The 61,877-nt window shown below is 38.8% G+C and overlaps 2 protein-coding genes and 1 long non-coding RNA gene across 3 annotated transcripts; 2 read left to right on the top strand and 1 right to left on the bottom strand.

Annotated features, from left to right (window-relative positions):
- Positions 1 to 10,286: 10,286 nt before the first annotated feature.
- LOC137134147 (uncharacterized) lies at positions 10,287 to 11,329 on the bottom strand. Its single transcript, XR_010915384.1, has 2 exons — positions 11,190 to 11,329; positions 10,287 to 11,058 (listed from the first exon to the last, which is right to left on the bottom strand). It is a non-coding gene; the product is annotated as an uncharacterized lncRNA (long non-coding RNA).
- A 4,696-nt stretch (positions 11,330 to 16,025) lies between these two features.
- Positions 16,026 to 18,298, top strand: LOC137134415 (chondroitin proteoglycan-2-like). The gene is made up of 5 exons (XM_067519216.1): positions 16,026 to 16,081; positions 16,186 to 16,203; positions 16,441 to 16,472; positions 16,875 to 16,901; positions 17,041 to 18,298. The coding sequence occupies exons 3-5, from the start codon at positions 16,448 to 16,450 to the stop codon at positions 17,451 to 17,453; spliced, it is 465 nt and encodes a 154-aa protein (XP_067375317.1). The 5' UTR covers positions 16,026 to 16,081; positions 16,186 to 16,203; positions 16,441 to 16,447; the 3' UTR covers positions 17,454 to 18,298.
- Positions 18,299 to 39,743: 21,445 nt separating this feature from the next.
- LOC137134600 (chondroitin proteoglycan-2-like) lies at positions 39,744 to 42,122 on the top strand. The gene is made up of 5 exons (XM_067519542.1): positions 39,744 to 39,801; positions 39,907 to 39,924; positions 40,168 to 40,199; positions 40,695 to 40,721; positions 40,865 to 42,122. Exons 3-5 carry the CDS (start codon positions 40,175 to 40,177, stop codon positions 41,275 to 41,277), a joined length of 465 nt encoding a protein of 154 aa, XP_067375643.1. The 5' UTR covers positions 39,744 to 39,801; positions 39,907 to 39,924; positions 40,168 to 40,174; the 3' UTR covers positions 41,278 to 42,122.
- The last annotated feature ends 19,755 nt before the right edge of the window (positions 42,123 to 61,877 follow it).

The raw sequence follows: 61,877 nt of genomic DNA, 5'->3' as shown, positions 1-61,877 counted from the left end.
TTTCTCGAACAGCAAGACAGAAACAATTGATGGCTATAAATCTTATACAATAATTATTTGTATGTGTATTTTATGATTTACAAAAGTAATCCTCTACTAATTTACTATGTACAGATAAATCCATATTTAAAAAACATACGCAGCCAAGCAGCTTAATTATCTGCTTAGTTCGCAAATTAGAGGATGCTGGTATTAGAGGATGGCTGGAGGATGATGGTAGTTTTACTGAGTTAAATAAATGAGCTTAGTATTGGTTCTAAATGAGTGATAGGTGGTTTAGTTAATCGTAGTATCATGGCTTCAGGTTAGCTTAGCTGCTGGGCAGGTGTAGGTGAGATTAGATGGAACAGGGATGGAAAATTTAGGGTTATTGATTCTAGAAAAGCTGATCATGGTACTACTCAAGGTAATTATACTGGTCCTCTTTTACAATCACATGAAAGACAGTGAAAAACAGTGTAGAGGACATTAGTTTCTTTGTCTTGAAGCAAACAAATAGAGGGAATTAGTGAATCCAAAACATTTTTGGTGCTAATAAGACTAGACTGAAACGTTATGTGTAACCCCATTTCAAAAGAAGATAGGAGAATGTGTAAAACATAAATAAAAACAGAATGCAATGATTTGCAAATCTCATTAACCCATATTCTATTAAGTTAAGGCTTTTCATGAGGTTTAGGAGTGTATTTATGGGAATTTTTGACCATTCTTCCAGAAATGCATTTGTAAGGTCAGACACTGGTGTTGGACGAGATGGCCTGGCTCGCAGTCTTCGCTCTAATTCATCCCAAAGTTGTTCTGTCAGGTTGAGGTCATCACTGTGTGCAGGCCAGTCAAGTTTTTCCACACCAAACTCACTCATACATGTCTTTATGGACCTTGCTTTGTGCACCTGAATTCATTTATTTGGATGGATGAGCGAGTAATTTTGGCAATATAATGTATATTAACAATAGTTATAATAGGAGTAATTCATTTATTATGCTGTAATAGTTTAGTTAGGTTAGTTAGTTGTGGCCAACATGTAGAACATGGACCCAATGAAAAAGCATAAATATTACAGTAAATTACAGTACAAACAGAGCACTGGTTAAAGTCAGTAACTATCTTTTCTTAGCTTCAGATGATTCAATTTAATTCAATTCAATTCAACTTTATTTATATAGCGCCAAATCACAACAAAGTCATCTCAGGGCACTTTACAGAATAAAGTCAAGATTATAAAGATATATAAAGAGAACCCAACAATTCCCCCTGGAGCAAGCCATTGGCAACAGTGGAGAGGAAAAACTCCCTTTAACGGAAGAAACCTCCAGCAGAACCAGGCTCAGGGTGGACGGCCATCTGCCTCGACCGGTTGGGGTCGAGGCAGATGGAAATATGATCTCTATTGCTAGTTCCAGTCAGCACTCTTGCTGCAGCATTTTGGATTAATTGCAGGCTCTTTAGGGAGTAACTGGGGCATCCTGAAAGTAGGGAATTACAGTAGTCCAACCTAGAAGTAACAAATGCATGGACCAGTTTTCGGCATGACTTTGAGACAGGATGCTCCTAATTTTGGCAATGTTCCGTAGGTGAAAGAAGGCTGCTCTAGAGATTTGTTTTATATGTGAGGTAAAGGACAGATCCTGATCAAAAATAACTCCAAGGTTCCTTGCAGTAGTACTGGAGGCCAGACTTATGCAATCTAGTGTAACAATATGGTTGGACATCATATCTCTGAGATTTTTGGGCCCAAATACTATGACTTCAGTTTTGTTTGAGTTTAAAAGTAAAAAATTGTGGGACATCCAGGCCTTTATGTCTTGTAGGCATGAAGCTTTATTAACTGATTATCTTCATCTGGTTCCATAGATAAATATAGCTGGGTATCATCAGCATAACAGTGGAAATTTATGGAGTGTTTTCTAATAATGTTGCCTAAAGGAGACATATAAAGTAAAAAGTATTGGTCCTAACACAGAGCCTTGTGGAACTCCATAGCTAACCTTTGTGTGCATGGAGGATTCATCATTAAGATGAACAAATTGAAATCTATCAGATAGATAAGAGTTAAACCAACCTAGTGCAGTTCCTTTAATCCCAATTTCATGTTCCAGTCTCTGTAATAAAATGTTATGATCAATGGTATCAAATGCAGCACTAAGATCTAACAGAACAAGTATAGAGATGAGTCCATTATCTGAGGCCATGAGAAGATCGTTGGTGACTTTTGCCAGTGCTGTTTCTGTACTATGATGAACTCTAAATCCTGACTGAAAGTCTTCATACAAATTATTCCTATGAAGGTGATCACATAATTGTTTTGCGACTACTTTTTCAATTATTTTAGAAATAAAAGTGAGATTAGATATTGGTCTGTAATTGGCTAAAACACCTGGGTCAAGACAGGGTTTTTTAAGTAATGGTTTAATTACAGCTACCTTATAGGCCTGTGGTACATAGCCTGTTTCTAAAGATAGATTGATGATATCTAATATGAACGTATCTATTAAGGGTAAAGCTTCCTTGAGCAGCTTAGTTGGAATAGGGTCTAGCAGACAGGTTGTTGGTTTAGATGAGGTAATAATTGAAGTTAGCTCAGAGACATCTATGGGTAAAAAGCAGTCTAACAGGGATTGGGGCCTTATCGATGACTCTAGCACTGCTGTACATGAAGATCTATCTGTAATTTTTGAGGGGAGGATCTAGTGATTTCTCTAATAGCTACAATTTTATTCATAAAGAAAGTCATGAAGTCATTGCTGCTCAAAGTTAAGGGAAAACTAGGCTCAACAGAACTATGGCTCTTAGTCAGCCTGGCCACAGTGCTAAACAGAAACCGGGGGTTGTTCTTGTTTTCTTCTATTAATGATGAATAATATGCTGTTCTGGCATCACTGAGAGCTTTTTTGTACATTTTTAAACTATTTTTCCAGGCTAAATGAGAAATGGACTCATCTTTATCTTTATACTTATCCTGTTAAATCTTAGTGCTGCTGCCTATAAATCACAGAAATATGCTGTATACACATATAGTTACTCTATGGCATAGCTTTGGCTTCCGGTACTTTTGTGAGGAACTTTGATATTTTTTTTCTTTTTTACGTTTTGTGACCAGTATTTGTCTTTTAATTCACACATAAAACAAATCAATAGAATAGGCTTCTTCCACCTGTGGGAAACAAATTTAAGAGCATCCTGTCGCAAAGGGATGCTGAAAAGTTTAAGCATTTAATCTGCATGCAAACACTGTTTACTCTTACTATGCACATGGTAGTTGAGATAAGAATGATTGAAAACAATTTAAAAAACTTGATTTGGTTATTTCCAAAAGATTCTGTCTACTTGTGATCTTCTGCTGTGTGATGAAGGGACCACCAGACACTGTCTGTTGGCAGAACGCAGTGGAAGGAAGTGAGACCTAGATATGGATTTTTAGTTAGGAAGGTGCTGTTGAGTTGACCACTCTAGGCAGGAGTCAGAGCTTTGAACCTGGTGTGTCGGCTACTGTTGTCCAGAACAGTGTGTGATATTTCTGGCAAATCAAAAAAGAACAGTGAGTAGTGATGTTTATGACCCCTACTAAACTTAATGCTGCCACTACATGTTTTGAGTATGGAGGTATTTTATTTTAGCTTGAAGTTGGCACTGTGGACTACTCTCAGATGCATTTTCTACAGTCTTGCAGTTGCTAGATTGGCCCGACAGAAGGTCTGTGTCTCTCTGTCTCTCACACACTGCAGGGACACAGACAAAGCAGATTACAGAGAGGGATAAAAAACAGTTTTTTTTATTAATTATAGAGCAATTTCTGTCGGCCACCTTTATGTTGCTATCTCAGCAGACCACAGGATAGTAGATGAGGCCACCAAAGACTTTTAGAACATTTGTAACATGGTACTACAGACATTGAAACCTGATGCTCCACAGTAAATACAGCTGCTTCTAGGCTTTTCTGTAAAGTGCAGCCAAGCTTATTGTCCAGTCCAGTTTATTGTAGACTCCAAGGTGTTTGTAGTATTTCACAACTTCAGCCACTGAACCAGCCCATATATGTCCTGTCATGTAGCTTGCAGAGTGCCAATCAATCTATAGCTTTAAATTATTCCTAGTAGTTGCAAGCTTCCACTCAAGCTCACCAATAAACACTTGACCTAAACATAGTTCTAAATCATTTGAGAGCCTTACTCTTAGCCTTTCACACCCAAACTGGAAAACTCAAAAACCACTTCTATTTGTTATTGTGTACCGTTCTCCAGTCCCTAATTCAGTTTTTGAATGAATTTTCAGCTTTCCTATCCGATTAAGTGTTTAGTACAGATAAAGTCATGATAGTAGGTGACTTTAACATTCATGTAGATGCTGACAGTAATTACCTCAAGACTGCATTTCATTGGTTTTTCCCAAAATGTAATTTTAGTCACCCTCTAGACCTTGTTTTTACATATTGTATTGAAACTGATAATTTAACAGTATTTCCACACAATTATTTTTTGTCTGACCATTTATAACTAATAAATAAATAACATTTGAATTTACAATAATGGAATATACAGCAGTTAGAAAATTCCACTAAAGCAGCTGCTGAAGTTAAATTGCTATAGACAAATTTAAAGAAACAATTCTTTCTTCATTTGCTCCATATGTCAGTACAATGGAGGTAAAATACTCTAGTGCTATACTAGTGTTCCCCCTCTGACAAAGTAGGTAGTCTTTGTCAAGGGACTAGTCCATGCATGTGTTACCTCTAGGTTGGACTACTGTAATTCCCTACTTTCAGGATGCCCCAGTAACTCCCTAAAGAGCTTGCAATTAATCCAAAATACTGCAGCAAGAGTGCTGACTGGAACTAGCAAGAGAGATCATATTTCACCTTCACTAGCTTCTCTCCATTGGCTTCCCATTAAATCTAGAATAGAATTTAAAACCCTGCTTTTTACATATAAAGCTCTGAACGATCAGGCTCCATCATATATAGAAGACCTCAAAGCACCATATCATCCCAGTAGACCACTTCGCTCTCAGAATGCAGGCCTACTTGTGGTTCTCAGAATTTCCAAAGGTAGAATGGGAGGTAGAGCCTTTAGCTATCAAGCTCCTCTCTTGTGGAACCAGCTCCCAGTTCAGATTCGGGAAGCAGACACCCTCTCTACTTTTAAGTCTAGGCTTAAAACCTTCCTCTTTAATAAAGCATATAGTTAGTTATAGTTATGCTGCTATAGGCTTAGACTGCTGGGGGACCCACCCCCCCAACGGACTGAGCTCCTTTCCTCGTCTTGACCATCTCTCCTTTCCTCTCACCCCACAATTGTCACCACTGTATGTCATTAACTCTGTGTGTTATCTCCCGTAGTTGTCTTTGTCCTTCTCTGTCCCCCTCTCTCTGTGCCTTTCTCCAGGTGTCCCCGCCTTGAAGCTGTCTGCAGCTACTGGTCCTGCAAATCTGCCCGATGTTTTGTTGTTGCTTTTTGTTGCTCTGTTCTTTTCTCTCTCCCCTTTCCACTCACCCCAACCGGTTGAGGCAGATGGTTGTCCACCCTGAGCCTGGTTCTGCTGGAGGTTTCTTCCGTTAAAGGGAGTTTTTCCTCTCCGCTGTTGCCTATAGCTTGTTCCAGGGGGATTTGTTGGGTTCTGTCTATACATCTTTATAATCTTGACTTTATTCTGTAAAGTGCCCTGAGATGACTTTGTTGTGAATTGGCGCTATAAAGTTGAATTGACTTGAATTAGTAAAACAGAAGTGGCGTATAGTTCACAAACTTAAAAAAGGCAACATGAAAGTTAGAAACGAAGTGGCGTTCCAGAAATTTAGAAGGATATAATTTAGCCTGGTTCTCCTTGATGCCAGAACAGCATATTATTCATCAGTAATAGAGGAAAACAAGAACAACCCCCGGTTTGTTTTCAGCACTATAGCTAGGCTGACTAAGAACCATAGTTCTGTTGACCCTAGTTTTCCCTTAACTTCATGACTTTCTTTATGAATAAAATTATAGTTATTAGAGAAGAATTCACCAGATCCTCCTCCCAAATATTACAGATAGATCTTCATGTACAAAAGTGCTAGTCACCACCAACCTCCTCACCTGCATGCAAGGAGCATGCATCCTCATTTTATTCTCATGATCCCACTCCTGTGCGCACCAACCAATCAGTAGTGAAATGACAAGGATGCCATTCCTTGTCATCTCTGTTTGATGTTCCACCTGCAAAAGCTGTGAAAACATCTTTCCAATTACTTACAGATGAATGATAGAATATGAACAAATTATTTGTTGTACATATACTAGTGATTTGTTAATGATCAGTGCATGATTCAGTAAAGTATTTACAAAAGTCTTCAAAATCATATGTAAAAAATTTACAAAACATTTTTTAATGATTTACAAACATTTATAAATGTCTTTTAATGATTGGTTTATTATTATCTAATGGCCTATAAATAAATGACAACTGATCGTTATTACAAAGTGTTGACATTATTTATACCTTGATTACATTTGGCCGACTCTGCAGTTATGCCAATCCCTTTTTCTGCAACAATTATTGTAAACGAGATAAAATGATTTTAAATACAACCTTGAGACTGATAAAAGACAAGTATGGCTAATGACGGCTAACAAAAGCCTTCAAAACAACACATTGACTTCACCAACAGCCTCTGCACAGCAGGGGGTAAAGGGGTAAAGGTATATAACATTCCATTTGTTGAAGAAAACACAGAAATCCTACCACAAGATGCAAAACCCGTATCAGCAGTAAGAATAAAAACCCAAGTTGGAGTTTACAAAAAAATACAGCCATAATCCACAAAAGTTCTGGAACAAAGAGATGGGAAAATAAGTGAGATATATTGGTCAACTTACTCACCTGGAATGAAAAACAACCTGAAAACATAATAACTCCAGCGACAGTTGCTGCCAGCATAAAAAAGCTATTTACAGTACTGTGCAAAAGTCTTTGGCAACCATTAGAGTTGTGATTTTAGAAATGCTATGATGAGCATTTATACAAATGTAAAGTGCTGTGGTTTTTCAATGGTATTTGTGATACTCTAATGGTGGTGCTGCATCAGAAATGCATGTGTGACTCTGAAGTCATAAAATCCATCCTGCAGTTCTTTCAGCCAATAGGAAGTAAATACATTTAGAGGATAAAAGCTGGTGTCAGATGAAAAAGCTGCAGTTGACTATGCTGCTTTCAATTAACATGTCATTGATCATAAGTGTATATTTAACAGTTCATTGAATGCTCCATGCACCTATGTAAGTGCTGAATGATTTCAACATGGAAAGTAGGCAAATGTCCATAGAATTGTCAAATCAGCTATTAAGAAACCAGTCAGCTTGTTGCAAGAGTGTAAAGAGGGGCAGAATGTAACACACACAATCACAATGAAGTGATGCCTGTGGTGACCTTGAACAGAGCAGAGGAGTGCTGGGAGTGATGCATTCACTGGACAGAGGAAAACCAGGTAAGGGAATGTCTGGTTAACACTGGTTAGGAAATATGGCTGTGCCCAAAATACCACACCTGGTTAAGCTGGGCAAACAGACAGACTCAAAGGCAGCAATCCCACAATTTGATTTCCACATTTACTTATTGGTAAAAACTTGTTTTTCATGTGTGTTTTAGGCCATGAATGAATGTGTATAAAACATGAAGATTCTCAGTCATCTAGGTTTGGTTATCCGAAGATTGAATCATGTCAACTGTACTTAGTTAGAAATGTTTCGCTACTTATCCTTCAGCAGCTTCGTCAGTCTGAGGGAAAGTTTGCTAGGGGACCCAGTTATATCCTCCAGAGTAGACTTTGTTCCACACTTGGCCTAAATAGGCTCATTAGGTGGATAATAGGGGAGGTGAGAACAGGGTGGAGTCATCAAAATGTAATGATTACAATGGTAAAACCCCTAATCTCCTAGAATGGGGTTCAGGTGTTTTCCATCAACTGAAATCTTAAGCCATTAAATACGTAAGCAGGATCAGCCCTGCTTCAGTAAATGCATGATTTTTTGATCTGTCTGAAAAAGTAACAAATAAATACAGTGCACCCATTTAAAGAAAAAGTAGTTTATATAGTCATGTGATCACAGCTAAGGTTAAATCCCTCTCACCCAAACACACTGAGGCTATAAATATCACTAAATCTATAACCAAGAAACAAGTGCACTCAATTTTGGGAATGTGATCTTATTGCCACATTGAGCTCCATTGTGCATGACAAAGTACTGCAGTCACTTGACATGGTTGTGTGGACCCCAGAAGCTAAACAGGCTTTTAAGGGTTCAAAAAAAGCATTGCAAACTACAGCCAACTACTTGGGAACTTGCTCGTCCATCCAGATCATTTACACAAAGCGTTGACGAAAGAAATGGTTTCATGACATTTATTTTTGTTACAGGACCGTTGTGGAAGTCAGACCTGTTGCTTACTTTTCAGAAAAGTCAGATCCTGTAGCTGCTCAAATTCTCAGATGTTCATTTGCTGCAGCAGCTGCTGAGAAAACTGTGATGCCATCAAGAAACACAGTTGGTTATGCTGATTTAACCCATGCAGTTTAATCCATTCTCTTAGAAAAACAACAACCAAAAAGTCATCTTTTAGTTCTTGAAAGTATTGACCGTAAACTCAACTGTATCTTTTTCTACACAGCAAATTTGACACATTAATGAAAAGGATCAATTGTAGAATTGCATTAGTCCTAGCAGGATATATTTATTACAATAAGGGATATAAAATAATCACAAAATGAACTATGTTGTGTATGGACAGGTATTTCTCGTTATAACTTAGGTGGCAGTTTGACCCAGAAAACTGCAGAATGACTCACCTCTTCCTCCCTCAGTGATCAAATCTCTTCCTCATACTTCAGATACATATACAATAAACAAACAAAAGAAAAGAATTTCAATCATGATCCTATTACCAAGAACAGTACTATCTTTTGATTGTGTATCTGCAAACACGTGCTGGGTAATTCTCATGTTCAGAGTTTGACTGAAAAAACCCTCATTAATTGTTTGACATCAGGTCCACTAAAGCCAGACGTTGTAGGTTGCCAAGTAGATTTACTAATGTAGTACACTAAAGTACAATTTTCAATATGTTACGGAATAAAATATTGTACTTTTAGGTTTGACAAAACTTTAGCCACTATTTCGCTTTTGCAGATGCTGATTCTTAACAAAAATATAACCAATTAACTAATGAAATAAGCAGCCGTCAGTACATGGTTCAAATCAGCTCCACCTTTACCAGCTCGTTTTAGTCTCTATGTAACAGAGAACCACAGCTCTGCAAGAATCTAATCATCTCTGTCTAGTCTTAGCTGTTCAGTCACTGTGTCATACTAAAGAGTTTTATAGATCTACATATACAGTATCTATCAGATATGTCACATCACACCCAGTGTCATTTATTTCACTTATTTTTTTCCCTAGTATCTTTAAAAGAGGCCATTTAAACCTACAATATTCAACTTAAACTAACTCCATTATGAGTTTCAGAATCAGGCCTGTCTGCTCTTTCTAGCTCTTCCTCCCCCTGCTTTCATACAGCTTTGCTTAAATCATTATGCTCTACCACGCTCTGCACACTTCTTCAGGAGGTCATACTTTGTGGACATTACAATCCCAATCAATTATCATTCCATATGGAAACATTGCTGTTTGTCAGCTGCAGAAACCCTGGGATTTACACAGGATTACTGGACTGAACTGTGCTGCAGGGAGGCCCCAAATTATTCCCTATTATTATTTGTATTTAGTAGTATTTAGTTTTAATAGTGTGTTAAAGGTTATATATTCTTCATATATTCCTATGTATTCCTCGGCACTCTGATTAATGTCCACAGAGACAGATATATGCAGGTATGGAGACCATTGGACATACCGGGGCAGACTTGTAAGATGTGCAGCTCTGACTGTGGAGATGTCAAAGAAAGGTCATAGTAAGGGAAAGGGACTTAATTCTGCTAAATACTTGGTACTGGTAGTTCTTTGTTCATTTGCTTAGCACTCTCATGCAACTGGTGTGCTATAACTCATATTTCCTTCTTAGTACTTTCCTATTTTATACTTTCTAAAAAGCCCCTCCAAATACTAGCTTGACAGAAATTCTGTTTATTTCCACAACACTGAAAAGTTGTCCTGTAAAAGCTCATAATTTATAGCTCCATCAATGTTTTGCTATCTGGCCTGCCTCTAGCTCTCATTTAGTCAGTTTGTTTCCTGTTGTCCATCAGGAAACTAGAAACCATAAAATAAGCAAACTACAAAGAAAAATGAACTATACAGGAATGATTGTGGTATTTTGTCAATCATTTTATTATTGATTCATTTTTTAAAATTGAGTACCGTGCGTGAGTGTTGATTACAGAAAGCTGTGCAATATATGTATGTATGAGCAGTTTACAATGGCAACAGAAGTCAAATTGTTACAGAGGAACAATCCAATGACATGCAGTGTTTATGCAACGATTAACAATTAACAAACAGTTAACGATTGAGTAAGGCATGTCAAGTAAAGAGTGGCTAACAGGAGATTAGACAAGTTGATGTTCTGTTTTACGTTGTGAGTTGTCTTTGTGATAGGAAGGGTCATAGCTGTAGTAGTAGGAGACTAGGTCAACTACATTTAGTTGTGGTAGCTAAGGTCACACTCTTGGCCCATCACTTCAGACGCTGCCAGATGCAGTTGTGAGTCATTGGCAGCAGTCACAACTTTGGCTGAAGACCAAACCTGTTTGGCACTTCATGAGGTAGGTAAACCCATTGGAACAGCTGTAAAAAGTGCTGGGGTTCTTTGGGTTGGCATAGTCCCCGTCAAGCCTTCCTTTACAGAACTGATCAATGGGTCCAGCAGATGTGGTTTTAGTAGGTGCTTTGGTTGTGGTAGTGGGAGATGGAGCTGTGGGCCAGTCACAGCAGTCACAGTTTTGTCTGAAGATCAGACCTGATGGGCAGGATCTGACGTAGGTCAGCCCACCTGAGCAGGTGTAATAAGAGTTTGGGTTGTTTACGTTGGCGTAATCCCCATTACTCTTTCCGATACAGAACTGGATGGCACCAGAAGCTGGAACATAGAAACCCAGGTTTCAACAGCTTTAATTAGCTTTTGTATTTTGTCAGATTCCCTATACTATTTACTGCTGACACTGATGTAAAGATACTATATACCTGCTGGTTAGATGGTTATAAACTTACCCAAGGTGGCGATGATCAAACACAGACCTTTAAAGTCAGACAGACTTGGTTAGTATTAAATTGAACACAAATTACAAGAATAACTAAATGAAATTTTAGTGTAACATGTTATACACTCAGCGACAGTAGTGTTTCTATGCAGAAATAATGGCCACAGATTATCTTTTCCTTCTTACTCTCACAATCCATGAAATTATTGATAAGAACAACTTTAAAGATGTACGCCTAACGCCATAAAAAGCAGGGGTCATACTGGAAAGCTCTCTTGTATATATACTGTACTTATGGCTGCGTTCCTCCTGTTTAGCCCAATTAGGTCAAATCTGTGCACAGCTGTTGCTGCTTTCTGGTCATCACTCATTGTTTAGAAATGAAATGTCATTGTGAGACTCTTTATTCCAGCAAAATAACTGACTCTCCTGAACTCTGAGCATTAGTCCTTTTGGTTGGTTGCTCCTGCACAGTATAAAGGTTACTACTGTTTTGTTGGAAGTGGTTGGATCTTGATGTACCAAGACCACCAGACACTGTCTGTTGGCAGAACGCAGTGGGAGGAAGTGAGACCTAGATATGGATTTTTAGTTAGGAAGGTGCTGTTGAGTTGACCACTCTAGGCAGGAGTCAGAGCTTTGAACCTGGTGTGTCGGCTACTGTTGTCCAGAACAGTGTGTGATCTTTATGGCAAATATTTATTCTCCCACTTTCTTCCTGTGTGCTGTTTGTCTTCATTCTTTACTTCCACCCCCATCTTTCCTTCCTTCTCTGGATCCCCTTACTGTACTTGCTACTGTGTTTATTCCATTGGGAAACAAAGTTAGATCCACTGAGCCCAGCAATTGCAGTGTAACCAGCACGTCTTGAGAAAAAGCTGGCTCATTGGAGTTGAAGCAAACTTGTGGTACAATGAGACAAAAGTAGGAGTGCGGCAAAAAAAAAATCCAGATAAAAACTCTTTCAAGCTGCATGATTTAAGGACTTAAAGCAAATTTCCTTAGAGTAGTTAGTTAACTGCCCTAAAAATTAGCAAAAAATAAATCAAGAAAAAGAAACAAGAGGAGATGACAATTGCAACAAACTGCTGCTTGGCTCATGACCAGAGTAACATAATACGTCTACTGGGAAACATTAAAGGTAATTATTATGTTTCTTTAAAGCTGTAATTTGTGCCCTCTTGAGATTTACACTTTTGTTAAAGGGTGTATCTGACTGTGTAATGACAAGGTGGAGACGTTCCGAAAATAGCTTATTAATTAAAAGATACTTCAGCCAAGGTGTGCTCTATATCACACCCAGTGACAACAATGATTGATTTTTAAAAAAGCCGAACAGCTGTAACATGTTAAAAATATCCTGTAAACCAAAAATTAAATATATGCAATATATACAATATATGCAAGTGCAATTTGGTTTAAAATAACTGAACTGTATGCAGGCTATAGTTATATTAAACTTCCAATAATGCAGTTAATTAAGGACCTGTATTACACAGCAGTTTACATGTACATTTCGTCATTTAGCAGATGCTTTTATCCAAACCAACTTACAAGTAAGGTACAAGGCAGCAAAAATCTAAGTCAGTTCTAAAAAAAAGAGCAGTTGTGAGTGACCAAACAAATGGAAGTGCATACTTTATGTAGGAGGCAAATAAACTATCCAACCATCCATCATCTTTAATCATTTAACCTATTCAGAGTCACAGGAGGCTGGAGCCAGCTGTCAATGGGGAAGAGGCTGTGCCAGCAGCTGACAGTTAGATTAAAACCTAGGACCTTCTAGCTCTGAGGCGGCAGCTTTAACCAGTCCATCACTGTACTGTAAAACAAACTGAATTTCTGATAGTTCTGAGAATAATATACACTAACAAGAAAATGTTCGTAAAAAACAAGAAACTATTTTATGTTTACAATGAAATGTAAAAAAATTAATTCCAAAACTCAAGACAAGGAGTATAGGCGACCTCTGGGGGGCATAGAGCCCGGTAGCATATCAATGGAGCAATCATAAGGTCGGTGCAGGCGAAGAGAAGTGGCCTGGGCTTTGTTAAAGACTTCTCTCAGATCATGATATGCTTCAAGAACTTTGAATATGTCAGGGTTGTTTGGGTCAGGACCAGAAAACTCTTTTAGAGGGGCCTGAGCAGGAGACAGGAGGCTAAGCATGAGGTGCTCCAACCAAGGATTTTGCGAGAGCACCAGTCTAAATGGGAATTTAGATTTTTAGGCAAAGAATGCTAAAGGATGATTAGGGGTGTCAATTAGGTGAAACGAGATTTCCTCAGAATGGTTGCCTATGATCAGGTTGATGGGTTTGATTTTAAAATGAACTGGGTAGAGAAATGATTGTTGAGTCACCTGACTTGAAATGCTGAGGCAAAGAGCTGACTCTATGCCAAAATACAGGCAAGGATTCCCCTTAATCCAGTGTTCTCGTTCTTCAGGGGAAATACGCTTTTGGCCCAGTTTCATGGGTTCAGATGAATTAGGATGATTGGTAGGAGAGGACAGAGTTGATGGACAAGGTACTTTAGTGGCGAGTGGGTGTCTTCTCATATTGTATCTCTCTATACCAGCTATCGAACTTCTGACTGCTTTGAAGAGTTCCTTCAGAGACCTGGGAAGGGGTTAGAAAGCAAACGGGATCTTCCGACAATTGTTAAGACCATTATCAAAGGCATCAAGGGGGCGACTGTGGCGCAGGAAGGTAGAGCGGTTGTCCACCAATCTCACAGTTGTTGGTTCAATCCCCGGCTCCTCCAGTCACATGTCAAAGTGTCCTTGAGCAAGACACTGAACCCCAACTTAGTTGCTCCTGGTGAGTGTTGGCCAGCTGCAGAGCAGCTCCCCCACCAGTGTATGAATGTGTGTGTGATTGTGAGTGTGAATGGGTGAACAAGAAGCAGTGTAAAGTGCTTTGAGTGCCAATAGGTAGAAAAGTGCTATATAAGTGCAGAACATTTTACCAAGTACAGACCATCAAAGTTGAGTAAAGTAAAACATTTGTCCCACCATGGCTGCTGCTTCTGCAGTGGAATCTGCTGCTGAATTTCCTGCAGAAATTTGCATTATTAACTTTTTTTAATGTGTCACATTTCATAATCTGCAAATAGTGTTCTTGCTGATATCATAAAACTCCTTAGTCTGGGTTCAACATATTACATCTTTTCAAGCAATGCATCAGAATATCTAACCAAATCACATGATGCTAACACAGCTTTCTCTGCTGCAACAACAGCTCTCGGAAAGAGATGGAGACCTGCCACAACTGGATCCAGCTTGATTAGAAATAACAGGCTGTTCTACTCTACTCATGTAAGTGTCTTCTTGGTCAACAACTAACTAGTATTACGCAAACCATATGTAACACTTTTTCTTCAGGAGTCCTGAAACCCTGAGAACACCACTAAATTGGTTGACCTTTGTCTCTGGAGAACTGTCACATGAAATAATTACATGCACTGTTGGATAAAACGACAGAGCACTACTAAATACTGTTTTTTTACTGTGTGGTTGCCTCAGCCATCTTTTATGGCGGAGTCTGCTGGTGCAGTAGCATCTCTACAGCAGACAGGAAGAGACTGGATAAGTTGATCAGGAAGGCCAGCTCAGTCCCGGGGATGACCCTGAACACAGATGGCACCTTGCAACAGAATGAATGACACTTGAAAGGCAAGGTTACTGAAGAATGTAGACACACTCCACAAGGAAGCAGGAGATGGGCTGAGGCTGAAAGAGAAATATGTTGGCTTTCAGCCATGAGTGGCTGTCAATGTATCTTCAACCGAAACCACAAAAGATATTTACTTAACTGGGTTTTATACAGTCTAACTGACCCGAAACCCTGTTGTTTCTTTTGTCCAGTCAGCTTTTTAAAAGCACAATAGAAGCTTTTATGCACTACAATAGACCAGTAAGACAGCTTGTTTTTCATTAAAAATGCTTTAATCAGCAGAATTTTTGAATTTATCAATGCGAAATAACTACTAGTTAGTATTTTAGAGAGAAAAACTCTCACCAAGGTTCTCTGCTAACATATTTCTTTCAATGGTCCAGTTGTTAGTGTGTAGGTATGTGAGTAATAGAAGTTATTTTTTTTCTGATGGTCAGTTCCATTAAAACATTGCAGTTGAAGAAAATGTTAGAAGATAACATAATTAAATATAGCATAAATGAAAGAGTCACTCAAACCTCAAACTGTTGAAAATATGGTAATTTTATTTCATGTATTAATTTGAGAAACATCACAATTTTCGTTGTGATGCATCACATTCAGGTTTGGTTATCAGAACACTGAATCATGCCACCTTCCACCTAACGACCCTTTTCAGGCCAGGGTGGAACAAAGACGTTATCTGGAAGATATAGCTGGGTTCTCTGGCCACTTTATTCAGACTTATGAAACTGTTTGGATAAGAAGCAAAAACAAGAAGAAAAGAAGTTTAGTTGACATAATTGATCTCCTCCTCTGTGCACAATAATCTGTTTTGGTCCACATTGTCTCTACATTGTAAATTTAAGCGACATGCTTAAGCAACTTTTCTACTTCAGCTGAGTGTAAAAGCTTTTTTAAGCTATTTCAGTTTTGTTTTTTCCAGGTTTTTACGATGATACTGTTCACTAAAGATATACATAAAAAACAGGTGAATGGCAAATCATTTAATAACAATAAGAGTGAAAAAGCCACAAACATCAGAAAAATTTATTTCAAGGTCAATAACACTTGGCATGAAATTATTTCCCTGTTCGCATTCATATGAAATTGCGTAGCACATTCCAGAATTATCCCCACCCAGTGCTACACCCTTTCAGCTGCACCAATATAAACACCAGACATTCTGTCAGTCATCCATCAGTTGCAGCTGAGAGACAATATTTGCTTCTTTCACCTTTGTCTGTGTAAGTATCAGATTTTTTCATCTCATCCTCACAGACATTATACTTGTTTTGCTGTACACTGCTGTACCTACTCTAACTGTCAAACCCTTTTTACCATCTTTTAGGTCTGGTTGAACAAACAGGTACTGGACTTATTTGTCTTCATTTCAATTAGTCTTTTATTTATTTGTTTATTTTGTCGTATCTGATTTAATGAGAATGATAAGTGTGATGTTTAATGTGGTGTAATATGTTATAGAACCATGTTGTGAACTTTGTCAGACTTAAAGCAAATTTGTTGCTTGGCACCATCAATGAATTTATAAACATCAATCTTCTTTTGATTGTTCATATGTTTTCTTTCCATTTTCCCCACATAGTAAAAACATGTGCAGGCTAATTCTGACTGCAGGTAAGACACACTGATCGAGTACATGTTTTCTAAAAGTGTTTGGTTCATGTAAACCCACAAAACTGATCTCATCACAGGTATCTCTAGTGGTCTCAGTTGTACATAATTAGTATTTCATATCTGAGATTCCTGTCCCCATCCTAACACAGTAAAGATAAATAGATTTTTATTCTGTATTAACCTGGATAAGCTGACCGAGGAGTTTTTGGACAATAAACCTGTTAAACAGAGGAACAAATTCCAATCTAACAGTGCAAATTAGACATTGTTTCTGCACAGACTCATTACTGTGTCTGAATTTATCTGATGTTAATTATGTTTAACTCCAAAATTGCTTACATTTATCTATTGTTGTAGTTTTTTTTTCAATGTAATACTGACCAAGTCTGTCTGACTTTGAAGGTCTCTGTTTGATCATCGCTGTCTTGGGTAAGTTTCTAACACACGTCATAATCATAATTAACATTGAACTATAAATAATGTCTTACAGTCAGCAATGATTGGAATAGAGAATCTGAGTAAATTCAAAAGCAAATTACAGTGACTGAAAACTTTTTTTATCTTTTAGCTTCGGCTGTGCCCATTGATGAGTTCTGTAAAGGAAAGAGAGATGGGGACTACACCAACCCAAAGAACCCCTATACTTTTTACACCTGTTCCAATGGGCTGACCTACCTCAGAGACTGCCCAGCAGGTTTGATCTTCAGACAATGCCTCGACCGCTGTGACGGGCCCAGAACCCCATGTTTCACAACACCCAAAACAACTACCAAAACCACAACTCCTGGTCCCGTTGATGAGTTCTGCAAAGGAAAGTGTGATGGGGACTACACCAACCCAAAGAACCCCTATACTTTTTACACCTGTTCCAATGGGCTGACCTACCTCAGAGACTGCCCAGCAGGTTTGATCTTCATAGAAAGCCTCGACCGCTGTGACTGGCCCACAGCTGCAACAGCTAACGGAAACAGTTGCCACTAGCACAAGTAAAAATAGCTGACCTGGTGAGGGTCCCTGTAAGGAATCTTACTTCGACTATGACACATAGTACAACTGTGATCCATACTACCATAATGACCACTATCATTAAGACAACTCCATAATGTCCACTTCAACAACTAAAAAAGTATTCTTACTACCACAACCATGCCTCCCATCACCACCAAAATACTAACTTAAACAACCAAAATCACAACTCATGTTAAAAAAGCAACTGTCAAAATCTGGAATTCTGTGTTGTGTAAAGCACAATGGAGTTTACAGCAATCCTCCAAAATCCTTTTTAATCTCAATACAATGAGATAACCTACATCCAATAACAATTTCTTTGATCTTAATGGGCATGTTTTAATCTTATGTTTAAAAATTGCTTAGTAATTGACCTTAATGCATAGTCTAGATAGCAAAAGTAAATTAAATAGAGAAAGCATATCCTTTTAGTTTGCTATTTTACACCTACATTTGAAAATTTACAATTTACACATCAGAACAAACATATTCAGGTGGATTTCCATACGCTCTCCTTTACCACTGTATCAATATACAACACCAGTATGTTATACTGTGTTTACACAATTGATGTATTTTTGGACTCTGGTAATTGTAGCTGTATCTGAATCATTTGGGCTTATATGATTTCACACATTAATTACTTTGACATACTTTACTTGATCTTCACTTTGTGTTGTTGCAAATATTGCATATCATTGGTGGTAGACCTACTGTATTGGTGTTTTCTATTTACTGGATTTTTCTCACATAATGATGCAGACATTATTGTATGTTTCCATTAAAATGTAAAAAATAAATAAATTCCAAAGCACAAACTACATGTTTATCATTTATCTGCAACAATATAAATTACTGATAAAGCATCAAAAAGTTTAAAGTACCTTTTACAAAAAAATCTCCACAAATACCAGTTTTTCTAGATATTCAAGTGTAGATGCTCTTAAACTTTTCATTAATACCCGTCCATGTTTAAAACACAATTTAACTGTGGACACTAGTCTCCAGAGACATGCTGCAACTGTATCCAATCAGGACAAAGGATGCAGTGGACAGCACAAGTAAACTAACCTCACTGCTACTAAACTGGCTCCATTTTTGGATAAAACAACAGAGAAAGCAGTGAGCACAGACACTGTGAGTAGAAAGCAAGAAAATTGGGTTTTATGAAACCTAACTGACCAAAACTCCTATTTTATTTTCTCCAATCTGCAGTGTTGTTCTTAATAAGATCTCATGCACTATAATAGAAGAGTAAGAGAGCTTTTTTCTATAAACTGAAACTGTTTTAGAGATATGTTCTGCAGAACAACATAACGTAAATCCAGGCCTGAGTTTACAGTTTTCTACGTGAATGTATCAAAGTGAACAGCAGTTAGTAGTTTAGCAGAGAAGAAGCTCCAAATAAGTGTAGAAGCACAAAATATTTCAACAAGGGTTAAACAACCTTTTCACTTTAGGCAAGTGTAAAAGCTTTTTAAGCCATTTCAGTTTTGTTTTCTCCTGGTTTTTGCAATGATACTGTTCACTAAAATGGCTCAGTGGTAGAGCTGTGACCCTACCCAGCCACTAAGGACCAGCCTGGTCCTGAGCATTGATAAAATGGGAGGATTGCAGCAGGAAGGACATCGGGTGTAAAAACTAATCCCAAATCAATCGACGAAACATGTTCTGCTGTGTCCCCAGAAGGGACAATTTGTTGAAGTTTTAAATTTTTAAGAGTGAAAAAGGCAACAATTTGATTTCAAGGCCCATAACATTTTGCATGAAATTACTCCCCTGTTCCATTTCATGTCTAGTTGCTTTGAACAATCAAGAATTATCACTACCCAGTGCATCACTCTTTCAGCTGAGCCATTATTAAGGCCATACATTCTCATGCTACTACAAACAAAGCAACTATCAATTGTATTTGTGTTTGGTATTTCTCTGAATGCTTCAATCTTATGTGTGCAAATTTCTTAATAATCCAACTGAACTCATAAACTAGAGAGCACAAGTAAATTAAAAAGATATAACATATCATTTTGGTTTGCTATTTTACACCAGCATTTGAAAACTCAATTTACACATCAGAACAAAACATATTCAGGGGGATTTCCATAAGCTCTCCTTTACCACTGTATCAATATAAAACACCAGCAACTTATACTGTGTTTACACAATTTATGTCTTTTTGCCCTGGGTAATTTTGTAGCTGTATCTGAATCATTTATATGTGTTCATTATAATCATTATATATGTTCAGTCATTATTTCCTTTGGCATACTTTACTTAATACTGTTTTTTTTACTGTGTGGTGGCCTCAGCCCACTTATGGCGTGTTCTTGTGGTACAGTAGTAGTACAACAGACAGTAAGAGACTGGATAAGTTGATCAGCACATGCTGGCTTTTAGCCATGAGTGGCTGTCAATGTATTTTCAACCGAAAGCACAGTCAGCTTTTTATAAGCACAATAGAAGCTTTTATGCACTACAATAGACCAGTAAGACTGCTTGTTTTTTATTAAAACTGTTTTAATCAGCAGAATTTGTGAATTTAACAAGGCTTAACTGTCAAACCCTTTTTAACATATTTTAGATCTGGTTGAACCATCAGGTACTGTATTGTCATTATTTCAATTTGTAATTTTTTATTTATTTATTGTGTCATATCTTATGTAATGAGAATGATTAGTGCGATGTTTAATGTGGTGTAATGTGTTATAGAACCATGTTGTGAACTTTGTCAGACTTAAAGCAGATTTGTTGCTTGGCACCATCAATGATAAATTGGTAAACATCAATCTGCCTTTTGATTATTATATGTTTTTCATTCCATTTTCCCCAAATATTAAAAACAGGTGCCGGCTAATTCTGACTGCAGGTAAGACACGCTGATCGAGTACCAACCCCCTTAAAAACTGATCTCATCACATGTATCTCTAGTGGTCTCAGATTTGAAGATTTGTAATATTGATATACTGCATAGATACCCTCGCTGTAGACGGATTCTCAATAATGCTGGCTTAATGCTTATAATTTTATTTTTTTCACTATTTTTGGGATGGTCTCGTAAAAACCTAAAGACAGAGTAATTTTGTACACTTCCCTTGTTTCGGTGTACCTCAATAACCCCCACCTCGTAAGGTTCCTTGAGAACTATACGTGTGCAAGCTTTGTTCTGTAATTTACATATTTTATTATTTGGGTCTATTTGTGATGAGGCGTTGCTGGGGAGCGTGATGTAAAATCCATTTTTGTCCATGATGATTAAAAAGATCTGCTCCTCACAGCTGCACACTAGGTAATGACCATATACACTCGGAAAGGTTTTCAAGACGGTGGTGAGACCAGCGATGTTGTTCGGCTTAGAGACAGTGGCACTGAAGAAAATACAGGAGGCAGAGCTGGAGGTAGCAGAGCTTGAGATGTTGAGGTTCTCTTTGGGAGTGACGAAGATGGACAGGATCAGGAATGAGGACATCAGAGGGAAAGATCATGTTAGGTGTTTTGGAGATAAAGTCAGAGAGGCCAGATTGAGGTGGTTTGGACAAGTTCAGTAGATAAACTGTGAAAATATCGGTAGAAGGATGCTGAGGTTGGAGCTGCCAGGCAGGAGGCCTAGAGGAAGATTTAAAGAGGACATTTATGGATGCAGTGAGAGAGGACATGAAGTTAGTTGGTGTGAGAAAAGAAGATGTAGAAGTCAGAGTTAGATGGAGGCAGATGATTCTAGTTGGTAAAGTTCTTTTAAACCGCTCTGCAACAGATGCCTTGGTCTCATTTATATTTGAAAAATGACAAATATTAAAAGACTTTAACATGATTTGGAAAGATTTAATATTGAATTCTGTACCAGAATCTGACATCAGAGTTTGAGGAACGCGCCCCTTGAGTATGTTGCAAAATGTTTATGTTACAGAGACCCCCGATTAATCTTTAAACACCTCACCCATGCATACTTTGAGAAAACAATAATAAATGTGATCAGGTAGCTCATCTTATAATTTTCCTCAGAATAGGGAGCCATGTCCACCAAATCTGCTTGAAACCGTTCCTGTCGCACTAACCAAAATCCTGTTTTTCGGAAAATGTTTGGCTTCCTTGGCGTGAAGAGGGTTTACATCCTGTTTCGGTAAATACTTTTTAACATAGATTAGATTCTTGCTGCCTTGTACCTCATTTATAAGTCGCTTTGGATAAAAGCAAGAAACACACAGACACACTGTATACTTTACAATAAAACATGTGTATAATAACCATTACATTTTTAGTAGTCTAGTTTAGTATTTTGTCTTATGATTCATGGCAGAGACAGACACTGGACACATCAAATCTGGGAGACTAGGCTGGCTGAGGTCGGTACACGCCGATGTACGAAAAGTCTCCAGTCTTTTACACTTAGCTTAACATCCCCTGCATTGTAGTTACTATTATAGACAAACCCCTGCACTCTGCAGTTTTAGCTTTAACTCCGCGGGTGACGTACTTTTTTCGTGCAACACGTGCAGAAAGGGGCAGAGAGAGGAAGACAGAGGAAGAAAGACAGTTACGGGAGAAAACACACAGAGTTAGTGTTATACAGTGGAGACAATTGAGGGGCGAGAGGAGAGGAGAGAGGGACAAGAGGAGGAAATTACCTCAGTGCATGAGAGGGTGGGTGCCCCAGGAGTCTAAGCCTAAGCAGCATAGAGCATATTATAGAGTAGACTTTTTATTCTGGTCATTTTTAGGCAAGTCCTCCACTTCGTGTTGTATTAGCATACAATAACTTGATGGATCCTTTGGTATTTTGTTTTTCTGTTGTTCATTTTGTGTTGTATTGTTGATTCTGGGCAGCATCGTGGTGAAGTGGTTAGTGTTGCTGCCTCATAGCTAGAGTGTGAATAGTTTTCTGTTGGTGTAGGTCTCTAAGTGTTGGCCCCACCTCTTGCCCAATGACAACTGGGAAAAGCTCCAGGCACCATGGCCCTGAACAAAATCATGGGTTAAGATAATGAAGGGGTAATTATTGTTTTTTCTCCAGTTTATGTTCACCCAACACAAGTCTACTGTAGCGGTAATTAATATACTAGGCTTAGCAAATGTTCTCATTGGCATCTAGTGCTTATCACTGTAAATTTACCCAACTCTCAGTTTTAACATAGTTAATTTCCTCTGTTAGCCCCTTGGTCACTGTAGCTCTCGTCACTCTCCTCCCCTTACTGGGTACTCACCCCTTGCCCTCATCTAATAGTATGTAAATTACATTTTAGTCATGTACTTCAGTCTTTATGTTGTATAGTTTGGCCAGGATTGTAATTAATCTGTGCCTGGACCTTTAATATAAAGATGTATTTAAAGTACAATTCTTTAAATACATTCACTGTACTCTGTGTTTGTGTGTGTGTGTGTGAGACTTTGGAAAGCAATTGGCTGCACCAAGGAAGCTTAAGGTGATTTACATAAAAGGAAGTGAATCTTTAAGTAAGCGCCAATTTTACTTTTATATTTTTAATTAATTTACATTAGTTTGTAGACATCTGTGTAGAGGTGATCTTACTCGAATCTAACGCTCCTGACTCTTCCAGATTATACTTCACTCCAGAGATTGTTGTTAGACAAACATTGAACATTTATTGTACTTGCTTCTCAACTTAGCCAATGACAGATCAATTGTACATACAACTTTAAGCACGGTGATCTCACAAGCACGCTCACTAGCTGTTACATCAAACAAGTTTCCCAAAGTATGTCTGAACTCACGGGAGTTGCAGGACTCGTAAAACTCGGTAAGAAACCGTGTGCCTCTACAGCTACACACAGAACCCTTTTCTTCCACCTTGTTGCAGTCCACACCTTTCTTGTAGTCAGAGTTCCTATGCTCCAGTTACTGTGTCACGTTTACACCCTTCAGTAGCTGAGCTAAAACTGAATCTCTCCTTAACAAACCCTTAGCATTGCATTGTTTCCTTGACCACTGGTCAACAAACTTAAAGGTAATCTACAAAGGCAATCATCAAAGGCAAACTATCAAAGCCATATGATGTCACTAAAGACATCATCAGTACATAGACACATTATATAAACAATTACATCACACACACAGCAAACATTACATAAAACAAGTAACTAAACTAACCCCCTTGGGTGGCTCATACACACCCGGGCCCTAATTGTGCTCCAATATTAGACATTTAATGTTGGAAACAATTACTAAATTACTTTACACAAAACAAAAACAATACAAACACAAAATAAAAATCCTTAAACATCATGACTATTCTTCTATGGTGTTCTTTCTTCTTTCTTCTGGTGCCAGAGGTTACCAGCACTTAACACACCGTAGGAGATCAGTCTTTACCACTGTCTCACTCTGATTCCTGGAGAAGACAGACCTTGGTTATGGGTCTATCGAACTCGTTGGTCCTCGTTTTGATACGAACCTGGCGGACCAAACCTCGCTCATCCTGTATTGCGTGGATGATCCTGCCAATCACCCAGGAGTTACGAGGCGCTGACTCATCCACAATCAACACAATGTCCCCAGGAACAAAATTACACTTTGCATGTGTCCATTTTTGCCGCCTTTGAAGCTCAGGTAGATATTCTTTAACCCAACGTTTCCAAAAGAGATCTGCCATATACTGGACTTGTCTCCATCTACGGCGGCTGTAAAGATCATCTTCTTGGAAAACTCCCTGGGGTATCGAAGGCTGGGTTTTTAGGAGGAGAAGGTGATTTGGCGTCAAAGCCTCCAAGTCATTCGGATCATCCGAAGGTGTAGTTATTGGCCGACTATTTAAAATGGCTTCCACCTCGCAGAGTAATGTCTGCAGACCCTCTTCATCCAAACTCTGATCCTTCAATGTAGCGCTGAGTACCTTTCTAACAGATCGAATTAGACGTTCCCATACCCCTCCAAAATGTGAAGCAGATGGAGGATTAAACATCCATTTGATACCACTCTGAGTCAGCCTATTTTCAATTTTTGACATGTTCCACTCTTCTAGAGACCTTTTGAGCTCTCTCTCAGCACCAACAAAGTTTGTTCCATTATCTGAGTGAATTTCTAAAACTTGACCTCTTCTTGCAATAAAACGTCGAAGTGCATTTATGAATGAATCCGTGTCCAATGACGCTGCCACCTCTATGTGAACAGCTCTGGTAGCCATACATGTGAATATGACACCATACCTTTTTGCAGTTGTTCTTCCTCGTTTTATAGTAAAGGGACCAAAGCAATCGACACCTGTTCTAGTAAACGGTGGTTCATCAGGTAAGACCCTACTAAGAGGGAGGTCTGCCATTTGTTGCCGCCCAGTTGCTCCATGTAATCTTCGACAGGTGCGACAACTGGATAAAATCTTTCTGATGGCTGAGATTGCATTTGGTATCCAGTATCTTTGACGCAAAGTAGACAAGACATGGTTGCGACCACCATGGCCTATTCGTTCATGGATGTCCTGCAGTATAAGCTGAGATACTCGATGATTTTTAGCCAGAATAGCGGGATGCTTGGACTCTTCAGGCATGGCAGCTCTGCTGAGCCGTCCACCTACGCGAAGAATTCCATCCTGAAGCACCGGATTTAGTCTATGTATGTGACTGCTCCTTTTTACTGCTTCCCCTTTTAGCAGAGATGAGATTTCATCCGGAAAGCTCTTTCGCTGGCAATGACGAATTATGTCTACCTCTGCTTCTTTGAGCTCATCCACAGTTAGGTTCTTTTTCCTTGTCTTGTAGTTCAGCTTTTTCCTTCGAAGCTGGATATTTTGGACGGTATTTTGTAACAGCCCCTTTCTTCTTCTGGATGATGTTAGAAGCATATCTTTCAATCTCAGAAACCACGCCACGGCCCTTTTTAAGCGTGTCCATGATGAGTAGTACTCCATCAACCTTTGCACTATGTCAGTGCTTTCTTCAACTGCAAGAACATTCACCGTGACATTTCTCTTCACTTCAGGATCGGCTACATCCAGATCAATCTCTTGAGAGTCTGGGTTCCGTGGCCAATTCCCGACTGCCTGTGTAAGAAAGTCAGGTCCGGACACCCACAGCTTGTTTCGCAGAAAGGCTTTCACTTTCTGTCCCCTTGATGCGCCATCTGCCGGATTAAGATGAGAGTTTACGTAGTGCCACTGAGAGACTGTTGAGGTCTGCTGAATCGCTGACACCCTGTTAGCTACAAACGTGCGAAACCTTGATGTTTCGTTGCTGATGTACTTTAGCACCGCTGTACTGTCAGTCCAGTACACAGAGTCTTCCAATGGTAGTTCCAACTCCTTCCTTAGCATTTTGTCTATACGAACTGCTAAGGTTGCTGCAGTAAGCTCCAGACGAGGGATAGTCATGGGTTTTAAGGGGGCAACCCTTGCCTTTCCCAACACAAAGGCGCTGTGAGCTTGGTTACTGATGTTACGCTGGACTAAGTATGTTACTGTCCCATAGCCATTCTCACTAGCGTCTGCAAAATGATGCAGTTGAGCGGACACAGTTTGACCAAAGTCTTTTGGCTTGAAACATCTCTCAATTCCAAAGTCAGTTAGCTGCTCAAGACCTTGCACCCACTGAGACCACATTTGGGCGAATCTCGTTCAGGCACTATTTCATCCCATCCCAACTTCATTCTGCAAAGCTCCTGCATAATGTTCCTAGCATATAAATTCACAGGTGCAAGCATTCCCAATGGATCGTACACTGAGCTCAACATGGATAAAATTCCTCTTCTTGTGGGGGGCTTACTTTGAATAACAACCCTGAACTTGAACTGATCAGACTGAATGCACCATTGCACGCCCAATACCCTTTCTACTGGAAGTGCATTTTTGTCCAAGTCTAGGTCCATTATTTCTGTCGCTTTCTCCTCCTCTGGAATGGCTGCTAACACCCTGCTATCATTGCTGATCCATTTGTTTAGCCTAAAGCCACCCATCTGACACATAGTTTTCAAACTGTGGTAAAGAGACTCAGCCTTTTCAACAGTCTCCACCGACTTTAGACAGTCGTCTACATAGAAGTTTCGTAGCACTGTGTTTACTGTGCAGTCATCGAACAGATGTGTATTGTCCTCCGCGCATCGGCGGAGCGCATAATTAGCACAACTGGGTGATGAAGTGGCTCCGAACAGATGTACCTCCATCCTGTATTCTGCCATTGGTCGACTAACATCACCGTCTGGCCACCATAGGAATCTGAGTAGATCAGCGTCGGCCGACGAGACCTTTACCTGGTGGAACATGGCTTCCACATCTGCTACTATTGTTACTGGTTCCTGACGAAACCTGGTTAGAACTCCAATTATTGTGCTGGTAAGATTAGGTCCTTGAAGGAGTTGCTCATTCAAAGAGGTTCCCTGATATGACGTGCCACAGTCAAACACCACACGAAGCTTAAGCTTTTTAGGGTGGTACACCCCATGATGTGGAATATACCAAACTTTCCCATCACAACGGCCAAGGTCTTCAATTGGAACCTTTACCGCATATTTCTTGGTGATTGTATCATTCATGAAGGTAATATAATCTGCCCTGAATGACGGATTCCTGAGAAACTTCCTCTTCAGAGTTGTAGCACGTTGTTCTGCTACGGCCCGGTTGTTTGGCATTTTAATGTTCAACTCCTTTAATGGGAGATCAAGGCAGTAATGACCGTCTACCAACCTAGCAGATTGTCTCACCCTCTCCATGAACAGACGATCCGCCTTAGACATCTCATACCTTTCCTCTTGCCCATCCTCAGGAAAGTCATATTTAAACTGTTGTTTCCACAGGTCTTCCAGCCTGGCCACAGATACACGATTTGACACGGCTTGCATTATTTCATTCCTGCTTGTATTGCAACCATCCACCTTTAGTGGCCCATTGACTGTCCAACCCAGTATGGTTCTGACTGCAAAGGGCCCATCATCGACACTAGGAATAACTTCCTTTGGTTCCATCATCTTGGCAGCATCAGTTCCAATCAACAGACCTATGGCTGCATCAATGAGAGGTACTTGTACTCCTTTAAGATGTGGCCATTTATCTATATCTTCCTGTCGCGGGATGTTATTCCTGCTTACCGGAATAGCCTTTTGTGAAAACACTTCCTTTAGCTCTATGAAGGTATTTGAGTTCAGGTGGCCTACCTCCAACTCTGTCACCATAGTACTTGTCACAACTTTGCTTTCTGTCATGGTTGTAACAATAAGGCTAACCTTTTTCCCACGTAGATTCAGCTCATCAAGAAGTTCATCTGTGCAAAACGTAGCTGTGCTGCCAGGATCCAAGAATGCATATAAAGTGATTACTTTGTTACCCTTTTGGCTTTTACTCGGACTGGAATGATGGCAAGGATGCACTCGGTGTTCTTGGGCATGTCGTCAAAATTCTGTTTACGTTTGCTGTTCACCAATCCGTTGAACACTGCCAGATTGTCACGATCCACGGACTGCCTTTCCTTTGGCTTCACGTGCAGCAACGTGTTGTGCGTCCCGGAACATAATTGACAGTTTACCACTTCCTGGCAGTGCCTGCTCATATGCCCCGATTTTAAACATCTGAAACATAAACCTTCCTTCCTGAGAAACTCTATCTTCTCTTTGTAAGGCGTATTCTGTAGTTTTTGACAATGGTCGAATGTGTGTCCCTCGTGGCAAAAGAGACAAGACTCTTGTGAGGCCTTGATGGTAGTGATAGGCTTGGGTGATGCTTTGGTGGTATTGAAAGAGCTTGTCTTACTAAAACCAGGCTCTATACTTGCATCCCTTTGAGTAGTAACTTGCTTTGCAGTAGTGGTAAAACTCCTTTTCATTCCACTTACTTTCCCAAAGGCAGCTGCAGGCCCTTTTAAGTGTTCCTTAAGTCTTCCCAAGTCCCCGTAGCAAGGATGCAGTGATTTCTCTGATACATCAGTGATAAACTTAACTACATCTGCAAACGTAGCTCTACGGTTGTGGTTTTCATTCAGGTCATGAGCCACATCCCTCCATTTCTCTCTCAACTTATATGGAAGCTTGGAAATAATTGTTCGTATGCTGATTGTAGTATTAAGCTCTGCCATACAGTCCATGGAACTCACACAATTGGTTAGAAAAAGAGCGAATGAATATAGGGCTTTGCCATCTTCATCCTTAATTGTTTGCCAATTCAAAACCTTTTCCATGTAGGCTGCTGCAACTGTATATTCATTACCAAAGTGCTTCTTTAAAAGAAACCTGGCCCTGTGATATCCTTCGTCTGGTTGCATGCTAAAGCAACTTTGCACAATCTCCTTAGGTTGTCCTCTCGTGTGCTGGTGCAGCAGATAGAGTCGCTGACTGTCATCCCCCCCGCTATTCTTCACTGAGTTTTCAAACGCTTTGATGAAAACATCATAGTCTAAAGGATCTCCACTAAAGATAGGAATCGCTTGAGGAGGGTTAGTATAAACCCTGAGTTGTTTATCCGGAACTTCGGTACGGTCGGTTTGACACTGAGCACCACTAAACATTGATCCTGGAAGCTGTTTAACAGCCCTTGCTTGGGTATCACAGCCGCGAGCCCCAGTCGTTACTTCCCCACTGTAATCTGTACTGTACCCTAATCTGTACCCCTTTACGGCTTCTTCTCTTGCCCTTTCAATCTGAACAGCCACACTACCCACAACAGGTACCTCTTCCCCAGCATACGTCGTCTTTGCCTGACTAAGATGGAAGTCATCAGTGCCAACATTTGGACCACGTGACTCAGTGAGGCCTGCACGTTTACTCATGATCTGACTTCGTGCTTTAGCAGCTGCAAGAGCGGCGTTCATTTCTAATTCTTCCTTTTCTGCCTTAAATTTAGCCTCCTCCTGCACCCTTAATGCCCTAAGCCTAGCTTCTTCCTGCTCTATCGCGTGTCTTTGCTTTAACGCTTCTGCCCTTGCTAATAGCTCAGCTCTTTCTATTTCGGCCTTAAGGCATGCCTTTGTAGCTGAAGATGTGACAGAACTTGTTCTAGATTTCCTAGATCTCCTTGTGGATGCTACAGACACACTGTCCTCGGGAGCAACGCTCTCATTTGCCTTACGTGCTTCCTCACGACGTTGGCGTACCTCTGTTAACCGACATGCGATGTCGTCGCCACGTCCCCTGAGTGCAGACAGCCTCGTATCGAACCAATCTTGATCGATCTCCATGTCATCTTCAAGCTTACGCTCTTGGTAAGTTTCCTTGAGTGAGTCATTTATATCACATAACTCTTTAAGCAGCTGGTAGAACGCTGGTAGCATCCTGTCCTCCACTACCGAATAGCAATCTTCATCCATGAACTGGTGGATCTTGCTCCTTTGTCTCAGCAGCTGCTCTAACTTAGCCTTTCTTTTGTTCTTCAGACTCCGCAAAGCATCTTCATGTACCACCTGTGAGGCCTCCTCAGCGGCTTCGCTGCTTGGCCTTGCCTGTTGGTCCATCACGCTGTCCGGATCAACATCTGAAGCAACCCGTCTTTCCATCAGTCTCTTAATAGTGCTTAGTGTAGAGATGGTTTCTTACTAATGTAGAGGTGATCTTACTCGAATCTAACGCTCCTGACTCTTCCAGATTATACTTCACTCCAGAGATTGTTGTTAGACAAACATTGAACATTTATTGTACTTGCTTCTCAACTTAGCCAATGACAGATCAATTGTACATACAACTTTAAGCACGGTGATCTCACAAGCACGCTCACTAGCTGTTACATCAAACAAGTTTCCCAAAGTATGTCTGAACTCACGGGACTTGCAGGACTCGTAAAACTCGGTAAGAAACCGTGTGCCTCTACAGCTACACACAGAACCCTTTTCTTCCACCTTGTTGCAGTCCACACCTTTCTTGTAGTCAGAGTTCCTATGCTCCAGTTACTGTGTCACGTTTACACCCTTCAGTAGCTGAGCTAAAACTGAATCTCTCCTTAACAAACCCTTAGCATTGCATTGTTTCCTTGACCACTGGTCAACAAACTTAAAGGTAATCTACAAAGGCAATCATCAAAGGCAAACTATCAAAGCCATATGATGTCACTAAAGACATCATCAGTACATAGACACATTATATAAACAATTACATCACACACACAGCAAACATTACATAAAACAAGTAACTAAACTAACCCCCTTGGGTGGCTCATACTGGTCTTAGCAAATACTGGCTTAGCAAATGTTCTCATTGGCATCTAGTGCTTATCACTGTAAATTTACCCAACTCTCAGTTTTAACATAGTTAATTTCCTCTGTTAGCCCCTTGGTCACTGTAGCTCTCGTCACTCTCCTCCCCTTACTGGGTACTCACCCCTTGCCCTCATCTAATAGTATGTAAATTACATTTTAGTCATGTACTTCAGTCTTTATGTTGTATAGTTTGGCCAGGATTGTAATTAATCTGTGCCTGGACCTTTAATATAAAGATGTATTTAAAGTACAATTCTTTAAATACATTCACTGTACTCTGTGTTTGTGTGTGTGTGTGTGAGACTTTGGAAAGCAATTGGCTGCACCAAGGAAGCTTAAGGTGATTTACATAAAAGGAAGTGAATCTTTAAGTAAGCGCCAATTTTACTTTTATATTTTTAATTAATTTACATTAGTTTGTAGACATCTGTTTTTACTTCAACATGAAAGTTTTTTTTTTAAGGTTTGTCAAAAAAGCCAAATTAAATTGACCATAATTCAGTGTTTTTTAAAAAAGGAAAGAGCATTAAAACCATGGATATTCTGTCCCCCACTAACCCACGGCCCACTGTCATACAAATGCTCGTCCTCTCTTGAAAGTTCTGAGAGTCTCCACATATTAAGAAATTCAATAAAATATGCTTGAAGTCTGATATCTCATCTGCTGATATAGTAATAGGGCCAAGCACTTTGATGTACATGGTTTTGATGTTAAGGAAGTATCACTGTGTCTCTATAGAAGGTATAGCCTGAGCCGTCTGTCAATGAGAGTCGAGTACTTGGCAGATTCCCAGATTAGATGGTGGTTGTTTGCCAACAGCAGCTGCCAAGAGAACTAGAATTTCAAGATATGAAACTTAACCTACTTTTTCATAAGTAGGTTCCATTGCTTAACCCAGAAACTGCTACAGCATCCTTATAAACAGAGATCACAATAACAAATCTACATGTTTCAGTAATTAGGTTATGATGTGGAAAATCAGGAAAAGAAACTTTGCTAAAGAAAAAAATGCTACAAGATAACATCATTAAAATAGCATTAGTCAGACCTGTAAAAGAAAAATGAAGAAAACATTCACGATAATGTGTTGTAGTCAATAAATCTTAAATTACACATTTAGCCCCAGTTATATGTAAAGTGAAGCTTTTTAAAGCTTTTTGGTGTTAACAGAGTGTTGAGTGTCCAGAGTGTTACTTGCAACTTTTAAAAATTTTTATAATTTTTGAAATTGATTATTTAATGTAACACTGACCATTTCTGTGACTTTAAAGGTCTTTGTTTGATCATCGGCAGCTTCTGTAAGTTTATAACCATCTACCTAGCAGATACATATTGTTTTCAGTGACTTGAATAGTGAAACTGACAAAATTCAAATATTTAATCAAACCTGTTGAAATCTTTGTTGGTTTGTTTATGCTCCAGCTTCCGGTGGGCCCAGGCAAGAGTTCTGTTATGGAAAGTGTGATGGGGATGTTATGATCTGGCCCTTACAGCCACTCTTTGCCCTGGACTTTTATTATGTCCCCCTTTTTCTCCACCTCCTGTCCCCAGTTAATTTCTCCAGGTTACCAGTCATCAATAGTCACAATTGTTTCCCCTGTTCCCCTGCATTTTCAAAACCCAACTCTCCCCTTGATTCTCTGTCAGCTCATCGTCTTTGTTACCTATGTAACACACCGTCTACAAGGTTCCATGTCTGGGTTCATCCTCTCGCAGTGTTGCCTCTTGGGTCATCATACAAAGTTCTGACAGGTGACTACGCAGACCCAAACAACCCCTATACTTATTACAACTGCCCATTAGGTTTGATCTTCAGAAAAAGCCTTGATTGCTGTGATTGGCCAACACCTGCAGCTCCCATTGACAGAACCAAAACAGATATCATAACCACATCTGCTGGAACCAAATGGCAAATGGTCTGCACTTATATAGCACTTTTCTACCTATTGGAACTCAAAGTGTTTTATACTGCTTCCTATTCAACCATTCGCACTCACATATACAAACACACTGATACAGTGATGATAATAATATTCACAATGATGAGCTACTATGCAGCTGGCCAACACTCACCAGGAGCAACTAAGTTGGTTTTCAGTGTCTTGCTCAAGGACACTTCGACATGTGACCGGAGGAGCCGGGGATCGAACAAGTCAAGTCAAGTCAAGTCCGCTTTATTGTCAGTTTTTCCACATGTACAGTACATACATACAGAGAATTGAAATTGTGTTACTCTCAGACCCATGGTGCATACAGGTAACACTAACAGTAGTGCCTAAAAAAATACAATAACGGCATGTAAAAGAGTAATAGAAATTGAAATAAAAATAAAGTAAAATTACGTAAAAATAAAGCAGCGCAAGGCACATTGCAGATAGAGTGCAAATCAGCAAAGTGAACAAACAGTGCAGATAAAAAGATTTTAGTGCAAAAAAAGCTCATACAGTCCGATTAAAGTGACAATTAAGGTAAAGCTTAGTTAACTACAGAGAGCCTTACTCACCCAAACTCACACCTAAACTAGAAAACTCTGAATGAATGTGTGTAAAACATGAAGATTCTCAGTCATTTATGTTTGGTTATCCAAAGATTGAATCATGTCAACTGGACTTCTTTCTTCTTGATTAGAAATGTTTCGCTACTTATCCAAGCAACTTCTTCAGTCTGAGGGAAAGTTTGCTAGGGGACCCAGTTATATCCTCCAGAGTGAACTTTGTTCCACACTTGGCCTGAATAGGCTCATTAGATGGCTAACAGGGTAGGTGAGAACAGAGTGGAGTCATCAAGATGTAACGATTACATTGCTAAACCCAAGGTGTTTTCCATCAGCTGAAATCTTAAGCCGTTGAATATGTAAGCAGGATCAGCACTAAACAAAAGTAATTTATATAGTCATGTGATTACAGCTGACGTTAAAATCCCTCTAATCCAAACACACTGAGGCCATTAAAAATATCACCAAATCTATCACCAAGAAACAAGTGCACTCAATTTTGGGAATGTGATCTTGTTGCAGGACCTTCATACTTAACTACTCTCTAACTCCTCCAAACTAAGCCACACTGAGCTCCATTATGCATGACAAAGTACTGCAGTCACTTGACATGGTTGTTTGGACCCCAGAAGCTAAACAGGCTTTTAAGGGTTCAAAAAAAGCATTGCAAACTACAGCCAACTACTTGGGAACTGGGTCGTCTATCCAGATCATTTACACAAAGCGTTGACGAAAGAAATGGTTTCATGACATTTATTTTTGTTACAGGACCGTGGTGGAAGTCAGACCTGTACCTTACTATTCAGCAAAGTCAGATCCTGAAGCTGCTCAAATTCTCAGATGTTTATTTGCTGCAGCAGCTGCTGAGAAAACTGTGATGCCGTCAAGACACATAGTTGGTTATGCTGATTTAACCCATGCAACAACAAAAAAGTCATCTTTCAGTTCTTGAAATTATTGTTCTTAAACTCAACTGTATCTTTTTCTACACACCAAATTCGACACATTAATGAATAGGATCTATTGCAGAATTGCATTAGTCCTAGCAGGATATATTTATTACAATCGGGGGTAAAAAATAATTACAAAATGAACTATGTTGTGTACGGATAGGTATTTCTCGTTATAACTGGAGTGGCAGTTTGACCCAGAAAACTGCAGAATGACTCACCTCTTCCCCCTCAGTGATCAAATCTCTTCCTCATATTTCAGATACATATACAAAAAAAAAAAAGGAAAAGAATTTCAATCATGATCCTATAACCAAGTACAGTTCTACCTTTTGACTGTGTACCTGCAAACACGTGCTGGACAGTTCTCATGTTCAGAGTCTGACTGATGAAACCCGTATTAATCGTTTGAAAAAAGGTCCAATACAGCCAGACGTTGTACTTTGCCAAGTAGATTTACTAATGTAGTACACTAAAGTACAATTTTCAATATGTTACCGAGGAAAATATTGTACTTTTACTTAAAGGAATTTCAAAAGTTGAGAGGCTAATGATAGCTGAAGCACATTCAGTGCTGTTGTTATCAAGGTAGTATTGAATGTAATTTAGATGTTAAAAAAATAAATTGTAGCATTAATTTTATTTAGCAACTGATAGTGATAATAAAACACAAATTAAAATTAGGTCAAAATATAGATATTTCACTTTTCTACCAAAGCTGAACATATACACAAAGGGCAAAGACATCTTTAAAACTTTTATCTTTAATGAAGCTCTCAATGTCAATTAACAACTTATCTTTGATGTCTTATTGACCTAAAATAGCAAGTTTTTAACATTTTTTGTCTAACTGTGCTTGCAATAAAAATAAAATTGTTTACATCAGATGCTGTACAGCAGGGAGGGCATGATGAATAAAATCTAAAAGAATAAAAATTAGTACTTTTTAGCTTTCACGATCCCATCAGTTGGTATTTAGGGGTTAGGTTGTTGCTGCAGGCAAATAAAACATATTTAAAATAAAAAATATTAAAACATATTTTTACTTACTTAAGGTAAATTTAAATAATAAAATAAACTTAAGAACAGTAAGAAAAGTACTTTGTTACTGTCGGCCAGTGAAAGCAAAAAGTGGCTTCATGGTTTTTGCAGCATAATAATAATCCAGTGGGACAAAAGTAAGAGTTTAGCAATAAGAGAGACAGGTTTTCTCTCAAGAATAATGATTTCATAAGGTAAAGCTTAGTTAACTACACAAAAAAAGAAGACAGCACACACAACAGGCTGCTGCTCCGCTGGCACCTTCATAGGTAGAATAATGCATAGGGAGAATAAATTGGGGATGTTACTTAAATAGCATTATAATTAAATTGTTTATACCTTAGCAAAGGTGTGCCCTTCATCACACCCATCGATCACAATGGCCTTCATTACTCTCATTTGATTTTTCCTCATGTCATTCTTTGCTGCACCTTTGATCTGCTTTGTCATGTACAACCACACACATGCTGAACATTTTAATCTATTTTTAAGATCGAGGTCACGGAGTAAGAAAATAATGGCAGATTTATAATACAATAATGTTCAATGAGTGGATTAAGGGGAGTTAGGCTACTGCTAGACCCCCCTATACTAGGGTGGTACAATATTTCTAAGGAACCTGGGTTCCATGCAGAAACAAATATTTATTATGTTGCTCTGTTCTGATTTTTTTCTTCATTGCATCTGTAAAGCTAACACCAAATCATGATTATAAACTTAAGAAGAAGCCAGGACTGTCAGCCCATCTAGTGCATTAATACAACAATGTACTATGACTGAAAGATTAATCATCATTAATCCGCCACATTGAGTAAAAAGTCCAGGACCCCCACGACCCTTGACAATGTCAATAATGAGTAGTTGTCAGTCAGACAATCAGAGAAGCATAGTCTTCTTGTGAAACCTGCAGACAAAGTTTCAGGTTACTCTTTGGTCTAATCTCAGCAGGAGAAACCATGAAATTCATAAGCAAGAGACGAGGGCACTAGTGTCAAAGTAAAACATTAAAAAAACACAGATTGCTTGTCTACATTTAGACAAGAGGATGCACCAGACACAGGTGTTGTGCTGGGGGTGTGAAAGTTAAGGTATCGAGCACATCAGAAAACATCACAATACATCAACATTTCTAAAGGTTTGGCTTTTTGTAAAATGCTCTTTCTAAAGTGTAGATATGCAGGACTCAAAAACTATATTGTTTTTTCCTTCCAAAAATACTTATATATATATATATATATATATAATTGCTTACAGAATACTGGAGATATTTATACCTTTGGCAGACAAAGGGTCAATTAAATTGACAAATCACAGATCTAAATTTTTGTTGAATTTTAGGTTACTCAGACCAATGTCAATGCTCTATTACATCTGTTCTTAGAAAAATTCACACTAATAATATTCACAGGTCATTACTATCAATAGTGAGGCTGTTCTTTGTCATAGCTGTACGTTTGTAAAGCTATGACAAACTAATTAATTTAGTTGTCATGACTTCAAATGTATTTACTCACAATCACAAGTAATGACAGATTATGACCTAATGAGGAAGTTGAGAGTCAATATAAACAGTGTTTTATTTAAAGGGTTTAAATGCTTTAAATTATTTCCCAGCAAGGGTATGTCCTAAATCACACCCAGTGATCTTAGTAATCTTAATTACTGATCATAGACTGATCTGCTTTTTCCTTTTAAACCACAGTTGATGAACATCCAACACATTTCTCGAACAGCAAGACAGAAACAATTGATGGCTATAAATCTTATACAATAATTATTTGTATATGGGCGACTGTGGCGCAGGAAGGTAGAGAAGATGTCCACCAATCTCATGGTTTACTCAGGGGCAAGCAATAAAAAAAAGGTACCTATTCACCACAGCAAACAGGAAAGCTTCGCACAGAATAATTCATCTGCAAAATGTTGTGTCATGCCAGGAAGAGTCATCATTGTTTTTTTAAAGTAATCTGCTTTGGAATATTTTGAATTGTGTTAACTCATTTTCGTGACACGACGTGATGACATGACCCACATATGTCACCTTTGTTGTGCAAGCTGCAATTTAGAAAGAATTATCTTATGACTTTTGTCTACAAGAAGTTTTAACACGTGCCCCATATAAATCTTTTGCATGCTTCTTCACATTTCACAATCACAATCATCTAAGTACCATTACTAAAAACAAACAAACAAACAAACACAAACATTTGTCACATGTCGTACCAGAGAAAGAATGATTTGTAGATTTTTTAATTCAGGCACTCTGGGTTATATGGCTGCATTCACCATGAATTTGAACAAAACACCACTAAACTGGTTGACCTTTGTCTCTTCCATTAAAAATGTGGAAGCCTGCACTGGAGAATTCTCACATGAAATTATCACATGCACTGTTAGATAAAACGACAGAGAAACCAGTGTGCACAGACACTGTGAGTAGAAAGCTCAGGTCAGCTGGCCTCGTGGGCAAAATTGCTAAGAACCACTTAATTGCGTTTTATGAAGCCTAGCTGACCCAGATCCTATTTTTTTGTTTTCATGCACTAGAATAGAAGTGTAAGAGAGCTTTTTTCTATAAACTGACAAGGCAACAGTGGAGAGCAAAGTGAAGTTTTGTTAGAGATATCCTTCTACATATGTGGTCAAATCTTCATCATTTTAATTTTAATTTAAAGTCTTATTACCTTAAAAACTTCCTGCTCATCATTATTAATAGTAAACAGGCTATAAAATGCTTCTAAAATCTGTTCCCAGGATGCATGCTGTAAAAATATGCTTTTGTAATGTGGATATTAGATCCTTTCAAAGTAATTTTTTAATTTAACTTTAATTTAGGTATTGTACAGATTTTTTTTCAATTCAATTCAATTCAATTCAACTTTATTTATATAGCCTTAATTTAGAACAATGTCATCTCAAGGCACTTTACAGAAAAATCTGGTGTCTACTATAAAGACTATGAAGATGTATAGAGGGAACCCAACAATTCCCCCTTGAGCAAGCCAAGCACTTGGCATGAAATTACTTCTCTGTTCCATTTTTTGTCTAATTGCTTTGGACATTTCAAACATTATCACCACCTAGTGCTGCACCCTTTCAACTGCACCATTATTAAGGTCAGACATTGTTAGTGTACTACAAACACAGCAACTATCAATTGTATTGGTGTTTGCTATTTCTCCAAATGCTTCAATCTTATGTTTAAAAATTGCTTAATAATCCAACTTAATTAGCAACTAGATAGCATAAGTACATTAAAAAGAGAAAGCATATCATTTTAGTTTGCTATTTGAAACCTACATTTTAGAATGCAATGTACACATCAGAACATATTCAGATGGATTTCCATAAGCTCCTTTACCACCCTATTAATATACAACATTATCAACTTATACTGTGTTTACACAATTGATGTATTTTTGGGGTGTGGTAATTGCTGTATCTGAATCATTTGGGCTTTTAGGTTTTCAGTCATTATTTACTTTGGCACACTTTACTTAATTACTACTTTGTATTGTTGCAGAAATATTGCACGTCATTGGTGATAGACCTATTGTATTGGTGTTTTCTAATCACTGGATTTCTATTCCATGATGCTGCAGCCTTTGTATTTGCTCATACATAAATATTGTATGGCTTACTTTAATCAACACTGATACGACTTACTCAATAAAAGAAATAACCGATAAAATGATAAATCAATGTTAAAAATATATATCTCTATATAGGAGCACTACTAAATACTGTTTTTTTACTGTGTGGTTTCCTGAGTCATCTTTTATGGCGTAGACTGCTGGTGCAGTTTATTTAGAATTTAGTTTAGCAGAGAAAAACTCTCACCAAGGTTCTCTGCTAATGTATTTCTTTCAGTGGTCCAGTTGTTAGTGTGTAGGTATGTGAGTAATAGAAGTTATTTTTTTTCTGATGGTGCTGATTTTGTAGTCAGTTCCATAAAAACATTGCAGATGAAGAAAATGTTAGAAGATAACATAATTAAATATAGCATTCAAACCTCAAACTGTTGAAAACATGGTAATTTTGTTTCATGTATTAATTTGAGAAACATCACAATTTTGGTTGTGATGCATCACATTCAGGTTTGGTTATCAGAAGACTGAATCATGCCACCTTCCACCTAACGAACCTTTTCAGGCCAGGGTGGAACAAAGACGTTATCTGGAAGATATAGTTGGGTTCTCTGGCCACTTTATTCAGACTTATGAAACTGTTTGGATAAGTAGCAAAACATTTCTAACCAAGAAGAAACGAAGTCTAGTTGACATAATTGATCTCCTCCTCTGTGCACAATAATCTGTTTTGGTCCACATTGTCTCTGCATTGTAAATTTAAGCCACATGCTTAAGCAACTTTTCTACTTCAGCTGAGTGTAAAAGCTTTTTTATGCTATTTCAGTTTTATTTTCTCCAGGTTTTTACGATGATACTGTTCACTAAAAATATACATAAAAATAGGTGAATATCAAATCATTTAATAACAATAAGAGTGAAAAAGCCACAAACATCAGAAAAATTGATTTCAAGGTCAATAACACTGAAATGACTTCCCTGTTCGCATTCATGTGTAATTGCGTAGGACATTCCAGAATTACCCCCACCCAGTGCTACACCCTTTCAGCTGCACCAATATAAACACCAGACATTCTGTCAGTCATCCATCAGTTGCAACTGAGAGACAATATTTGCTTCTTTCACCTTTGTCTGTGTAAGTATCAGATTTTTTTCATTTCACCCTCACAGACATTATACTTGTTTTGCTGTACACTGCTGTACCTACTCTAACTGTCAAACCCTTTTTACCATCTTTTAGGTCTGGTTGAACCAACAGGTACTGGACTGGTTTTTGTCTTTATTTCAATAATTTTATTGTTATTTATTTATTTATTCTGTCGTATCTGATTTAATGAGAATGATTAGTGTGATGTTTAATGTGGTGTAATATGTTATAGAACCATGTGGTGAACTTTTTTAGACTTAAAGCAGATTTGTTGCTTGGCACCATCAATGAATTGTTAAACATCAATCTGCCTTTTGATTGTTCATATGTTTTCTTTCCATTTTCCCCACATAGTAAAAACATGTGCAGGCTAATTCTGACTGCAGGTAAGACACACTGCTCGAGTACATGTTTTCTAAAAGTGTTTGGTTCATGTAAACCCACAAAACTGTTCTCATCACAGGTATCTCTAGTGGTCTCAGTTGTACATAATTAGTCTTTCATATCTGAGATTCCTGTCCCCATCCTAACACAGTAAAGATAAATAGATTTTTGTTTTCTATTAACCTGGACAAGCTGATTTGATTTTAAAAAAGGAAGCAGCTGATTGCCCTAAAAATTTAAAGTGAAGGATAATGGAGAAACTGAGATGTTTCAGTAAAACTGACGAGATTTTTAAGGAATTTTTGGACAATGAACCTGTTAAACCGAGGAACAAATTCCAGTCTAACAGTGCAAATTAGACATTGTTTCTGCACAGATTCATTACTGTGCCTGAATTTATCTGATGTTATTATGTTTAACTCCAAAATTGCTTACATTTATCTATTGTTGTAGTTTGTTTTCAATGTAATACTGACCAAGTCTGTCTGACTTTGAAGGTCTCTGTTTGATCATCGCTGTCTTGGGTAAGTTTCTAACACACATGTCATAATCATAATTAACATTGAACTATAAATAATGTCTTACAGTCAGCAATGATTGGAATAGAGAATCTGAGTAAATTCAAAAGCAAATTACAGTGACTGAAAACTCGTGTTTTATCTTTCAGCTTCGGCTGTGCCCATTGATCAGTTCTGTAATGGAAAGGCAGATGGGGACTACACCAACCCAAAGAACCCCTATACTTTTTACACCTGTTCCAATGGGCTGACCTACCTCAGAGACTGCCCAGCAGGTTTGATCTTCAGACAATGCCTCGACCGCTGTGACGGGCCCAGAACCCCATGTTTCACAACACCCAAAACAACTACCAAAACCACAACTCCTGGTCCCGTTGATGAGTTCTGCAAAGGAAAGTGTGATGGGGACTACACCAACCCAAAGAACCCCTATACTTTTTACACCTGTTCCAATGGGCTGACCTACCTCAGAGACTGCCCAGCAGGTTTGATCTTCATAGAAAGCCTCGACCGCTGTGACTGGCCCACAGCTGCAACAGCTAACGGAAACAGTTGCCACTAGCACAAGTAAAAATAGCTGACCTGGTGAGGGTCCCTGTAAGGAATCTTACTTCGACTATGACACATAGTACAACTGTGATCCATACTACCATAATGACCACTATCATTAAGACAACTCCATAATGTCCACTTCAACAACTAAAAAAGTATTCTTACTACCACAACCATGCCTCCCATCACCACCAAAATACTAACTTAAACAACCAAAATCACAACTCATGTTAAAAAAGCAACTGTCAAAATCTGGAATTCTGTGTTGTGTAAAGCACAATGGAGTTTACAGCAATCCTCCAAAATCCTTTTTAATCTCAATACAATGAGATAACCTACATCCAATAACAATTTCTTTGATCTTAATGGGCATGTTTTAATCTTATGTTTAAAAATTGCTTAGTAATTGACCTTAATGCATAGTCTAGATAGCAAAAGTAAATTAAATAGAGAAAGCATATCCTTTTAGTTTGCTATTTTACACCTACATTTGAAAATTTACAATTTACACATCAGAACAAACATATTCAGGTGGATTTCCATACGCTCTCCTTTACCACTGTATCAATATACAACACCAGTATGTTATACTGTGTTTACACAATTGATGTATTTTTGGACTCTGGTAATTGTAGCTGTATCTGAATCATTTGGGCTTATATGATTTCACACATTAATTACTTTGACATACTTTACTTGATCTTCACTTTGTGTTGTTGCAAATATTGCATATCATTGGTGGTAGACCTACTGTATTGGTGTTTTCTATTTACTGGATTTTTCTCACATAATGATGCAGACATTATTGTATGTTTCCATTAAAATGTAAAAAATAAATAAATTCCAAAGCACAAACTACATGTTTATCATTTATCTGCAACAATATAAATTACTGATAAAGCATCAAAAAGTTTAAAGTACCTTTTACAAAAAAATCTCCACAAATACCAGTTTTTCTAGATATTCAAGTGTAGATGCTCTTAAACTTTTCATTAATACCCGTCCATGTTTAAAACACAATTTAACTGTGGACACTAGTCTCCAGAGACATGCTGCAACTGTATCCAATCAGGACAAAGGATGCAGTGGACAGCACAAGTAAACTAACCTCACTGCTACTAAACTGGCTCCATTTTTGGATAAAACAACAGAGAAAGCAGTGAGCACAGACACTGTGAGTAGAAAGCAAGAAAATTGGGTTTTATGAAACCTAACTGACCAAAACTCCTATTTTATTTTCTCCAATCTGCAGTGTTGTTCTTAATAAGATCTCATGCACTATAATAGAAGAGTAAGAGAGCTTTTTTCTATAAACTGAAACTGTTTTAGAGATATGTTCTGCAGAACAACATAACGTAAATCCAGGCCTGAGTTTACAGTTTTCTACGTGAATGTATCAAAGTGAACAGCAGTTAGTAGTTTAGCAGAGAAGAAGCTCCAAATAAGTGTAGAAGCACAAAATATTTCAACAAGGGTTAAACAACCTTTTCACTTTAGGCAAGTGTAAAAGCTTTTTAAGCCATTTCAGTTTTGTTTTCTCCTGGTTTTTGCAATGATACTGTTCACTAAAATGGCTCAGTGGTAGAGCTGTGACCCTACCCAGCCACTAAGGACCAGCCTGGTCCTGAGCATTGATAAAATGGGAGGATTGCAGCAGGAAGGACATCGGGTGTAAAAACTAATCCCAAATCAATCGACGAAACATGTTCTGCTGTGTCCCCAGAAGGGACAATTTGTTGAAGTTTTAAATTTTTAAGAGTGAAAAAGGCAACAATTTGATTTCAAGGCCCATAACATTTTGCATGAAATTACTCCCCTGTTCCATTTCATGTCTAGTTGCTTTGAACAATCAAGAATTATCACTACCCAGTGCATCACTCTTTCAGCTGAGCCATTATTAAGGCCATACATTCTCATGCTACTACAAACAAAGCAACTATCAATTGTATTTGTGTTTGGTATTTCTCTGAATGCTTCAATCTTATGTGTGCAAATTTCTTAATAATCCAACTGAACTCATAAACTAGAGAGCACAAGTAAATTAAAAAGATATAACATATCATTTTGGTTTGCTATTTTACACCAGCATTTGAAAACTCAATTTACACATCAGAACAAAACATATTCAGGGGGATTTCCATAAGCTCTCCTTTACCACTGTATCAATATAAAACACCAGCAACTTATACTGTGTTTACACAATTTATGTCTTTTTGCCCTGGGTAATTTTGTAGCTGTATCTGAATCATTTATATGTGTTCATTATAATCATTATATATGTTCAGTCATTATTTCCTTTGGCATACTTTACTTAATACTGTTTTTTTTACTGTGTGGTGGCCTCAGCCCACTTATGGCGTGTTCTTGTGGTACAGTAGTAGTACAACAGACAGTAAGAGACTGGATAAGTTGATCAGCACATGCTGGCTTTTAGCCATGAGTGGCTGTCAATGTATTTTCAACCGAAAGCACAGTCAGCTTTTTATAAGCACAATAGAAGCTTTTATGCACTACAATAGACCAGTAAGACTGCTTGTTTTTTATTAAAACTGTTTTAATCAGCAGAATTTGTGAATTTAACAAGGCTTAACTGTCAAACCCTTTTTAACATATTTTAGATCTGGTTGAACCATCAGGTACTGTATTGTCATTATTTCAATTTGTAATTTTTTATTTATTTATTGTGTCATATCTTATGTAATGAGAATGATTAGTGCGATGTTTAATGTGGTGTAATGTGTTATAGAACCATGTTGTGAACTTTGTCAGACTTAAAGCAGATTTGTTGCTTGGCACCATCAATGATAAATTGGTAAACATCAATCTGCCTTTTGATTATTATATGTTTTTCATTCCATTTTCCCCAAATATTAAAAACAGGTGCCGGCTAATTCTGACTGCAGGTAAGACACGCTGATCGAGTACCAACCCCCTTAAAAACTGATCTCATCACATATATCTCTAGTGGTCTCAGATTTGAAGATTTGTAATATTGATATACTGCATAGATACCCTCGCTGTAGACGGATTCTCAATAATGCTGGCTTAATGCTTATAATTTTATTTTTTTCACTATTTTTGGGATGGTCTCGTAAAAACCTAAAGACAGAGTAATTTTGTACACTTCCCTTGTTTCGGTGTACCTCAATAACCCCCACCTCGTAAGGTTCCTTGAGAACTATACGTGTGCAAGCTTTGTTCTGTAATTTACATATTTTATTATTTGGGTCTATTTGTGATGAGGCGTTGCTGGGGAGCGTGATGTAAAATCCATTTTTGTCCATGATGATTAAAAAGATCTGCTCCTCACAGCTGCACACTAGGTAATGACCATATACACTCGGAAAGGTTTTCAAGACGGTGGTGAGACCAGCGATGTTGTTCGGCTTAGAGACAGTGGCACTGAAGAAAATACAGGAGGCAGAGCTGGAGGTAGCAGAGCTTGAGATGTTGAGGTTCTCTTTGGGAGTGACGAAGATGGACAGGATCAGGAATGAGGACATCAGAGGGAAAGATCATGTTAGGTGTTTTGGAGATAGTCAGAGAGGCCAGATTGAGGTGGTTTGGACAAGTTCAGTAGATAAACTGTGAAAATATCGGTAGAAGGATGCTGAGGTTGGAGCTGCCAGGCAGGAGGCCTAGAGGAAGATTTAAAGAGGACATTTATGGATGCAGTGAGAGAGGACATGAAGTTAGTTGGTGTGAGAAAAGAAGATGTAGAAGTCAGAGTTAGATGGAGGCAGATGATTCTAGTTGGTAAAGTTCTTTTAAACCGCTCTGCAACAGATGCCTTGGTCTCATTTATATTTGAAAAATGACAAATATTAAAAGACTTTAACATGATTTGGAAAGATTTAATATTGAATTCTGTACCAGAATCTGACATCAGAGTTTGAGGAACGCGCCCCTTGAGTATGTTGCAAAATGTTTATGTTACAGAGACCCCCGATTAATCTTTAAACACCTCACCCATGCATACTTTGAGAAAACAATAATAAATGTGATCAGGTAGCTCATCTTATAATTTTCCTCAGAATAGGGAGCCATGTCCACCAAATCTGCTTGAAACCGTTCCTGTCGCACTAACCAAAATCCTGTTTTTCGGAAAATGTTTGGCTTCCTTGGCGTGAAGAGGGTTTACATCCTGTTTCGGTAAATACTTTTTAACATAGATTAGATTCTTGCTGCCTTGTACCTCATTTATAAGTCGCTTTGGATAAAAGCAAGAAACACACAGACACACTGTATACTTTACAATAAAACATGTGTATAATAACCATTACATTTTTAGTAGTCTAGTTTAGTATTTTGTCTTATGATTCATGGCAGAGACAGACACTGGACACATCAAATCTGGGAGACTAGGCTGGCTGAGGTCGGTACACGCCGATGTACGAAAAGTCTCCAGTCTTTTACACTTAGCTTAACATCCCCTGCATTGTAGTTACTATTATAGACAAACCCCTGCACTCTGCAGTTTTAGCTTTAACTCCGCGGGTGACGTACTTTTTTCGTGCAACACGTGCAGAAAGGGGCAGAGAGAGGAAGACAGAGGAAGAAAGACAGTTACGGGAGAAAACACACAGAGTTAGTGTTATACAGTGGAGACAATTGAGGGGCGAGAGGAGAGGAGAGAGGGACAAGAGGAGGAAATTACCTCAGTGCATGAGAGGGTGGGTGCCCCAGGAGTCTAAGCCTAAGCAGCATAGAGCATATTATAGAGTAGACTTTTTATTCTGGTCATTTTTAGGCAAGTCCTCCACTTCGTGTTGTATTAGCATACAATAACTTGATGGATCCTTTGGTATTTTGTTTTTCTGTTGTTCATTTTGTGTTGTATTGTTGATTCTGGGCAGCATCGTGGTGAAGTGGTTAGTGTTGCTGCCTCATAGCTAGAGTGTGAATAGTTTTCTGTTGGTGTAGGTCTCTAAGTGTTGGCCCCACCTCTTGCCCAATGACAACTGGGAAAAGCTCCAGGCACCATGGCCCTGAACAAAATCATGGGTTAAGATAATGAAGGGGTAATTATTGTTTTTTCTCCAGTTTATGTTCACCCAACACAAGTCTACTGTAGCGGTAATTAATATACTAGGCTTAGCAAATGTTCTCATTGGCATCTAGTGCTTATCACTGTAAATTTACCCAACTCTCAGTTTTAACATAGTTAATTTCCTCTGTTAGCCCCTTGGTCACTGTAGCTCTCGTCACTCTCCTCCCCTTACTGGGTACTCACCCCTTGCCCTCATCTAATAGTATGTAAATTACATTTTAGTCATGTACTTCAGTCTTTATGTTGTATAGTTTGGCCAGGATTGTAATTAATCTGTGCCTGGACCTTTAATATAAAGATGTATTTAAAGTACAATTCTTTAAATACATTCACTGTACTCTGTGTTTGTGTGTGTGTGTGTGAGACTTTGGAAAGCAATTGGCTGCACCAAGGAAGCTTAAGGTGATTTACATAAAAGGAAGTGAATCTTTAAGTAAGCGCCAATTTTACTTTTATATTTTTAATTAATTTACATTAGTTTGTAGACATCTGTGTAGAGGTGATCTTACTCGAATCTAACGCTCCTGACTCTTCCAGATTATACTTCACTCCAGAGATTGTTGTTAGACAAACATTGAACATTTATTGTACTTGCTTCTCAACTTAGCCAATGACAGATCAATTGTACATACAACTTTAAGCACGGTGATCTCACAAGCACGCTCACTAGCTGTTACATCAAACAAGTTTCCCAAAGTATGTCTGAACTCACGGGAGTTGCAGGACTCGTAAAACTCGGTAAGAAACCGTGTGCCTCTACAGCTACACACAGAACCCTTTTCTTCCACCTTGTTGCAGTCCACACCTTTCTTGTAGTCAGAGTTCCTATGCTCCAGTTACTGTGTCACGTTTACACCCTTCAGTAGCTGAGCTAAAACTGAATCTCTCCTTAACAAACCCTTAGCATTGCATTGTTTCCTTGACCACTGGTCAACAAACTTAAAGGTAATCTACAAAGGCAATCATCAAAGGCAAACTATCAAAGCCATATGATGTCACTAAAGACATCATCAGTACATAGACACATTATATAAACAATTACATCACACACACAGCAAACATTACATAAAACAAGTAACTAAACTAACCCCCTTGGGTGGCTCATACACACCCGGGCCCTAATTGTGCTCCAATATTAGACATTTAATGTTGGAAACAATTACTAAATTACTTTACACAAAACAAAAACAATACAAACACAAAATAAAAATCCTTAAACATCATGACTATTCTTCTATGGTGTTCTTTCTTCTTTCTTCTGGTGCCAGAGGTTACCAGCACTTAACACACCGTAGGAGATCAGTCTTTACCACTGTCTCACTCTGATTCCTGGAGAAGACAGACCTTGGTTATGGGTCTATCGAACTCGTTGGTCCTCGTTTTGATACGAACCTGGCGGACCAAACCTCGCTCATCCTGTATTGCGTGGATGATCCTGCCAATCACCCAGGAGTTACGAGGCGCTGACTCATCCACAATCAACACAATGTCCCCAGGAACAAAATTACACTTTGCATGTGTCCATTTTTGCCGCCTTTGAAGCTCAGGTAGATATTCTTTAACCCAACGTTTCCAAAAGAGATCTGCCATATACTGGACTTGTCTCCATCTACGGCGGCTGTAAAGATCATCTTCTTGGAAAACTCCCTGGGGTATCGAAGGCTGGGTTTTTAGGAGGAGAAGGTGATTTGGCGTCAAAGCCTCCAAGTCATTCGGATCATCCGAAGGTGTAGTTATTGGCCGACTATTTAAAATGGCTTCCACCTCGCAGAGTAATGTCTGCAGACCCTCTTCATCCAAACTCTGATCCTTCAATGTAGCGCTGAGTACCTTTCTAACAGATCGAATTAGACGTTCCCATACCCCTCCAAAATGTGAAGCAGATGGAGGATTAAACATCCATTTGATACCACTCTGAGTCAGCCTATTTTCAATTTTTGACATGTTCCACTCTTCTAGAGACCTTTTGAGCTCTCTCTCAGCACCAACAAAGTTTGTTCCATTATCTGAGTGAATTTCTAAAACTTGACCTCTTCTTGCAATAAAACGTCGAAGTGCATTTATGAATGAATCCGTGTCCAATGACGCTGCCACCTCTATGTGAACAGCTCTGGTAGCCATACATGTGAATATGACACCATACCTTTTTGCAGTTGTTCTTCCTCGTTTTATAGTAAAGGGACCAAAGCAATCGACACCTGTTCTAGTAAACGGTGGTTCATCAGGTAAGACCCTACTAAGAGGGAGGTCTGCCATTTGTTGCCGCCCAGTTGCTCCATGTAATCTTCGACAGGTGCGACAACTGGATAAAATCTTTCTGATGGCTGAGATTGCATTTGGTATCCAGTATCTTTGACGCAAAGTAGACAAGACATGGTTGCGACCACCATGGCCTATTCGTTCATGGATGTCCTGCAGTATAAGCTGAGATACTCGATGATTTTTAGCCAGAATAGCGGGATGCTTGGACTCTTCAGGCATGGCAGCTCTGCTGAGCCGTCCACCTACGCGAAGAATTCCATCCTGAAGCACCGGATTTAGTCTATGTATGTGACTGCTCCTTTTTACTGCTTCCCCTTTTAGCAGAGATGAGATTTCATCCGGAAAGCTCTTTCGCTGGCAATGACGAATTATGTCTACCTCTGCTTCTTTGAGCTCATCCACAGTTAGGTTCTTTTTCCTTGTCTTGTAGTTCAGCTTTTTCCTTCGAAGCTGGATATTTTGGACGGTATTTTGTAACAGCCCCTTTCTTCTTCTGGATGATGTTAGAAGCATATCTTTCAATCTCAGAAACCACGCCACGGCCCTTTTTAAGCGTGTCCATGATGAGTAGTACTCCATCAACCTTTGCACTATGTCAGTGCTTTCTTCAACTGCAAGAACATTCACCGTGACATTTCTCTTCACTTCAGGATCGGCTACATCCAGATCAATCTCTTGAGAGTCTGGGTTCCGTGGCCAATTCCCGACTGCCTGTGTAAGAAAGTCAGGTCCGGACACCCACAGCTTGTTTCGCAGAAAGGCTTTCACTTTCTGTCCCCTTGATGCGCCATCTGCCGGATTAAGATGAGAGTTTACGTAGTGCCACTGAGAGACTGTTGAGGTCTGCTGAATCGCTGACACCCTGTTAGCTACAAACGTGCGAAACCTTGATGTTTCGTTGCTGATGTACTTTAGCACCGCTGTACTGTCAGTCCAGTACACAGAGTCTTCCAATGGTAGTTCCAACTCCTTCCTTAGCATTTTGTCTATACGAACTGCTAAGGTTGCTGCAGTAAGCTCCAGACGAGGGATAGTCATGGGTTTTAAGGGGGCAACCCTTGCCTTTCCCAACACAAAGGCGCTGTGAGCTTGGTTACTGATGTTACGCTGGACTAAGTATGTTACTGTCCCATAGCCATTCTCACTAGCGTCTGCAAAATGATGCAGTTGAGCGGACACAGTTTGACCAAAGACTTTTGGCTTGAAACATCTCTCAATTCCAAAGTCAGTTAGCTGCTCAAGACCTTGCACCCACTGAGACCACATTTGGGCGAATCTCGTTCAGGCACTATTTCATCCCATCCCAACTTCATTCTGCAAAGCTCCTGCATAATGTTCCTAGCATATAAATTCACAGGTGCAAGCATTCCCAATGGATCGTACACTGAGCTCAACATGGATAAAATTCCTCTTCTTGTGGGGGGCTTACTTTGAATAACAACCCTGAACTTGAACTGATCAGACTGAATGCACCATTGCACGCCCAATACCCTTTCTACTGGAAGTGCATTTTTGTCCAAGTCTAGGTCCATTATTTCTGTCGCTTTCTCCTCCTCTGGAATGGCTGCTAACACCCTGCTATCATTGCTGATCCATTTGTTTAGCCTAAAGCCACCCATCTGACACATAGTTTTCAAACTGTGGTAAAGAGACTCAGCCTTTTCAACAGTCTCCACCGACTTTAGACAGTCGTCTACATAGAAGTTTCGTAGCACTGTGTTTACTGTGCAGTCATCGAACAGATGTGTATTGTCCTCCGCGCATCGGCGGAGCGCATAATTAGCACAACTGGGTGATGAAGTGGCTCCGAACAGATGTACCTCCATCCTGTATTCTGCCATTGGTCGACTAACATCACCGTCTGGCCACCATAGGAATCTGAGTAGATCAGCGTCGGCCGACGAGACCTTTACCTGGTGGAACATGGCTTCCACATCTGCTACTATTGTTACTGGTTCCTGACGAAACCTGGTTAGAACTCCAATTATTGTGCTGGTAAGATTAGGTCCTTGAAGGAGTTGCTCATTCAAAGAGGTTCCCTGATATGACGTGCCACAGTCAAACACCACACGAAGCTTAAGCTTTTTAGGGTGGTACACCCCATGATGTGGAATATACCAAACTTTCCCATCACAACGGCCAAGGTCTTCAATTGGAACCTTTACCGCATATTTCTTGGTGATTGTATCATTCATGAAGGTAATATAATCTGCCCTGAATGACGGATTCCTGAGAAACTTCCTCTTCAGAGTTGTAGCACGTTGTTCTGCTACGGCCCGGTTGTTTGGCATTTTAATGTTCAACTCCTTTAATGGGAGATCAAGGCAGTAATGACCGTCTACCAACCTAGCAGATTGTCTCACCCTCTCCATGAACAGACGATCCGCCTTAGACATCTCATACCTTTCCTCTTGCCCATCCTCAGGAAAGTCATATTTAAACTGTTGTTTCCACAGGTCTTCCAGCCTGGCCACAGATACACGATTTGACACGGCTTGCATTATTTCATTCCTGCTTGTATTGCAACCATCCACCTTTAGTGGCCCATTGACTGTCCAACCCAGTATGGTTCTGACTGCAAAGGGCCCATCATCGACACTAGGAATAACTTCCTTTGGTTCCATCATCTTGGCAGCATCAGTTCCAATCAACAGACCTATGGCTGCATCAATGAGAGGTACTTGTACTCCTTTAAGATGTGGCCATTTATCTATATCTTCCTGTCGCGGGATGTTATTCCTGCTTACCGGAATAGCCTTTTGTGAAAACACTTCCTTTAGCTCTATGAAGGTATTTGAGTTCAGGTGGCCTACCTCCAACTCTGTCACCATAGTACTTGTCACAACTTTGCTTTCTGTCATGGTTGTAACAATAAGGCTAACCTTTTTCCCACGTAGATTCAGCTCATCAAGAAGTTCATCTGTGCAAAACGTAGCTGTGCTGCCAGGATCCAAGAATGCATATAAAGTGATTACTTTGTTACCCTTTTGGCTTTTACTCGGACTGGAATGATGGCAAGGATGCACTCGGTGTTCTTGGGCATGTCGTCAAAATTCTGTTTACGTTTGCTGTTCACCAATCCGTTGAACACTGCCAGATTGTCACGATCCACGGACTGCCTTTCCTTTGGCTTCACGTGCAGCAACGTGTTGTGCGTCCCGGAACATAATTGACAGTTTACCACTTCCTGGCAGTGCCTGCTCATATGCCCCGATTTTAAACATCTGAAACATAAACCTTCCTTCCTGAGAAACTCTATCTTCTCTTTGTAAGGCGTATTCTGTAGTTTTTGACAATGGTCGAATGTGTGTCCCTCGTGGCAAAAGAGACAAGACTCTTGTGAGGCCTTGATGGTAGTGATAGGCTTGGGTGATGCTTTGGTGGTATTGAAAGAGCTTGTCTTACTAAAACCAGGCTCTATACTTGCATCCCTTTGAGTAGTAACTTGCTTTGCAGTAGTGGTAAAACTCCTTTTCATTCCACTTACTTTCCCAAAGGCAGCTGCAGGCCCTTTTAAGTGTTCCTTAAGTCTTCCCAAGTCCCCGTAGCAAGGATGCAGTGATTTCTCTGATACATCAGTGATAAACTTAACTACATCTGCAAACGTAGCTCTACGGTTGTGGTTTTCATTCAGGTCATGAGCCACATCCCTCCATTTCTCTCTCAACTTATATGGAAGCTTGGAAATAATTGTTCGTATGCTGATTGTAGTATTAAGCTCTGCCATACAGTCCATGGAACTCACACAATTGGTTAGAAAAAGAGCGAATGAATATAGGGCTTTGCCATCTTCATCCTTAATTGTTTGCCAATTCAAAACCTTTTCCATGTAGGCTGCTGCAACTGTATATTCATTACCAAAGTGCTTCTTTAAAAGAAACCTGGCCCTGTGATATCCTTCGTCTGGTTGCATGCTAAAGCAACTTTGCACAATCTCCTTAGGTTGTCCTCTCGTGTGCTGGTGCAGCAGATAGAGTCGCTGACTGTCATCCCCCCCGCTATTCTTCACTGAGTTTTCAAACGCTTTGATGAAAACATCATAGTCTAAAGGATCTCCACTAAAGATAGGAATCGCTTGAGGAGGGTTAGTATAAACCCTGAGTTGTTTATCCGGAACTTCGGTACGGTCGGTTTGACACTGAGCACCACTAAACATTGATCCTGGAAGCTGTTTAACAGCCCTTGCTTGGGTATCACAGCCGCGAGCCCCAGTCGTTACTTCCCCACTGTAATCTGTACTGTACCCTAATCTGTACCCCTTTACGGCTTCTTCTCTTGCCCTTTCAATCTGAACAGCCACACTACCCACAACAGGTACCTCTTCCCCAGCATACGTCGTCTTTGCCTGACTAAGATGGAAGTCATCAGTGCCAACATTTGGACCACGTGACTCAGTGAGGCCTGCACGTTTACTCATGATCTGACTTCGTGCTTTAGCAGCTGCAAGAGCGGCGTTCATTTCTAATTCTTCCTTTTCTGCCTTAAATTTAGCCTCCTCCTGCACCCTTAATGCCCTAAGCCTAGCTTCTTCCTGCTCTATCGCGTGTCTTTGCTTTAACGCTTCTGCCCTTGCTAATAGCTCAGCTCTTTCTATTTCGGCCTTAAGGCATGCCTTTGTAGCTGAAGATGTGACAGAACTTGTTCTAGATTTCCTAGATCTCCTTGTGGATGCTACAGACACACTGTCCTCGGGAGCAACGCTCTCATTTGCCTTACGTGCTTCCTCACGACGTTGGCGTACCTCTGTTAACCGACATGCGATGTCGTCGCCACGTCCCCTGAGTGCAGACAGCCTCGTATCGAACCAATCTTGATCGATCTCCATGTCATCTTCAAGCTTACGCTCTTGGTAAGTTTCCTTGAGTGAGTCATTTATATCACATAACTCTTTAAGCAGCTGGTAGAACGCTGGTAGCATCCTGTCCTCCACTACCGAATAGCAATCTTCATCCATGAACTGGTGGATCTTGCTCCTTTGTCTCAGCAGCTGCTCTAACTTAGCCTTTCTTTTGTTCTTCAGACTCCGCAAAGCATCTTCATGTACCACCTGTGAGGCCTCCTCAGCGGCTTCGCTGCTTGGCCTTGCCTGTTGGTCCATCACGCTGTCCGGATCAACATCTGAAGCAACCCGTCTTTCCATCAGTCTCTTAATAGTGCTTAGTGTAGAGATGGTTTCTTACTAATGTAGAGGTGATCTTACTCGAATCTAACGCTCCTGACTCTTCCAGATTATACTTCACTCCAGAGATTGTTGTTAGACAAACATTGAACATTTATTGTACTTGCTTCTCAACTTAGCCAATGACAGATCAATTGTACATACAACTTTAAGCACGGTGATCTCACAAGCACGCTCACTAGCTGTTACATCAAACAAGTTTCCCAAAGTATGTCTGAACTCACGGGACTTGCAGGACTCGTAAAACTCGGTAAGAAACCGTGTGCCTCTACAGCTACACACAGAACCCTTTTCTTCCACCTTGTTGCAGTCCACACCTTTCTTGTAGTCAGAGTTCCTATGCTCCAGTTACTGTGTCACGTTTACACCCTTCAGTAGCTGAGCTAAAACTGAATCTCTCCTTAACAAACCCTTAGCATTGCATTGTTTCCTTGACCACTGGTCAACAAACTTAAAGGTAATCTACAAAGGCAATCATCAAAGGCAAACTATCAAAGCCATATGATGTCACTAAAGACATCATCAGTACATAGACACATTATATAAACAATTACATCACACACACAGCAAACATTACATAAAACAAGTAACTAAACTAACCCCCTTGGGTGGCTCATACTGGTCTTAGCAAATACTGGCTTAGCAAATGTTCTCATTGGCATCTAGTGCTTATCACTGTAAATTTACCCAACTCTCAGTTTTAACATAGTTAATTTCCTCTGTTAGCCCCTTGGTCACTGTAGCTCTCGTCACTCTCCTCCCCTTACTGGGTACTCACCCCTTGCCCTCATCTAATAGTATGTAAATTACATTTTAGTCATGTACTTCAGTCTTTATGTTGTATAGTTTGGCCAGGATTGTAATTAATCTGTGCCTGGACCTTTAATATAAAGATGTATTTAAAGTACAATTCTTTAAATACATTCACTGTACTCTGTGTTTGTGTGTGTGTGTGTGAGACTTTGGAAAGCAATTGGCTGCACCAAGGAAGCTTAAGGTGATTTACATAAAAGGAAGTGAATCTTTAAGTAAGCGCCAATTTTACTTTTATATTTTTAATTAATTTACATTAGTTTGTAGACATCTGTTTTTACTTCAACATGAAAGTTTTTTTTTTAAGGTTTGTCAAAAAAGCCAAATTAAATTGACCATAATTCAGTGTTTTTTAAAAAAGGAAAGAGCATTAAAACCATGGATATTCTGTCCCCCACTAACCCACGGCCCACTGTCATACAAATGCTCGTCCTCTCTTGAAAGTTCTGAGAGTCTCCACATATTAAGAAATTCAATAAAATATGCTTGAAGTCTGATATCTCATCTGCTGATATAGTAATAGGGCCAAGCACTTTGATGTACATGGTTTTGATGTTAAGGAAGTATCACTGTGTCTCTATAGAAGGTATAGCCTGAGCCGTCTGTCAATGAGAGTCGAGTACTTGGCAGATTCCCAGATTAGATGGTGGTTGTTTGCCAACAGCAGCTGCCAAGAGAACTAGAATTTCAAGATATGAAACTTAACCTACTTTTTCATAAGTAGGTTCCATTGCTTAACCCAGAAACTGCTACAGCATCCTTATAAACAGAGATCACAATAACAAATCTACATGTTTCAGTAATTAGGTTATGATGTGGAAAATCAGGAAAAGAAACTTTGCTAAAGAAAAAAATGCTACAAGATAACATCATTAAAATAGCATTAGTCAGACCTGTAAAAGAAAAATGAAGAAAACATTCACGATAATGTGTTGTAGTCAATAAATCTTAAATTACACATTTAGCCCCAGTTATATGTAAAGTGAAGCTTTTTAAAGCTTTTTGGTGTTAACAGAGTGTTGAGTGTCCAGAGTGTTACTTGCAACTTTTAAAAATTTTTATAATTTTTGAAATTGATTATTTAATGTAACACTGACCATTTCTGTGACTTTAAAGGTCTTTGTTTGATCATCGGCAGCTTCTGTAAGTTTATAACCATCTACCTAGCAGATACATATTGTTTTCAGTGACTTGAATAGTGAAACTGACAAAATTCAAATATTTAATCAAACCTGTTGAAATCTTTGTTGGTTTGTTTATGCTCCAGCTTCCGGTGGGCCCAGGCAAGAGTTCTGTTATGGAAAGTGTGATGGGGATGTTATGATCTGGCCCTTACAGCCACTCTTTGCCCTGGACTTTTATTATGTCCCCCTTTTTCTCCACCTCCTGTCCCCAGTTAATTTCTCCAGGTTACCAGTCATCAATAGTCACAATTGTTTCCCCTGTTCCCCTGCATTTTCAAAACCCAACTCTCCCCTTGATTCTCTGTCAGCTCATCGTCTTTGTTACCTATGTAACACACCGTCTACAAGGTTCCATGTCTGGGTTCATCCTCTCGCAGTGTTGCCTCTTGGGTCATCATACAAAGTTCTGACAGGTGACTACGCAGACCCAAACAACCCCTATACTTATTACAACTGCCCATTAGGTTTGATCTTCAGAAAAAGCCTTGATTGCTGTGATTGGCCAACACCTGCAGCTCCCATTGACAGAACCAAAACAGATATCATAACCACATCTGCTGGAACCAAATGGCAAATGGTCTGCACTTATATAGCACTTTTCTACCTATTGGAACTCAAAGTGTTTTATACTGCTTCCTATTCAACCATTCGCACTCACATATACAAACACACTGATACAGTGATGATAATAATATTCACAATGATGAGCTACTATGCAGCTGGCCAACACTCACCAGGAGCAACTAAGTTGGTTTTCAGTGTCTTGCTCAAGGACACTTCGACATGTGACCGGAGGAGCCGGGGATCGAACAAGTCAAGTCAAGTCAAGTCCGCTTTATTGTCAGTTTTTCCACATGTACAGTACATACATACAGAGAATTGAAATTGTGTTACTCTCAGACCCATGGTGCATACAGGTAACACTAACAGTAGTGCCTAAAAAAATACAATAACGGCATGTAAAAGAGTAATAGAAATTGAAATAAAAATAAAGTAAAATTACGTAAAAATAAAGCAGCGCAAGGCACATTGCAGATAGAGTGCAAATCAGCAAAGTGAACAAACAGTGCAGATAAAAAGATTTTAGTGCAAAAAAAGCTCATACAGTCCGATTAAAGTGACAATTAAGGTAAAGCTTAGTTAACTACAGAGAGCCTTACTCACCCAAACTCACACCTAAACTAGAAAACTCTGAATGAATGTGTGTAAAACATGAAGATTCTCAGTCATTTATGTTTGGTTATCCAAAGATTGAATCATGTCAACTGGACTTCTTTCTTCTTGATTAGAAATGTTTCGCTACTTATCCAAGCAACTTCTTCAGTCTGAGGGAAAGTTTGCTAGGGGACCCAGTTATATCCTCCAGAGTGAACTTTGTTCCACACTTGGCCTGAATAGGCTCATTAGATGGCTAACAGGGTAGGTGAGAACAGAGTGGAGTCATCAAGATGTAACGATTACATTGCTAAACCCAAGGTGTTTTCCATCAGCTGAAATCTTAAGCCGTTGAATATGTAAGCAGGATCAGCACTAAACAAAAGTAATTTATATAGTCATGTGATTACAGCTGACGTTAAAATCCCTCTAATCCAAACACACTGAGGCCATTAAAAATATCACCAAATCTATCACCAAGAAACAAGTGCACTCAATTTTGGGAATGTGATCTTGTTGCAGGACCTTCATACTTAACTACTCTCTAACTCCTCCAAACTAAGCCACACTGAGCTCCATTATGCATGACAAAGTACTGCAGTCACTTGACATGGTTGTTTGGACCCCAGAAGCTAAACAGGCTTTTAAGGGTTCAAAAAAAGCATTGCAAACTACAGCCAACTACTTGGGAACTGGGTCGTCTATCCAGATCATTTACACAAAGCGTTGACGAAAGAAATGGTTTCATGACATTTATTTTTGTTACAGGACCGTGGTGGAAGTCAGACCTGTACCTTACTATTCAGCAAAGTCAGATCCTGAAGCTGCTCAAATTCTCAGATGTTTATTTGCTGCAGCAGCTGCTGAGAAAACTGTGATGCCGTCAAGACACATAGTTGGTTATGCTGATTTAACCCATGCAACAACAAAAAAGTCATCTTTCAGTTCTTGAAATTATTGTTCTTAAACTCAACTGTATCTTTTTCTACACACCAAATTCGACACATTAATGAATAGGATCTATTGCAGAATTGCATTAGTCCTAGCAGGATATATTTATTACAATCGGGGGTAAAAAATAATTACAAAATGAACTATGTTGTGTACGGATAGGTATTTCTCGTTATAACTGGAGTGGCAGTTTGACCCAGAAAACTGCAGAATGACTCACCTCTTCCCCCTCAGTGATCAAATCTCTTCCTCATATTTCAGATAAATATACAAAAAAAAAAAAGGAAAAGAATTTCAATCATGATCCTATAACCAAGTACAGTTCTACCTTTTGACTGTGTACCTGCAAACACGTGCTGGACAGTTCTCATGTTCAGAGTCTGACTGATGAAACCCGTATTAATCGTTTGAAAAAAGGTCCAATACAGCCAGACGTTGTACTTTGCCAAGTAGATTTACTAATGTAGTACACTAAAGTACAATTTTCAATATGTTACCGAGGAAAATATTGTACTTTTACTTAAAGGAATTTCAAAAGTTGAGAGGCTAATGATAGCTGAAGCACATTCAGTGCTGTTGTTATCAAGGTAGTATTGAATGTAATTTAGATGTTAAAAAAATAAATTGTAGCATTAATTTTATTTAGCAACTGATAGTGATAATAAAACACAAATTAAAATTAGGTCAAAATATAGATATTTCACTTTTCTACCAAAGCTGAACATATACACAAAGGGCAAAGACATCTTTAAAACTTTTATCTTTAATGAAGCTCTCAATGTCAATTAACAACTTATCTTTGATGTCTTATTGACCTAAAATAGCAAGTTTTTAACATTTTTTGTCTAACTGTGCTTGCAATAAAAATAAAATTGTTTACATCAGATGCTGTACAGCAGGGAGGGCATGATGAATAAAATCTAAAAGAATAAAAATTAGTACTTTTTAGCTTTCACGATCCCATCAGTTGGTATTTAGGGGTTAGGTTGTTGCTGCAGGCAAATAAAACATATTTAAAATAAAAAATATTAAAACATATTTTTACTTACTTAAGGTAAATTTAAATAATAAAATAAACTTAAGAACAGTAAGAAAAGTACTTTGTTACTGTCGGCCAGTGAAAGCAAAAAGTGGCTTCATGGTTTTTGCAGCATAATAATAATCCAGTGGGACAAAAGTAAGAGTTTAGCAATAAGAGAGACAGGTTTTCTCTCAAGAATAATGATTTCATAAGGTAAAGCTTAGTTAACTACACAAAAAAAGAAGACAGCACACACAACAGGCTGCTGCTCCGCTGGCACCTTCATAGGTAGAATAATGCATAGGGAGAATAAATTGGGGATGTTACTTAAATAGCATTATAATTAAATTGTTTATACCTTAGCAAAGGTGTGCCCTTCATCACACCCATCGATCACAATGGCCTTCATTACTCTCATTTGATTTTTCCTCATGTCATTCTTTGCTGCACCTTTGATCTGCTTTGTCATGTACAACCACACACATGCTGAACATTTTAATCTATTTTTAAGATCGAGGTCACGGAGTAAGAAAATAATGGCAGATTTATAATACAATAATGTTCAATGAGTGGATTAAGGGGAGTTAGGCTACTGCTAGACCCCCCTATACTAGGGTGGTACAATATTTCTAAGGAACCTGGGTTCCATGCAGAAACAAATATTTATTATGTTGCTCTGTTCTGATTTTTTTCTTCATTGCATCTGTAAAGCTAACACCAAATCATGATTATAAACTTAAGAAGAAGCCAGGACTGTCAGCCCATCTAGTGCATTAATACAACAATGTACTATGACTGAAAGATTAATCATCATTAATCCGCCACATTGAGTAAAAAGTCCAGGACCCCCACGACCCTTGACAATGTCAATAATGAGTAGTTGTCAGTCAGACAATCAGAGAAGCATAGTCTTCTTGTGAAACCTGCAGACAAAGTTTCAGGTTACTCTTTGGTCTAATCTCAGCAGGAGAAACCATGAAATTCATAAGCAAGAGACGAGGGCACTAGTGTCAAAGTAAAACATTAAAAAAACACAGATTGCTTGTCTACATTTAGACAAGAGGATGCACCAGACACAGGTGTTGTGCTGGGGGTGTGAAAGTTAAGGTATCGAGCACATCAGAAAACATCACAATACATCAACATTTCTAAAGGTTTGGCTTTTTGTAAAATGCTCTTTCTAAAGTGTAGATATGCAGGACTCAAAAACTATATTGTTTTTTCCTTCCAAAAATACTTATATATATATATATATATATATAATTGCTTACAGAATACTGGAGATATTTATACCTTTGGCAGACAAAGGGTCAATTAAATTGACAAATCACAGATCTAAATTTTTGTTGAATTTTAGGTTACTCAGACCAATGTCAATGCTCTATTACATCTGTTCTTAGAAAAATTCACACTAATAATATTCACAGGTCATTACTATCAATAGTGAGGCTGTTCTTTGTCATAGCTGTACGTTTGTAAAGCTATGACAAACTAATTAATTTAGTTGTCATGACTTCAAATGTATTTACTCACAATCACAAGTAATGACAGATTATGACCTAATGAGGAAGTTGAGAGTCAATATAAACAGTGTTTTATTTAAAGGGTTTAAATGCTTTAAATTATTTCCCAGCAAGGGTATGTCCTAAATCACACCCAGTGATCTTAGTAATCTTAATTACTGATCATAGACTGATCTGCTTTTTCCTTTTAAACCACAGTTGATGAACATCCAACACATTTCTCGAACAGCAAGACAGAAACAATTGATGGCTATAAATCTTATACAATAATTATTTGTATATGGGCGACTGTGGCGCAGGAAGGTAGAGAAGATGTCCACCAATCTCATGGTTTACTCAGGGGCAAGCAATAAAAAAAAGGTACCTATTCACCACAGCAAACAGGAAAGCTTCGCACAGAATAATTCATCTGCAAAATGTTGTGTCATGCCAGGAAGAGTCATCATTGTTTTTTTAAAGTAATCTGCTTTGGAATATTTTGAATTGTGTTAACTCATTTTCGTGACACGACGTGATGACATGACCCACATATGTCACCTTTGTTGTGCAAGCTGCAATTTAGAAAGAATTATCTTATGACTTTTGTCTACAAGAAGTTTTAACACGTGCCCCATATAAATCTTTTGCATGCTTCTTCACATTTCACAATCACAATCATCTAAGTACCATTACTAAAAACAAACAAACAAACAAACACAAACATTTGTCACATGTCGTACCAGAGAAAGAATGATTTGTAGATTTTTTAATTCAGGCACTCTGGGTTATATGGCTGCATTCACCATGAATTTGAACAAAACACCACTAAACTGGTTGACCTTTGTCTCTTCCATTAAAAATGTGGAAGCCTGCACTGGAGAATTCTCACATGAAATTATCACATGCACTGTTAGATAAAACGACAGAGAAACCAGTGTGCACAGACACTGTGAGTAGAAAGCTCAGGTCAGCTGGCCTCGTGGGCAAAATTGCTAAGAACCACTTAATTGCGTTTTATGAAGCCTAGCTGACCCAGATCCTATTTTTTTGTTTTCATGCACTAGAATAGAAGTGTAAGAGAGCTTTTTTCTATAAACTGACAAGGCAACAGTGGAGAGCAAAGTGAAGTTTTGTTAGAGATATCCTTCTACATATGTGGTCAAATCTTCATCATTTTAATTTTAATTTAAAGTCTTATTACCTTAAAAACTTCCTGCTCATCATTATTAATAGTAAACAGGCTATAAAATGCTTCTAAAATCTGTTCCCAGGATGCATGCTGTAAAAATATGCTTTTGTAATGTGGATATTAGATCCTTTCAAAGTAATTTTTTAATTTAACTTTAATTTAGGTATTGTACAGATTTTTTTTCAATTCAATTCAATTCAATTCAACTTTATTTATATAGCCTTAATTTAGAACAATGTCATCTCAAGGCACTTTACAGAAAAATCTGGTGTCTACTATAAAGACTATGAAGATGTATAGAGGG

Source organism: Channa argus, chromosome 10 (genome assembly GCF_033026475.1).
Source record: "Channa argus isolate prfri chromosome 10, Channa argus male v1.0, whole genome shotgun sequence".
Lineage (NCBI taxonomy): Eukaryota > Metazoa > Chordata > Actinopteri > Anabantiformes > Channidae > Channa > Channa argus.
Note: the sequence above shows the minus strand (reverse complement) of the source record. Positions and strands in the feature narration are given on the sequence as shown.

Bases quoted from the DNA above. Each gene is read 5' to 3' on its own strand.
- LOC137134415 (XM_067519216.1), top strand. From the start codon at position 16,448: ATGTGCAGGCTAATTCTGACTGCAG. The intron at 16,473-16,874 runs GTAAGACACACT...CTGACTTTGAAG, and splicing joins CAGGCTAATTCTGACTGCAG to GTCTCTGTTTGATCATCGCT. The intron at 16,902-17,040 runs GTAAGTTTCTAA...TTTATCTTTTAG, and splicing joins TTTGATCATCGCTGTCTTGG to CTTCGGCTGTGCCCATTGAT.
- LOC137134600 (XM_067519542.1), top strand. From the start codon at position 40,175: ATGTGCAGGCTAATTCTGACTGCAG. The intron at 40,200-40,694 runs GTAAGACACACT...CTGACTTTGAAG, and splicing joins CAGGCTAATTCTGACTGCAG to GTCTCTGTTTGATCATCGCT. The intron at 40,722-40,864 runs GTAAGTTTCTAA...TTTATCTTTCAG, and splicing joins TTTGATCATCGCTGTCTTGG to CTTCGGCTGTGCCCATTGAT.